The 72,089-nt window shown below is 41.3% G+C and overlaps 1 protein-coding gene across 2 annotated transcripts; it reads right to left on the bottom strand.

Annotated features, from left to right (window-relative positions):
- Positions 1 to 23,869: 23,869 nt before the first annotated feature.
- Positions 23,870 to 46,429, bottom strand: st8sia3 (ST8 alpha-N-acetyl-neuraminide alpha-2,8-sialyltransferase 3). 2 transcript variants are annotated; one of them, XM_075456196.1, is made up of 5 exons: positions 45,853 to 46,429; positions 38,964 to 38,993; positions 32,929 to 33,048; positions 30,979 to 31,536; positions 23,870 to 24,719 (listed from the first exon to the last, which is right to left on the bottom strand). In XM_075456196.1, exons 1-5 carry the CDS (start codon positions 46,104 to 46,106, stop codon positions 24,437 to 24,439), a joined length of 1,245 nt encoding a protein of 414 aa, XP_075312311.1. In that variant the 5' UTR covers positions 46,107 to 46,429; the 3' UTR covers positions 23,870 to 24,436. The 2 variants fall into 2 exon arrangements, with proteins under 2 accessions (XP_075312311.1, XP_075312312.1); XM_075456197.1 differs by lacking the exon at positions 38,964 to 38,993.
- Positions 46,430 to 72,089: the final 25,660 nt, after the last annotated feature.

Below are 72,089 nucleotides of genomic sequence, written 5' to 3'. Positions count from 1 at the left end.
CTTAATATGATAATAGCAGCCCAGCTTGTTTGCAAATAGGTCTGCTGTTGCAGAGCGGCGTTATCGCTCACTCTGTTCTGTCCGTGGACAGCTGGAAAATGGAAGCCTAATATTCAGTCTTATCTTATTTGGTCTCTGCCAACTCTTGGGGGAAATATCTGACTCTTCAGCTGCTAATCGCTCCGCTGTGTTCGCAGCACAATGGGGGTTTTCAGACCTGCAACATGCTCCATACAAGTACACGAGTGCTTCGAGCTCCACAAAATCAATTTCACACTTTGTGTGAAAATTCTTCACACAATGCGACACCCAGCAGTGTGAGCACTGCAGCAAAGATGGCCAAAGCATGAAAGAACAGGAGAAAGCTGCCCCCCCCCACTCCTTTCGTTTGGGTTCACAATTATGCAGCTCCACCTGAACTCAGGTAGAGTCATAAACACAGTCCAAAAAGTGTGTTTTCATTTAAAGGGACAGTTCGCCTCTTTTGACATGAAGCTGTGTAACATCCCATATCAGCAACATCATTTCTGAACATCTTCTTACCCCCTGCTGCGTCCTGTGAGCAGAGTTCCAGCCTCGTTTTGGTGTTGATGAAGGTAGTTCCGGCTAGTTGGCTGGGGCCTCTAACCTTTCCTCGTCCGTTTACCTCACCGTGCATGTGAGTGTGGTTGAATTCGCTGCACAGACGCTGCCTTTAAATGGCCTGAACGGTGCTTTTTGTTGTCAGATGATGCTGCGGTTCTAAAATCTAAAAGATTTTAATGCGCAGACTTAAAGCGCTTTAAGTTGACACGTTTAGCCATCTGACAAAGGATGGCTGTATAAATGTACATTCATGCTTTTACTGTTGTTTTACAAAAGATGCAGAAGATCAAACTTTGGGTTATGTGCAGAGCACGGCGGCTCATTTGAGGCTGGTTAAGTGTTTACATGCAGAAGTGGTTTGAACCGCTTTATCCGGGGGTGCTCGTCCAGTTTTTATTATTTCGGTCAGACAAACACGTTCAGACGCATCATAAGTCGGGTTTTTGGTCCGATGAACACAATAATTGTCATGAAAACATGATTACTGACTCCTTAAAGTACTAGTATTACTAGTAAAGTACTAGTATTACTAGTACTTTAGTTAAGTATTACTGACATCACAAAATCGTTCTCCAGGAAAAAGTCAGACCTCACAATCACTTGGCACTATTTTCTCTGTTTTCTAGACCGTGCAGACCGAAGTGCAGACCGAGCAGTCCCCTGCTTCCGAGCAGCAAACAGCGTAACAGGCGCGGCTGTCGGCAGGCGGCAGCAGGCAGTGATACGAAGGGAGAGAAAATAGGGCCAAGAGATTGTGAGGTCTGACTTTTTCCTGGAGAACGGTTTTGTGATGCAAATGTATTACTCTGTTGAACGCATATTGTTTTGAGAAGCAAAACGCTTTATTTTTTAAACCCCAGCCAACTAGCCGGACTACCTTCATCAACACCAAAACGAGGCTGGAACTCTGCTCACAGGACGCAGCAGGGGGTAAGAAGATGTTGTGATTATTTCAGGAAAACCTCGGTGGAATCTTCTTGATATTAGTTTAAAAAAAAAAAAAAGAACTGTTACCGTACTTATGTTTAGCTTCCTCAGTTGTCGACTGTCACACTTCTGAGGAGGTTTCCAAACGTCCACAGTTGTGACAGGATGTGTTGATAGTCGCTTTACAAGGACAGAAAATGCTCTCAGAGGTCCAAATTCCCTCTTTCACAGCCGTCTCTATTCTCCTTCTGCGATTATCTTCTATTTTCTCTCCCACCCACTAACGATTCGGAGCAGAATGGATGTACATGCTTAGGTTTACGTGTTAATGATCGAAAAATAAAAGGGTGGTCAAATTGTCCGAGCTCGGCAATGAGAAGGAAGACGAGGGGATGGTTAGAAGAAGAGGAGAGTTTCAAAAGGAAGAGAGGAAGGAGGAGGCGGACGGGTAAGTTGGGCAGATGTTGCTTTGTTTAAAGGCTGTTGTGTAATTAAGGCCAGAAGAACAGAAGCCTGACCCATTTTCTCCTTTTGATCAGCTGTCAAAGAGCAAAGCAGGGGGTCTGCTCAGAGGCAACCTGAGAGTCCGTTTGCTTCTGCACGAAAACTCTCAGCCGTCTGAACCGAACTCAACGTTCAACGCTCTACCTGATGCAGCCGCGGGAGGAGAAGAAGAAGAAGAAGGAGTAGAGATGGAGGGGGTGCAGGAGGAGAAGAAGAGCAGAGGAAGAGGGAAGGATGTAAGGAACAAAGAAGGAGAGAAAAGGTGCAAAATGGATGGATGGTGGGAGGGAAACAGGGGGAGGGAGGCTGTAAAGGAGCAGCTGCAGGGGGAGGAAGAAGAAGAGTTTGGAGTCGGTGTAAAGTAGTGACATCACAGCCGGGTGCTGCCTCAGAACATGCTTTTCATCGTCTCTGACGCTTAAAAACGAGCTTCTCGCATCGTTTTACAAAGTTATAAAGAATAAAAAAAACAATTAATCTCAACATCCAGCAAACTGCAGCTCCCACGAGGCTCTGCAAGTTACCGAAACATTTCTGAACACGGCCGACTGCAAACACCGAGCGGCTGAAAGGCTGCAGAGAAATCAATACGCACACACACGCACGCACACATGCACGAAAATCCTTCATGAGTCATTGTTGAGTCGTAATAAAACATAAGTTAAACGTCAGATAAAATCAGACATAACAGTCAGCGAGTAAAAGGATTTAAAAGATTCGTGTTTCTGTGTCTTTTCTACATGAAAAACAAAAATGTTTTGGATTTAAATCAGTTGGTTTCTGCAGAGGATGAATATTCCATCAACAAAAATGTACATTTCTGCCACAAATTCAACGTTAAAATGCTTAATTATCTCCTTAAAAAGATTTAAACAGCAGGAAGCTTTCATCAGGGTCTACTTTTGGTGGTGGATGGATACACAGTTTGCACCCATCTCAGATATCAGATACCATTCCACATAATTCTGGTATTTTTGATTCTAATCCAAAGATACATTTTCTTTTTTAATAACCTATTATTGTGCTGACGGACCACATCCTCACGCAGCAGTTTAACTCTAATTGTTGCTGTGATTTCTACATTCATGGTTGCATATTTACTGCATTTCCGGTGTAAACGTCAGGGTGTGCTTGGTTAAACGTGTGTTACAGCTGAGAACAAGACGTGTCTGCTCTCTGAAACCTTTACAGGATGAGTTCAGATCTTAAAAAGAACGAGTTTAAGATGCTTCTTCAAAAATCATTTGAACAAATTTCTACAAATATTTCACACCGTTGGATATTCACTTTGATTTATTTATTTATTTTTTTTAATGATAGAACACCAACAAACCAAAAGCCATTCAACGGTTTGGTGCTCATTAAATCAGTTAAAGGAGTTTTTTTTTATTAAAAAATGACAAAGGAATGAGTAGACTTGAACATATACACGACCTTTTGCATTGGTGGATGTTTTTATTTACTTTTTTTTTTAGAAGGATAGGGTGAACTAGTTGGATAGCTTTAAGATTTACTTAAAAACCCTTTGTAAGTATTTGCACTCAAAGGATTTAAGTAATATTTAATGCTGCAATATCAAGTAAATTTTACTCAACATAAAACATAACAGTTTTGAAGATATTAAGTAACATTTACTTAATTACATCTAAGTTTTAAGTTATATTTAGTTAAACAAATTAAGTAAAGTCTACTTGTTTTTCATAGGCAGGAACATCATTTTACTCAAAATTTTAAGTAAATTTTATATATCTGTAGTATTTGCTGTTATGAAGTAACTTAGTAGATTTTAACGATACACTTTCAGAGTAAAGTTTATGTAGTATTTCTAGGTTTATGTACATACAACTATTAAACATTTAAATTGTGTGAGGGAAACCTAAGTAAAACTTACTCTTCCCCCATAATTCATGTATTATGTTAATAAAATGTTTAATTTTACTTAAGAAGCTCGAGTTCTTACTGAATCTTAAAAATACAAGGTAGTAATTAAGAGTTTACTTCACCAAATAGTCACTTTTGTCAGTGTATATCGAGGACTTGTGTTAGTCGGAATAGACAGCCGGTATATTTACGGTATGTTAAAATGTTTAAAATGGTCTGTGTAAATATGATAGTAATAAGATGTGAAATGTGAAACGGGACAAAGAGTGAATTGTGTATATGTTTGTACAAAATGGTTAATGGAAAATAAAAAGTTTAAAAAAAATAAAAAAAAACCTATTTACAAAAAAATTAAAAGGAATAAAAATGAAAAAGGAGCAGCAGCGTTACATCAGCAGCATGAAAACACAAAGATCAAACTGCTGGTGAGTGAAACGTGAGACTGAAAGGGAAGGAAACTGGAGACTTCTGTGTGTCCTGGCGAGCTCTTTGCTGCAGGTTCGGCCGGACGTTTCCTCCTCCTGCTTCCTGGTCTATTAAGACCTAATATCACTGTATAAAGCTTAATATTTCCTATTAAGACCTATTATCACTGTATAAAGCTTAATATTTCCTATTAAGACCTATTATCACTGTATAAAGCTTAATATTTCCTACTAAGACCTAATATCACTGTATAAAGCTTAATATTTCCTATTAAGACCTAATATCACTGTATAAAGCTTAATATTTCCTATTAAGACCTATTATCACTGTATAAAGCTTAATATTTCCTATTAAGACCTATTATCACTGTATAAAGCTTAATATTTCCTATTAAGACCTAATATCACTTTATAAAGCTTAATATTTCCTATTAAGACCTAATATCACTGTATAAAGCTTAATATTTCCTATTAAGACCTATTATCACTGTATAAAGCTTAATATTTCCTATTAAGACCTAATATCACTGTATAAAGCTTAATATTTCCTATTAAGACCTAATATCACTGTATAAAGCTTAATATTTCCTATTAAGACCTAATATCACTGTATAAAGCTTAATATTTCCTATTAAGACCTAATATCACTTTATAAAGCTTAATATTTCCTATTAAGACCTAATATCACTGTATAAAGCTTAATATTTCCTATTAAGACCTATTATCACTGTATAAAGCTTAATATTTCCTATTAAGACCTATTATCACTGTATAAAGCTTAATATTTCCTATTAAGACCTATTATCACTGTATAAAGCTTAATATTTCCTATTAAGACCTAATATCACTGTATAAAGCTTAATATTTCCTATTAAGACCTATTATCACTGTATAAAGCTTAATATTTCCTATTAAGACCTATTATCACTGTATAAAGCTTAATATTTCCTCTCAGATGAAAGTTTTTTATCCAAGTTAAATAATAGAACGTAAAATATTCCCATTAATTTATATCTTTTTAAATGCGTCCTCTTAGAGGAAAGCTTATCCATGTTTGTTAGCTTTCGTTAGTTTACTCAAATTACGTGTTATAGTTATACAAATCTTACTATTAGCTAAATTTACCTGATTGATGTTCTGTATCTGTATTTCTGTGTTTGATTTTTTGATGTTTTTATTTCTGTGTTTCTGGGTTGTAAAGCATTTTGGATCTGCTCCGTCCCTCTCTGCCTCTGCCCCGTCCCTCTCTGCCCCTGCCCCGTCCCTCTCTGCCCCTGCCCCGTCCCTCTCTGCCCCTGCCCCGTCCCTCTCTGCTCTGCCCCGTCCCTCTCTGCCCCTGCCCCGTCCCTCTCTGCCTCTTCCCCGTCCCTCTCTGCCTCTGCCCGGTCTCTCTCTGCCCCGTCCCTCTCTGCTCTGCCCCGTCCCTCTCTGCCTCTTCCCCGTCCCTCTCTGCTCTGCCCCGTCCCTCTCTGCTCTGCCCCGTCCCTCTCTGCCCCTGCCCCGTCCCTCTCTGCCCCTGCCCCGTCCCTCTCTGCCTCTGCCCGGTCTCTCTCTGCCCCGTCCCTCTCTGCTCTGCCCCGTCCCTCTCTGCCTCTTCCCCGTCCCTCTCTGCTCTGCCCCGTCCCTCTCTGCTCTGCCCCGTCCCTCTCTGCTCTGCCCCGTCCCTCTCTGCCTCTGCCCCGTCCCTCTCTGCCTCTGCCCCGTCCCTCTCTGCCCCTGCCCCGTCCCTCTCTGCCTCTTCCCCGTCCCTCTCTGCCTCTGCCCCGTCCCTCTCTGCCTCTGCCCCGTCCCTCTCTGCCCCTGCCCCGTCCCTCTCTGCCTCTTCCCCGTCCCTCTCTGCTCTGCCCCGTCCCTCTCTGCCTCTGCCCCGTCCCTCTCTGCCTCTTCCCCGTCCCTCTCTGCTCTGCCCCGTCCCTCTCTGCTCTGCCCCGTCCCTCTCTGCCCCTGCCCCGTCCCTCTCTGCCTCTTCCCCGTCCCTCTCTGCTCTGCCCCGTCCCTCTCTGCCCCTGCCCCGTCCCTCTCTGCCTCTGCCCCGTCCCTCTCTGCCTCTGCCCCGTCCCTCTCTGCCCCTGCCCCGTCCCTCTCTGCCCCGTCCCTCTCTGCCTCTGCCCCGTCCCTCTCTGCCCCTGCCCCGTCCCTCTCTGCCCCGTCCCTCTCTGCCCCTGCCCCGTCCCTCTCTGCCCCGTCCCTCTCTGCCTCTGCCCCGTCCCTCTCTGCCCCTGCCCCGTCCCTCTCTGCCCCGTCCCTCTCTGCCTCTGCCCCGTCCCTCTCTGCCCCTGCCCCGTCCCTCTCTGCCCCGTCCCTCTCTGCCCCTGCCCCGTCCCTCTCTGCCCCGTCCCTCTCTGCCTCTGCCCCGTCCCTCTCTGCCTCTTCCCCGTCCCTCTCTGCCTCTGCCCCGTCCCTCTCTGCCTCTTCCCCGTCCCTCTCTGCTCTGCCCCGTCCCTCTCTGCCCCTGCCCCGTCCCTCTCTGCCTCTGCCCCGTCCCTCTCTGCCCCTGCCACGTCCCTCTCTGCTCTGCCCCGTCCCTCTCTGCCCCGTCCCTCTCTGCCTCTGCCCCATCCCTCTCTGCCTCTGCCACGTCCCTCTCTGCTCTGCCCCGTCCCTCTCTGCCCCGGCCCTCTTGCCCCTGCCCCGGCCCTCTTGCCCCTGCCCCGGCCCTCTTGCCCCTGCCCTCTTGCCCCTGCCCCGTCCCTCTCTTGCCCCTGCCCGGCCCTCTTGCCCCTGCCCCGTCCCTCTCTTGCCCCTGCCCGGCCCTCTTGCCCCTGCCCCGTCCCTCTCTTGCCCCTGCCCGGCCCTCTTGCCCCTGCCCCGTCCCTCTTGCCCCTGCCCCGTCCCTCTTGCCCCTGCCCGGCCCTCTTGCCCCTGCCCCGGCCCTCTTGCCCCTGCCCCGTCCCTCTCTTGCCCCTGCCCGGCCCTCTTGCCCCTGCCCCGGCCCTCTTGCCCCTGCCCCGTCCCTCTCTTGCCCCTGCCCCGGCCCTCTTGCCCCTGCCCCGGCCCTCTTGCCCCTGCCCCGGCCCTCTTGCCCCTGCCCTCTTGCCCCTGCCCTCTCTGCCTCTGCCCCGTCCCTCTCTTGCCCCTGCCCGGCCCTCTTGCCCCTGCCCGGCCCTCTTGCCCCTGCCCGGCCCTCTTGCCCCTGCCCCGGCCCTCTTGCCCCTGCCCGGCCCTCTTGCCCCTGCCCCGGCCCTCTTGCCCCTGCCCTCTTGCCCCTGCCCCGTCCCTCTCTTGCCCCTGCCCGGCCCTCTTGCCCCGGCCCCGGCCCTCTCTGCCTCTACCCCGGCCCTCTTGCCCCTGCCCCGGCCCTCTTGCCCCGGCCCCGGCCCTCTCTGCCTCTACCCCGGCCCTCTTGCCCCTGCCCCGGCCCTCTTGCCCCTGCCCCGGCCCTCTTGCCCCGGCCCCGGCCCTCTCTGCCTCTACCCCGGCCCTCTTGCCCCTGCCCCTGCCCCGGCCCTCTTGCCCCTGCCCGGCCCATCTGCTGCTGCAGTATTGATCTCAGCTTTGTGTTTGGGACCACATGCTAATCTTTAGCGTTGGTGACAAACGCATCTGCCCCACTGACTCTCTTCTGCCCCTCTCTGTTCTCCCAGTGGAGCCGGTGTTACCCTCCCTCCCTCCCTCCCCCTCTGAATGACGCAGCAGTTTTTAAGCGGGGGTCCATCTGTCCGGCCGTAAACTCTTCCTCCTCCTCCGGTGAGTCCTGTTCACTTTGTTTTGGTGATTCATGGCGGCCATCTTTGTTTACATGAAATATGGAATATGAGAGATGTTCGGAGCTCATTGGTTGTGTTTCTGATGTCCTGATGAGTTTATCGAAATAAACGAAAAAACAAAGCGTTGCATCCATTTATAGGTTTATAAATTGTGGAAAATTGTGGAACTTATTGGAAAATATAATAGAGAAAACAGAGAAGAAAATACCAAACAATGTGGCTTTAATTCAGAAAGGTTCAATATTTGTTTGGATTACACTGGAAAAAATCTAAATCTTACCAAGTATATTTGTCTCATTTCTAGTTAAAATATCTCATTACACTTAATATAAGACACAACTGCCTAACAAGCACCATTTCAGCCAGATATAGGGACTTGTTTTAATACAATACATCTGGAATATCTTGTTAAATGAAAAAGTCTTGAAAACAAATAGTTTTGAGTCACATATCATATGAAACAAGCTTTTTTTTTTACATTTGAAGAGGTTTTTAAGCTAATTTCAAGATCACTTTTGTCTCAAAAGTCCTAAATATCACATTTTATTTCAAGAAATCTTGACAAGCCGATTTTCACTAGTTCCATTGGCAGATTTATTTGCTTATTTCAAGTGTAAGAAAACATTTTATAGATACACTGGAAAAAGATGCCCCTCCTAAAATAAGTTAAAAAAACAACAAATAAAAGACGTTTTTTCTTAAAACAAGTCCCTATATCTGGCTGAAATGGTTCTTGTTAGGCAGTTGTGTCTTATATTAAGTGTAATGAGATACTCAATGAGACAAATATACTTGGTATGACTCAGTTTCAGATTATAGATTTTATTATTTTAGACACACGGAAATGATGCAACACATCAGAAAAAAAAGACAAAATTCTTTATTTATGGCATTAATTTATAGCATTAATATAACATATATATATAGATATATTTATCTATATATCTATATATAGATATAGATATATATAAGATCATTTAATAAAATCCAACCCAGAGCTGCTGAATCAAACAAATAGAATAGAAAAATACTTTATTCATCCCCCAATGGGGGGAAATTCCAATTAGTCAAGTAGCTATAATAATAACAATAATAACACCAATTCCAGTAAAAAAAATACGACTACTAACTAATAATAATAATAAATGACTAAATAAACAAATAAATAAAAAAATAAAAAAATCAATCAATAAATTTGAGAAGAACTCAGAAATGAATAGAAATGAAAAAATTTATAAATTAATAGAAACAAAGATTTGTAATATGCACTGAAAAAGCCTTTAAAACATTTACTTTTTAATTATAATACTTGAATGTGAAGAGACACAAACCTCAGAGATGCATTAAAAATATGTTTAATGCAAATACATGGAGATAAAATCAGGATCCATCAATGTACATTTATTTATTTATAGATAAAGCCTCAGAGAAGAGTAGATGTGGAATAACGTGGAGATTTATATACCATTAATAATGATAATTCAGCAGCTCATTATAAAATACTTTAAAAAAGAACAGAATCAAACACACTTCCTTCTTCTTCCCCCCCTCTTCTCTTCCTCCTTTATCCCACTCGGGTCTTTTCAAACTTTTGGGACCTGCTGCCTCCTTTGTTGCCGTTCCTTTGGCCATGAAATCAGCCTTTAATGGGGGCACAATGGCCGCGTGCGGGGCGACCTGCTGTATTCAAATGTGACCGCACGCAATCATGGCTGCGTTTCCAGCTCTAAATAAACACTCATTTATCAGGCTTTCATCTCACCCTTTGATGAGTCTCTGCATCAGCCGGCCTGCATTCTTACACTGTCGCTTAATTCCAGCCACATTCTACCTTTCTAATGTCCACTTTAGTGCTTTTATGGGCATTTTTTTATAGATTTTTATAGATTTTTATAGAATAAAGTACATAAAGTAAATAAATTAAGCCCAATTAAAGGACCTGGAGCATTTATTTCATGCCATATTTCAGAAAGAGAGCTTCTAGAAATGATAAAAAATGTGAAAGAGTTTAAATTTGACCAGAGTTGGACAAAAGAACTGCAGAAGAAGAAGAAGAAGAAGAAGAAGAAGAAGAAGAAGAAGAAGCCAAACTCTGATGCGTCAGCACAGCTCGTCACATGCAGGCAAACATGAAACCGGATCAATGACTGCATCCATGCAGCGTGAGAATAACAGCATCATACATGTGATGTCATAAACACATTTACATCCGAATATTAGCAACTTATTTCTGCATTAAGGCAAATAAAGTTTGTTGCTTTCTGCAAATTAAATGAAATCTTTAATGTAAATGAACAAAATAAATAAAAAAGTTTCACTTATTACTTCAATTATTATTATTTTTAAAATATATTTTCACTTTATACCAATTATTAATTTAAGTTAAATATATTATAGTAAAATATACACGCATATTTATATAAATCATCTTGTTTAGATGCCTTTTTACTCTATTTAAATATGTATAAATTGCAGTTAATCAGCTGATATTATTGTAAAATATATTAATTGTATAATATATTAATATATTATAGTAAAACATACACGCATATTTATATAAATCATCTTGTTTAGATGCCTTTTTACTCTATTTAAATATGTATAAATTGCAGTTAATAAGTTGGGATAAATTTATCTTTTATTAAAATGTTTTATTTTTGTTAAAAACTGCTCTGATATAAGTCTGAACTGGTTTAAATGTTTAAATCAGAGTTCTGCTTTATTCCTGGTGGAAATGCACAAAAAACACGATGATTTATTTATTCAGTTTCTTTTAAAGATATTTCCCATAAATCCCAACAGCAACGTGCTCATCATGGCTTCTCGTTAACTTTGTGTGCGCACACACACACACACACACACACACACACACACACACACACACACACACACACACACACACACACACATCAGAGAGAACATGGCCACAGGCAGCAGCAGCTCATGCTAATTCAGATCAATAATAGTGATGAACTTCCATGTGAGCTCGGTTTTCTCTCAGTGATCCCAGGGCCGCTTTACTTCTCATCTGTACTTAGTTAACGCCGTGCAGCCGGGTGTGTGTGTGTGTGTGTGTGTGTGTGTGTGTGTGCACGCTGCATTAACACACGTGCACACACCAAAGCAGCAGGAAGAGGATTAATTATCATCTGACTGCTGATTTCTCAGGATTTCTCCCGGTAGGTCCCATTTTGGCTGATTTTCTTTCTTTTAGAGAATAATAAATATAAATAATTATTATTTCCGACACGTTTTGTTACAGCATCAGGTTTCAGCCTTATTCTGATACCTCTGGACCTCACAAACGTGGGAGAATTTGAATATTTTGACAGTTTGAGCCGGTTTTCCTGCAGAAACATTCAAAGGAAAAGTCGGCAAGCCTGAGTTTTCACTCACTGTTTAAAGAAATAGAAAGCTTTGTGTTTTAAATATCTGAAATATGAGAATAAGCAACACCAATAAGTGTATTCCCTCATTTCACTGCCAGGCGATACTTTATTTCAGAGTTTTATTTGGTACAGTTCACAAAATCCTGTTTTTATACAGTACTTCACCGCTTAAAGTACTCATTTAGCATGTTTAATATATTTATTTATGTGTCTTTGCAGCTACGTAACAGTAAAAAAATCAATAAAACTGTCGATCAGGTTTTCTTAATTGCACAAAATGTCCATTTTAGTTTTTTTTTTCTTAATGCAGACTTATAATCAACTTAAAAATGAAAAATGGAACTGTAAGGTGATCAAAAGTAAAAGTAAGAGGGGGAGAGACACTGGCTGGAATAACTCAAACACATTTAAATGAGCCGATTCATTAAAAACTACAAAGGACGTGTTGTACCGCAGAATGAGAGCAGGAATTTAACAGGGCAGTGGGTTAGTTAGAGCCCTCACTCATTAACTCATTAACCACTGAGGCAGGATGCATGATTATTTAATGTCCTGCGGCGGGTTGCTCTTTTAATCATAACATTTTGATTTATTGATTTGATCTTGTCAACAAGAGTCGAGTCTCTGAGTTTTCCGCCTGCTGATCAAAGAGAAGAAGAAAAGGGAGAAGAAGAAGAGAAGAGGAAGAAGAAGAAGAAGAGGAAGAAGAGGAGGAGGAGGAGGAGGAGCTGTGCTAATATTTCAGATCTCAGCGAAGCAGAGCTGCTGTTTTCTACTTTGTTGATAAAGGAAACCAACATTTCTGCTTTTTTCTTGTGTTTTAACGCTGCGTTCACTCTTTTTCTGAGGCGATCTGAGGCATCTGATTGGAGGACAACAAACCCAAACATGGAGTCCGCACTCACATCCACGTTTCTGCACAAAAACACTCAAACTCCTGCAGAACAGAGAGTTTTCTGCATTAAAGAAGAACTAAAGTGGGAATAAATGGGATTTTCTCTTGACTGATTGCAGTTTGTTTCTATTGTTGCTAAGATTTGACCAATTTTTCCCCTAAAATAAAAAGATTAAACAGTTTATTACGAGTTAAAAATGTTTTTTCTTCTTTTTGAAATGTTTACTCTTTTTTTTTACAATTTACACATTTTTTAACATTATAAACATGTTATTTGTTTTTTACTTGAAATGATATCACACTAATATAAAATATATTATACTAATATTCAGCATCTGTTTCCAGTTGACACAGTTTTGTCACTATTTTCAACACTTTGTATGGTTTTATTTGTGTTCTCAGAAACAGATGCTCCGATATTTAAAAGATTAATGTTATTTAGACCTAAAAAAAGAAAAAACCCTACATTTTATGTTATTAAACCAAAAAAGAAGAAAAAAACCTACATTTAATGTTATTTAGACCAAAAAAAGACAAAAAAAAACTATATTTTATGTTATTTAGACCAAAAAAAGAAGAAAAAAACCTACATTTTGGCTGTAATAATCTGCTTCAGATCACCGACTGATCCGTTAACGCATCGACCGAGTTGACAGTCGATGAACCTCACAGTACGACGTGTTTAAAAAGTTTACAAATTGCTTTATTCAGTGAGCAGTAATCCCAGCGCGCCGCGCTTTGAATCCAGCTGTTGACTGCCGCAGGTTTGGCTTTGTCACCAACCGCTGATCTGCAGCAGCAGGCCGGGGAGGTCAGAGGTCAGAGGTCAGCCAACCCCAGCGCACGCCATCTGACCCCTCTTATTTACATGCACGCTGACCTACTTTCTGCCGGCGCTCCTTTCTGCTGCCTGAGCAGAACCGCATTTTAAAAAAAAGGTGCAAATAGAGAAAATGTGTAAACTCGTCCAGTGTTTCAGTTATTTTGCTTTCTGTCCGTTATCAGCGATCATTTCTGAGCCAGCGGGGCAGAAACATCGTTCTCCGGGAGCAAGAAGAACCTTTCCCTTCTCTTTTCCCTCTTCCAGCCCAGAAACATGCACCTCAGGTTAAGGTTCAAACAGGATATCTGGTGTGTTTATCGGAGGAGGGCGGGGCTTAATGAGGAGGGCGGGGCTTAATGAGACGGCCGTCCGGGAACATGATGCTTTGATGCAATATGTCCAGTTTTAACAGAAGCTGCCGTGTTTATCTAACCTCAACCGCCTCGTTTTTAATATTTAACTTTAAGTTAAATAAAGCTGAACGGGAAAGTGAATCAGACACAAAGCAGACTTTTTTTTATGTTTTACCACGAGATTGGCTTTGAGAATAAGGTTTAAATGCACAAAACTTAGAATAAAGATAGAATTCCTATTTATAATATATATATATATATATATATGGGAGCTGTTTCTGTAATCTGCGGTTGCAGAAAAACTAAAAAGCTGTAAAAACTGATGTTGTAGCAATGAGATATCCCAGACCTGATAATCCCCCATAGAATATTTCACTTTGCATTGCATACATTGAAAATACAGCAGTTTTTGTGTGTGTTTTTGAACAGAAATTGGTGTTTACCTCATATACGCTGGTATTTAAAGGGTTAATTTTTTTTAAATAATTGAAAACTTGGTAGTTATGATCAGAACTGAAGTGGAAGAAAAGATTTATGAAAAAAAGTGGAAACAAATATTAATATATGATGTTTTTAGGTCGTTTTAAAAGGTGACAAAAATGTCCCTTTTTCAGAAATTAAGGAGTTTTTTTTCTACACAATGAAAAATTGCATTGTATATGATGTCAATAGTCAAAAATGCACAACTGGACCAAATATGACGAGTATCACTATCTACAGTGTGTAATTAGAGGAGAAAGTACACCCCAAGTGGACAAAACTGTCCCCCATCAGGGATTAGGGTTAAGAATCAGTCAATAACACAACAACACACCACACTAAAGCACTTAAAGCAATAACATCAAGTGTTTAGGCTTAGGAAACCAGCTAATTTACATCCTTTTTACAACACATTTTTACAGTTTCTCTCCCTCAGACCTGATCAGAGGCTGTTTTGGCTTCGTCAGGCTGCTTTCGGGTAAATATTACACCCCAACTGAACTGTTTCATTGTTAAAAGTGTGACACTCAAAATAAACAAATGGTCTTGATCTCCTCTGATGGAACTATCAGTGTCTCCTCCTCCTGGGAGCCTCACAGAGCTTCAGAGGAGGCCGCCTGACCTCTGACCTTTGAGGTTCTCCTCGCTCACGCTACCGACCTGCTGCTCGCTGTGACATCATCGCTGTTTGCCTCTCAGAGAGGGGGGGGGGGGGGGGAGTGGATGAAGAGGAGGTGTTCCTGAAGTTGGAGATGCTTTAACATCTGCCCCCACACTGCCTCTGCTGGCCACCTTCATCGTGTGATTAAACCGAAGATCCATTCTGGACATATCTATCTATCTATCTATCTATCTATCTATCTATCTATCTATCTATCTATCTATCTATCTATCTATTCATCCATCCACCTACCTACCTACGTAACCAACCAACCAACCAACCATCCATCTACCTACCTAACCAACCAACCAACCATCCACCTACCCAACCAACCAACCAACCAACCATCCACCTACCTACGTAACCAACCAACCAACCAACCATCCACCTACCTACTTACCTAACCAACCAACCATCCATCCACCTACCTACCTACCTACCTACCTACCTAACTACCTAACCATCCATCCATCCATCCATTTATCCATCCACCTACCTACCTACGTAACCAACCAACCAACCAACCATCCATCCACCTACCTACCTACCTACCTACCTACCTAACTACCTAACCATCCATCCATCCATCCATTTATCCATCCACCTACCTACCTACGTAACCAACCAACCAACCAACCATCCATCTACCTACCTAACCAACCAACCAACCATCCACCTACCCAACCAACCAACCAACCAACCATCCACCTACCTACGTAACCAACCGACCAACCAACCAACCATCCACCTACCTACTTACCTAACCAACCAACCATCCATCCACCTACCTACCTACCTACCTAACTACCTAACCATCCATCCATCCATCCATTTATCCATCCACCTACCTACCTACGTAACCAACCAACCAACCAACCATCCACCTACCTACTTACCTAACCAACCAACCATCCATCCACCTACCTACCTACCTACCTACCTACCTACCTACCTACCTACCTACCTACCTACCTAACCATCCATCCATCCATCCATTTATCCATCCACCTACCTACCTACGTAACCAACCAACCAACCAACCAACCATCCACCTACCTACTTACCTAACCAACCAACCATCCATCCACCTACCTACCTACCTACCTACCTACCTACCTACCTACCTACCTACCTACCTACCTACCTAACCAACCAACCAACCAACCATCCACCTACCTACGTAACCAACCAACCAACCAACCAACCATCCACCTACCTACCTAACCAACCAACCAACCAACCAACCATCCACCTACCTACTTACCTAACCAACCAACCATCCATCCACCTACCTACCTACCTACCTAACCAACCATCGAACCAACCATCCATCCATCCACCTACCTGCCTATCTACCTAACTACCTAACCATCCATCCATCCATCCATTTATCCATCTATCTATCTATCTTTTCTATCCATCCATCCATCCTAACTTACTAACTCTTCTTCTATCTTTTTCCCCGATCTTACCAGCTTGTTGCAGATGCTGCAGTAATGATGCAGAAGAAGAACTGTTACTGTGCACGTTTCATTCTTTTTTTCTTTTTTTTTTCATATTTTTTATTGAAAAATCGAAGATACAAACAGTAAATCTTCAGAATGTTTACAAAAGATTTTTCATTTTTTTTCATTCTTTGCTATTAAAATAACACAAATTTATTCAAACCCCAGTGAGAGATAAACTGGAATCACGGCGTTTATACTGTGGCTTTATGGAGTAAATACACTAAATACTTTAGAAATACTTCTTCATCCAGGATTCTGAAGTTTCTTTATTCTAACGGCACGCAAAAAAGGACACAATTTATTTTGACAAATCAAGAACTGAGTTTATTTAATGACTGAATAATTAAACAAATACAGAGTAGATATATTCAATTTCAAGTATCTGATGAATAAAACATATTTGTTCATCTACGGTATATTCTTAATGACATCTATTTTTAGTTCTAGTATATACAGAGTGATCGATCGCTAAAGACGTTGATATGGATGAATTCTGCTTTAGTTTCATTCAAAATGCAAAAATAAACAAACTTTCTGGAGAAATATGAGCTCATTCTTATAGTTTATTTATGTCACAAAGGCGAAGAATAACAACAGATGGCAAAATCAAACGCAATCTCGTCCAAATCTGCTGGAGAAAAACATTCTTTTAAACTCTTCACTGAGTTTAACGTTCACGTTGACAATCTTTTCGTTAAAGAGAGAGAAAATGGAGACAAAAGACTGCGCTTTACAAAAATAATCCGAGTTTCTCTAGTCTCGCTTTCACACTGCGGCATGTTAAAAACGATCGCTCACATTCAAAATGGCTGAAAACTACATGTGCTTCTGTGTGAGTTCCTCTCAGATCGATCGCACAGTTTTTAAAGGGCCGATGGAAGAAATAAAGAATAAAACAGCGCTGACATCTGCACAAAACACACCAAGTAGCAACAATGCACAAAGCAGATTTATACAGTTGTACCCATTCATAAAAACCTGAGTGTACAGATGCATAAAAGCTCCAAAAATGAATTATTCTAAATCATTTTGACCACTTTTAAACCGGTGAATGATGGGAAGAGGGGCTGCAACACGAAGTTTGAGTTTATGTGACGTATTTGTTTGTTTCTTTTCACATTTAATCAGAGCTGTGGTTCCTTCTGGGTTACGGTTTTTGTTTAAGACGAGCCTTTTTCATCAGGGCTAACTGTAGATTCCCACTTCATTTCATTCTCTGGGTTTTGAATTTCATCGAGTCGGTCGAGTGTCGTTAGCCTCGGCCTTTGTGAGGAACTTACTGTATCTTAACAGCAAAGCACCCAATTTCTGCAAGGTTTTTCCATTTTTTTCTTTTTAAAATTCAACTTGGCAGAAATGTGACTCATATCACAAACATAATTATTTCTTTCAAACCAGTAAATATTGATCAAAGTATCTTTTTTTCCCTGCTACTCCTGTATTAAAGCTAATGCTGCATTTGCCTCCCGTTCCCACATCTTAAAACCCTTTAAAACTCCCTCCGCATTCCCATAATCTCTTTATGTCACCAAAATATAACCGGGGATAAAGCTAACAGGCCTATGAACCTAACATTCAGATCACCGTCATTGCAAACGCACAGAAATATAGGTGGAATAAGAGATTACTGCGACAGAAATGGCCGCGTAAAATTTTACGTGGCCATTTGCTAGCGGCTAGCTAGCATTAGCAATCTTATATGGCTGTAAAGTGATTATCGTGATTAACTGTGTGAATTAAGTGGACGTATTCGTGGTTAATGAAACATGTTTTCAATCTTATTAATGAGTTAATTTGTTAATCTATTGAAACTTAAGCGCTTATAAAAGATTTTAAGTGCACTGAGAGACATCTGCGATGCTAGCTACGTAGTCCGTGTTATGTTGGTTTGCTACATCCGTGAAATGTTGCGTGTGCACCTCAGCACGATGTCGTAGAGGTCGAAGCACGAGAATACTGTAACCGGTATTTAGTACCACCAGTGAGATTCAGCTCCAAGCTTCACAGATATTCTGGTGACATCCAGTTCAATCGTTGGATGTGCACTGCTAGCTAAAATTTGGCAACTTGACAATCGTGTGCCACGCTGATGCTGTTGGTGCCTATCGTATATTCTGCATATCATATGTTTGTAGGGTGGACGTATCCATGGTAACTAAACTCTGGCCTTTATGAGGTCACAGAGAACCTGCGTAAACAGTGCAAACGTTAAGATAGATTTCGTTAAAGCATTATAATCACGCAAAACAGCCCTAAAGTCTTCATAAAGACGAGTTGTCACAGAGAAAGAAAATATTTAGAAATGTTTGACATCCTTATTTGTTGCAGCTTCGTCGACACAAAGCAGACCAGGTAACAGTCAAAATGGTGACGTGTGAGTAGCGCTATGGTTACAACTCGACTTCGAAGTGTCCAAAACCTCAACGAAAGGTGGCATATCCTGGAAAAATAGCTTTTTCTGCTCTTGGGGGCAAATATTAGGGATTAAAACTCCCCCAAAAACACAACTAAGGCATATATTTTGTTCCCATTTGTTTGAACGTTCCTAATTTTTCTCTCCATTCCTATTTTAATTTCAAAAGTACGTCGCTCTGTAAGTTGACCTCTGCTTAGCATTAGCATCTTCCTCTGAGCCCTGCCTGCTTAGCATCCAGCATGCCAGACCGATGTGGCCAGCTTTGCTCGGAGATGCTCTGCTGTTAGCTGCAAAGCGGAGCATGCATCTGCCTCCAGCCTCAGAGGACATAAGAGCCCAGCTGATTAACCATATTTGAGGGTAAGCAAGGATTAGCTGAAGCCACTTTTCACTGGACCGTGTTAACAACTTAATCCAGTTCAACGCCAGACTGAAGAAACTGAGCCACAAAGAGGGATCAGCTCCAACTCTCAGAGCCTGAGCTTCACATGTAAGTATCTGAGAAATAATTTGTGATGGTTTATTGATCTATCTTTTCATTTTGCTAACGCTAACAGCTAACAGCTTAGGTAGTAAAAGGAGTTATTGTGGAGAAGGAGCCCTCTCACTGCTCTCTGTGTGTCGGCATGTTTCTGCAGGTCTCCAGGTACAATAGTTCAATGACTTTATTATTATAAAAGATGTTAAAACACAGTAATTAACGGTACACATGTATTGCTACGAGTTACGCTGTGCACATTTCCAGCTGATCCAAATGCATCGTTTACTAGCATCTGTTGCCAAGTTAGTGTTATGCTGCCGAACCATTTCCCTCCGCGATCAATAGAGAAAATATCTATATATGGAGAGAGAGTCAGAGTTTTTTTTGGTTTGGCTGGAGGAACAGCTTCATCGTCTTTGCATTTACTGCATTAAATCACACAGTCGATGCCCAGGTTTAGATGGACGGTGTGTACAAACCCACCGAAACTAACCCTTCACCATCGGGCTGCTGTGGACTTTCTGACTGAACCGTTTCAAACTGATAGGCTGTGTTCGAAACCGCATACTTCTCCTACTACTCCTACTGATTTTTTTCCCGAATGCATACTAGATTCTCCGAAATGTTGAGTATTCATCATGAGGTTACTACTCATACTCAAACTACCCATGATGCAACGTAACGTGACGTCGCCGATCCTCATTTCTTGTCAAAACGGCAGTTTCAAGCTAGCTACAACGTGGGTAGGTTCACTTCCTGTTTTCAAAACAAATGCACCAATTGTATCGTAATGACTTTCCCTATGATAAAAGGCAACGGGTATTTTATTTTGTGAAAATAACCGGAAGTGCGTTAGCTCACTGCGGCTAGCTTTAGTAGCGCCGAATTCGTGGGAACAAAATTGTAAACAGCCGGTATTTTGTCAGGTTTTCAACACGTTGGGGATCTAAACGACTACTTTCTCTCCTGAAAATGTTTCAAATGTTGCTAAAGTTTACAGAGTTTAGAGCTTAAGAGAAATCAGCTTCAGGCCGGCTGATTTCGGCTCGGGCAGTAGCGAAATGCATTGTGGGTAAACGCTCTGCATACTGTCTGATCGATGAGTATGCAGTATGCGGTTTCGAACACAGCCGTACACTTTCACAGTCCCTCTCTGTTCAGGCACCTTCATAAGGTTTTCTTTAGCTTTATCAGCTGAGCTGTGAGCACTCAAAATGAATGGGTGATGTGTCTCCTTTGAGAAAATATGCAGTTTCTAACCTTTTCTCGTCCGTTTACCTCACCGTGCATGTGAGTGTGCTTGAATTCGCTGCACAGACGCTGCCTTTAAATGGCCTGAATGGTGCTTTTTTTTGTCAGATGATGCTGCGGTTCTAAAATCTAAAAGATTTTAATGCGCAGACTTAAACCGCTTTAAGTTGACACGTTTAGCCATCTGACAAAGGATGGCTGTATAAATGTACATTCATGCTTTTACTGTTGTTTTACAAAAGATGCAGAAGATCAAACTTTGGGTTATGTGCAGAGCACGGCGGCTCATTTGAGGCTGGTTAAGTGTTTACATGCAGAAGTGGTTTGAACCGCTTTATCCGGGGGTGCTCGTCCAGTTTTTAAGATTTCGGTCAGACAAACACGTTCAGACGCATCATAAGTCGGGTTTTGGGTCCAATGAACACAATAATTGTCATGAAAACATGATTACTGACTCCTTAAAGGGACAGTTCGCCTCTTTTGACATGAAGCTGTATAACATCCCATTTCAGCAACAACATTTATGAACATCTTCTTACCCCCTGCTGCGTCCTGTGAGCAGAGTTCCAGCCTCGTTTTGGCGTTGATGAAGGTAGTTCCGGCTAGTTGGCTGGGGTTTAAAAAATAAAGCGTTTTGCTTCCCAAAAAAATATGCGTTCAACAGAGTAATACATTTGCATCACAGAATCGTTCTCCAGGAAAAAGTCAAACCTCACAATCGCTTGGCACTATTTTCTCTCCCTTCGTATCACTGCCTGCTGTGTGTCACAGCCACAGCTGCTACTCCAGGGCCTGCTTAATGTTTCTTTTTTTCTACACACCAGTTTTCTATTGTTTCTTAATTACTCTTCTACTATAAATACTTGGTTTGCTTCCCCATTTCTTTGCCAGATTGTTAGCATTAACAGTGGTTCTTCTGGTCTTCATAGTTAAACTTCTTGTCTTATATCTTTTAACTTATCTAGACTGTTGCTGGTTTTTAAATTAATTTAAAGGGATATGCCACCCCCAGGCCAAATTAAGTGTATCCCCGCATTCCCGATACATAAATAAGTGTGTGGGAGCGTTTTCCTGGCGACCCAGGCATGTCCGACTCTCACAGCACTGACCACTGCTTGGTTACGCGTAATACATACATGCTAGCGTCGCCACTCGAAATATTTCGCCCAACGTGAATTAATTTACTTGATTTACCTTCTAATTACTGTGTGAGTGGTGTACTTTCACATCGAGTGCAAATGACTGTGTAAATCTACACAGAAGGCTTGTTTTGCTCATGTCGGTTTGGGAACTAGTTTCCAGTGCGGAAAACACAGCCGAAGCACACTCCCCGCTACGTCTTTGGGAACCCCCCCTCCTCCGGCTGCTTCACGCTGGTTTGTTTGAAGAAAGCGGGGGTGGGGATTCCCAAAGACGTAGCGGGGAGTGTGCTTCGGCTGTGTTTTCCGCACTGGAAACTAGTTCCCAAACCGACATGAGCAAACCAAGCCTTCTGTGTAGATTTACACAGTCATTTGCACTCGATGTGAAAGTACACCACTCACACAGTAATTAGAAGGTAAATCAAGTAAATTAATTCACGTTGGGCGAAATATTTCGAGTGGCGACGCTGGCATGTATGTATTACGCGTAACCAAGCAGTGGTCAGTGCTGTGAGACTCGGACAATGCCTGGGTCGCCAGGAAAACGCTCCCACACACTTATTTATGTATCGGGAATGCGGGGACACACTTAATTTGGCCTGGGGGTGGCATATCCCTTTAAATTATTTTATTTGTTTCTCTTTATATTCTTTTATGTATTTTAATGCTTCTTCCACTCCCTGCTGCAATGATTTTATTTTATGTAAAGCACTTTGAATTGTTTGTACATGAAATGTGTTATATAAATAAATTTGATTTGATTTGATTATGTTTTTTGGATTATCTTGGATTACGCCTTACCTTTTGGATATATCCTTAAGTGTTTATTTGGATTACCTGTGCCTGAGCGCACCTATGAGTTTGCTGCCTAACTGCTTCACTCCACAGGTGATTTTTGTGAGTGCAAGTCCTCAATAAAATATACTTTTTTTTGGAATACTATCAACTTCACCTGTTTGAGAAGCAAGACGCTTTATTTTTTAAACCCCAGCCAACTAGCCGGACTACCTTCATCAACACCAAAACAAGGCTGGAACTCTGCTCACAGGACGCAGCAGGGGGTAAGAAGATGTTCAGAAATGATGTTGCTGATGTGGGATGTCATACAGCTTCATGTCAAAAGAGGCGAACTGTCCCTTTAAATTTGATGTCATGAAAATTTTGTCTGAGGACAAACTTCTGCCAATGCAACGCCGTCACGATTGTGCAAGATTCAGTCCCGAAACTTTACAAAAAGGCGACCCATGAGCCCTGATGCTGTTTCCAGTGTTGCCCTTCGCCTGCTGTACATTACTGTGCAAAAGTATTGCCCCTCCCCTCATTCCTTCATATATTACCAGGGAAGCACAGTTCTTAGCTAAGTTGTTTGTGACGTGTCGACACAAGAGCGGTTTATTCCTCGAGTTAGGTGCCTTGTTTTATGCTTGAATGACACATATGTCAGGGTTAACTGACCACAAATGAGTAAAAAACTTACGAAAAAAATGTCCTGTCTGTTAGTTTTGTTCGGCTTTAAGTTGCCATCACCAATCACCCTCCTCAGTATTTAGTTTCCAGGTGTTCTCGTGCACAGTGCCAGATCCTCACCGTCACTGATGCCATGTCCATGTCACATATCTCCATGTTTTCACAGCCACAGTCAGGTTTTGCTTTGCAAAGTTTTTCCATCGTTTAGGTTTTTGCAAAGAGTGCCAAACAGCAGCTACATTATGTGTCTTCTGTGTCAACCAAAACAAACGCACATTTCAGCAGAAACTCAACATCTAACTTGAGGAAACATGTAGCGCTAAGTTTCCTAAACTCGTTTTTCCCCCATGGATAGGTGAATGTTTGTTTTTTAGGTTACATATGGGTTACATATGTTTTAAACATTTCCTAAGTCTCTTTTATTTTTATCGAAGTTCTTGAATTTACCTGGATTATTTTAAATTTAAGCTATTTTGTAATTAATTAATTCATTTTAATTTATTTTATCAACTGGATGAACTCTAATTTGCCTAAAGATGATTATTTAGTATTTTTGTCTGTCTGATTGAATGCTTGTGTTAACAAATAAATCAGACGTTACTCAACAGTTACTCAGTACTTGAGTAGTTTTTTCACCAAGTAATTATTTGGATGACTACTTTTTACTTTTACTTGAGCCATATTATTCTGAAGTAACAGTACTTTTACTCGAGTACAATTTTTGGCTGCTCTACCCACCTCTGCTCAAGAGTAGCGATGAGACGTATGACGTCTTGACTGATATTTTCTGAGGAGGAGCCCTGTGCTGAACTCTCTGGGGATGATATGGCTGCTATTATTTTACAGATTTTATTGGGACTCATGCTAATTATGCTAATTATGCTAATCCAACCCAATAACCTGATCAGAAGTTTACTCTAACTTTATTCCTAACAGGGTGGAAGACACTTCCTGATGTCCTGTAAAAGGGCCCGAAGACGTTTTTCTGAAACACAACCTAAACTTGTCCTACACCTTGTTATAAAAGATGTAAAAACTTTGTGTTCTGATATGTCTTTTGGTTACACGTAACCCCGTTGTGGGGGAAACATTTGTCCCCTGATGAAGGCGTAGCTGTCAGATATGAACGAGTGGAGCAGAAAGCTGTGCTTTGATAGAGGTCAGCCGCCTGTGTGGGACGCAAACTGCATCAATCCTTGTTTTTAAAATGGCGGATTTGCTGATTTGTACGTGAAGAGACCAAAAGCAACATGAAAAAAAAAAAAAAAAAAAATCAATGTTTTTGATATACTTTTGATGAACAAAGTCGCTCGAAAGTCTTTTTTGTGAAGTAGAAAATGAACGTCCTCCTTGGCTTCTTCGTTTCTCCGTTCTTCTTCTATGATAAACGAGACTGGATTTCCCCGGTTGACCAACTCGGCCTCGCGGTCGAGGCTTAGCTTGTGCTAAAGCTGCATGAATGGCACCGTTTCTGTCTTCTGTCTTACCCCTGGTGTAACTCCGGCCCGTGGAAGCGCTGGATGGCGGTCTAACCCTGCTCCCTAAGCACAGTGGGAGAGGCTGAGCTTCAGCAGTCCTTCTGTGTGCATCTTGTACAGGAGCTTGAACTCGGCAGGCAGCTGATGGGACTCCTGCCACTTGGTGGTGAACTTGGTGCCCTTCTTGTCATAGTAGTGATACGGCAGCTCCTTACCCGTGTTCGGGTCCCAGCCGAAGGGCCAGAAGCCGTACAGGTGGATCTGGTCGCACATGGAGGACGCCAGCGTGTACATCAGGATGCCGGTGCTGAGACGCTTTGGCGACAACTGTTTGGTTTTCCAGTAGCTGTCGAACACAAGTAAAAAAGACAATTAGTCTGATAATTAGGGCTGGGCAACGATTAACATGTTTAATCTAATTAATCACATGATTTCCCTGATTAATCACGATTAATCGCATTTGTACGCAGAATCCAAAAATGAATCCAAAAGTAGCGTATAGCTTTTAGCATTTAGTTTTATTTTAAATGTGCTGCCATATGAATGAAAGTGCCATAACATTTGTTGTGAAAACACACTTTTAACATATAATAATAACAATAATACCAATTCTAATAAAAATACTACCACTAACTAATAATAATAATAATAATAATAATAATAAATGACTAGATAAATAAATAAATAAAAAAAATAAAAAAATAGATGGTTGTGTTGTAAAGATAAAATATACCAGCCCTATTTTTTTTAATAAAGTTTATCATGTGATTGACTGACTGTAACCCATCCGTCCATCTTCTGTACCCGCTGAACCCGACTGTCGGGTCGCAGGGCTGCTGGAGCCCATCCCAGTTAAAAGATTAAAATTAAACGATTAAAATGTTTAATCAAATTAATCACATGATTTCCCTGATTAATCACGATTAATCTCATTTGTACGCAGAATCCAAAAATGAATCCAAAAGTAGTGTATAGCTTTTAGCATTTAGCTTTATTTTAAATGTGCTGCCATATGAATGAAAGTGCCATAACATTTGTTGTGCAAACACACTTTTAACATCAGCATCTTTCTGTAGTTTTTATGTAGAAGCCTCGCTCCACTGTCTGTTTCCTTGAATGACTTGCTGCTATCAGTTGTGTGTTTTGCCTTTAAGTGATATTTTAGACTGGAACTACTACGCTGAGAAGACAATTCAACTTGGCTGTAAATGCAGGAGTTTTTTTTCAAATTTATTTTGAAATACGTCCTTTTATGTTGAAACGAGTAAAACAGGAAGTAGCGCCGGTTAGCTCCGTTAGCTTCACACCTGTAGCGGTGATGTTACCTGCCAGTTTATTTTTATTTTATTCCTCCATGCTTCGTGGTGTTTGCTGTAACTGTGTGAATGTGATGCAGAGGAGAAGTAGAAGTTAAAGAATCCTAGTTCTGACCCTGAAGATTGCCTCTGGGGAATGTTTCTGCCGTTGGTTGAGAAGCAGCTAAAGTGGCCAGTATTACTTTGATTATTTATTGGTACCAGCGACAATGCTAAGAATGCTATTTCTTTATTGATTACAACAACTAATGTTGTCTTTTACTTTGTTTACCTGAACCATATTGGCAGTGATTACAGATGACTTTGGTTCTGTCGACTCCGCCGTCTGGAAGAACTTTAAAATGAAAATGGCCGAGTAAAAGTTCCGTACCCTTCTCCATGTTTGGTGGATCCGCCGATTACTTTCTTTTCCTGTTCCACAGCAGACAGCAGCAGACTTTTACAAAATAAAAGCCTGTGAGCAACAGACTTTTACAGAATAAAAGCCTGTGAGCAACAGACTTTTACAGAATAAAAGCCTGTGAGCAGCAGACTTTTACAGAATAAAAGCCTGTGAGCAACAGACTTTTACAATAATAAAACCTGCTTTAATGCGCGATAAAATATTTATCGGCGTTAAATAATTAACAAGTTAACGCGATAATAACGAGGTAACTCGCCCAGCCCTACTGAAAATATCTTTTTTTTAACAGCTGTTACTCAGTCAGTGCTTAGACTGACGATTTGTGGCTTTAATTTCTTTTTTTACACTGATTTTTCTGCACATAATTAACCTTTAACTTAAAGAAATAATATAAATGAGCCTAGAGAACGTGTTTACTGTCAGATCAAAGTACAGTTCCCAAGTTTCTGTCACCGAGATGACATTTAAGAGAAAACTTCCGCTTACTTTACTTCATTTAATTCATTATTCTCGTACACATCCCTATTTACCACCCATACTCAATTCCATTCGTACTGTTGTGTATTTCTAATTTTTATTCTTTTATGTTATTGTTGAGTGTTGTACTTTGCGAGTGAAGTTTTACCGGAGTCAAATTCCTTGTTTGTTTTGTCAAACCTGGCCAATAAAGCTGATTCTGATTCTGATTCTGATTTAAACAGTCGCAAATTTAATAGCAAGAAAAAGAAAAAGTAGGAAATATAATAGAAAATAAATTAAATAGCATATTTCAAAAGAGTATTTTTTGTGACAGAATTCTCTTAAAGCTTTAGTTTCAGTCAGAGGAGATGCATCAAACTGATAAATATCAGAGATAAATGGGGAAAGAATGCAGACATTTTGACTTCTCACGAATCTGCAAAACAGGCACGTTTGAAAGGAAATATCTGCCCGATTGTTCCAGTGCTCCTTTAAAGGTGGATTTCAGGAAAGCAGAGAAAGATCCGGGTTGTTTCTCTGCCTGTTGCTGCTGCTTTCATCATGCAGTGCTGCTCTGCATTATCACAGAGGGGAAGACTCTCGAAACCGGCGCCAACAAAAGTGTCTCAGAGTCCTCGATGTGTCGAAAGCCCTCTGAGCCGCCTAAAAGTGGTAATTCTTCCAGGGCAGGTAGATTTAACAGGATTGGTAAAGATTATGCCACTGAGTGAGCAGCCTACCCGGACTTAAATCCCTCTCCATACACACAGTTACAGCCGCATGCTATTCCCTTCAATATATAGCTGTTTCCTTATAATCCGGCTTTGGAGCTTAAATCTCCTCTTTGCTGTAAACACAAAGCAAAGCTCAATACAATACGAGCACATGTTCGTTTTCACAAATTACCGCAAACAGGATTGAGATGCGTAGAGGGAGCCACTGTCACCAGCGGTAAAGGGAGTCTAATCATTTGCAGAATATTCTTCTTAGTGGAGCTAAGCTCAGCCTTTAGGTGTTTCATCAGATCTGACACAGACTTCTTCACTGCTAACGGTCACTTCCCAGGCACAAGATGCAATCCGCCGTGGCAGCTCGTGTCCTCCGCACAAGTTTAGAATAATGTGACAGGTTCTGCAACGCAACCATCGACCTCGCTGCCGTCACACTGAGTGAGCTGCGACTCTTTTCCCTCTTTTTTTATTCATTCTGCAGTAACAGAACGCACTGGGACATCATCTTAAAGATCTCTGGGGTTCATTTGTGAAAACAGCTGAAAACATATGAGGTGAAATTGCCATACAATCTTTCAAAAAGTGGAGAAAAAAGCCTTATTTTTAGGATCTGATTCTCTGTGATAGACTGGTGACATGTTCAGGGTGTACCCTGCCTCTGGGACGGCTGGGTTAGGCTGGGTTAGGCTGGATTAGGCTTGGTTAGGCTTGGTTAGGCTTGGTTAGGCTGGGTTAGGCTGGGTTAGGCTTGGTTAGGCTGGATTAGGCTTGGTTAGGCTTGGTTAGGTTGGGTTAGGCTGGGTTAGGCTTGATTAGGCTTAATTAGGATGGGTTAGGCTTGGTTAGGCTGGGTTAGGCTTGGTTAGGCTGGGTTAGGCTTGGTTAGGCTTGTTTAGGCTTGGTTAGGCTGGGTTAGGTTGGGTTAGGCTGGATTAGGCTTAATTAGGCTGGGTTAGGCTTGGTTAGGCTGGGTTAGTTTGGGTTAGGCTTGGTTAGGATTGGTTAGGTTTGGTTAGGATTGGTTAGGCTTGGTTAGGCTTGGTTAGGTTGGGTTAGGCTGGGTTAGGCTTGATTAGGCTGGGTTATGCTGGGTTAGGCTTGGTTAGGCTGGGTTAGGCTTGGTTAGGCTTGGTTAGGCTTGGTTAGGTTGGGTTAGGCTGGGTTAGGCTTGATTAGGCTGGGTTAGGCTTGATTAGGCTGGATTAGGCTGGGTTAAGTTGGGTTAGGCTGGGTTAGGCTTGGTTAGGCTGGGTTAGGCTGGGTTAGGTTGGGTTAGGCTGGGTTAGGCTTGATTAGGCTGGGTTAGGCTGGATTAGGCTTGGTTAGGTTGGGTTAGGCTGGGTTAGGCTTGATTAGGCTGGGTTAGGCTGGATTAGGCTTGGTTAGGTTGGGTTAGGCTGGGTTAGGCTGGGTTAGGTTGGGTTAGGCTGGGTTAGGCTTGATTAGGCTGGATTAGGCTTGGTTAGGCTTGGTTGGGCTTGATTAGGCTGGGTTAGGCTAGGATCTGGGTTAGGCTTGGTTAGGCTTGATTAGGCTGGGTTAGCCTGGGTTAGGCTGGGTTAGCCTGGGTTAGGCTTGGTTAGGTTGGGTTAGACTGGGTTAGCCTGGGTTAGGCTGGGTTTGTCGGGGTTAGGTGGGTTAGCCTGGGTTAAGCGGGGTTAGACTGGGTTGACCTGGGTTAGGCTTGATTAGCCTGGGTTAGGCTTGATTAGACTGGGTTAGTCTGGGTTAATCTGGGTTGGGCTGGGTTTGGGTTAGGCTGGGTTAGGCTTGATTAGGCTGGGTTAGGCTTGATTAGGCTGGGTTTGGCTGGGTTCTGGGTTAGTCTGGGTTAACCTGGGTTAACCTGGGTTTGACTTGGTTTGGCTTGGTTAGGCTTAATTAGGCTGGGTTAGTCAGGGTTAACCTGGGTTAACCTGGGTTTGACTTGGTTTGGCTTGATTAAGCTTGATTAGGCTGGATTAGGCTGGGTTAGGTTGGGTTAGGCTGGGTTAGGCTTGATTAGGCTGGGTTAGGCTTGATTAGCCTGGGTTAGGCTGGGTTAGCCTGGGTTAGGCTTGGTTAGGTTGGGTTAGGCTGGGTTAGCCTGGGTTAGGCTTGGTTAGGCTGGGTTGGGGTGGGTTAGGCGGGGTTCTGGGTTAGGCTGGGTTAGTCTGGGTTAACCTGGGTTATTCGGGGTTAGGTGGGTTAACCTGGATTAGGCGGGGTTTGGGTTAGGCTGGGTTAGGCTTGATTAGGCTGGGTTAGGTTGGGTTAGGCTTGATTAGTCTGGGTTAGCCGGTGTTAGGCGGTGTTAGGTGGGTTAGGCTGGGTTAACCTGGGCTAGGTGGGTTAGTCGGAGTTAGGTGGGTTAGCCTGGGTTAGTCTGGGTTAGGTGGTGTTAGGTGGGTTAGGCGGGGTTAGGTGGGTTAGCCTGGGTTAGGCTGGGTTAGACTGGGTTGACCTGGGTTAGGCTTGATTAGCCTGGGTTAGGCTTGATTAGGCTGGGTTAGTCTGGGTTAATCTGGGTTAGGCTGGGTTCTGGGTTAGTCTGGGTTAACCTGGGTTAGGCTGGGTTAGGCTTGATTAGGCTGGGTTAGGCTTGATTAGGCTGGGTTAGTCTGGGTTAACCTGGGTTAGGCTGGGTTCTGGGTTAGTCTGGGTTAACCTGGGTTGGGCTTGATTAGCCTGGGTTAGACTTGATTAGGCTTGATTAGGCTGGGTTAGGCTTGATTAGGATGGGTTAGGCTGGGTTAGACTGGGTTAGGCTTGATTAGGCTGGGTTAGGCTTGATTAGGATGGGTTAGGCTGGGTTAGGCTTGATTAGGCTGGGTTAGGCTGGGTTAGGCTGGGTTAGGCTTGGTTAGGCTGGGTTAGGCTTGATTAGGCGGGGTTAGGCTGGGTTAGGCTTGATTAGGCTGGGTTAACCTGGGTTAGGCTTGGTTAGTTGGGGTTAGGTTGGGTTAGGCTTGATTAGTCTGGGTTAGCCGGTGTTAGGCGGTGTTAGGTGGGTTAGGCTGGGTTAACCTGGGCTAGGTGGGTTAGTCGGAGTTAGGTGGGTTAGCCTGGGTTAGGCTGGGTTAGGTGGTGTTAGGTGGGTTAGGCGGGGTTAGGTGGGTTAGGCTGGGTTCGACGGGGTTAGGTGGGTTAGCCTGGGTTAGGCTGGGTTAGGCTGGGTTAGACTGGGTTGACCTGGGTTAGGCTTGATTAGCCTGGGTTAGGCTTGATTAGGCTGGGTTAGTCTGGGTTAATCTGGGTTAGGCTGGGTTCTGGGTTAGTCTGGGTTAACCTGGGTTAGGCTGGGTTAGGCTTGATTAGGCTGGGTTAGTCTGGGTTAACCTGGGTTAGGCTGGGTTCTGGGTTAGTCTGGGTTAACCTGGGTTGGGCTTGATTAGCCTGGGTTAGACTTGATTAGGCTTGATTAGGCTGGGTTAGGCTTGATTAGGATGGGTTAGGCTGGGTTAGACTGGGTTAGGCTTGATTAGGCTGGATTAGACTGGGTTAGGCTTGGTTAGGCAGGGTTAGACTGGGTTAGACTGGGTTAGGCTGGGTTAGGCTTGATTAGGCTGGGTTAGGCTTGATTAGGATGGGTTAGACTGGGTTAGACTGGGTTAGGCTGGGTTAGGCTTGATTAGGCTGGGTGAGCCTGGGTTAACCTGGGTTAACCTGGGTCAGCTGTATATCATGTGGAAGCACGGACTCTGTGGTGTATCTTACTTGTTGATATATTGCATGATGTTCCCGGGCCAGGCCAGTTGGACCTTCAGCTTCCCTCTGTGCTCCACGAAGAAGTCCACCAGCGTCCTCGTCACCGTGGCCGACGTGTGGAAGAAAAACGCCGGGATCCAAAGGATGGCGCCGTCCAGCTTCTTCAGGCTCAGGAAGAAGTTGTTCCTGTCCTGAACCGTCAGCAAGTTATTGTAGTATTTCTCCAGGATGCTGGGGTTAAAGGTCGTCATGTTGGTCCGACGCCCGACGTCCTTCTTGAAGATCTCCGTCGGCGCGAAGTTGCAGCGGAAGACAAAGTCGAACTTTTCGATCTCCGCACCGCAGCGCGAGCCGGTGAGGATGCCGCTGTTGCCCACCACAGCGCAGACTTTGTAGCGCTTGTTGAGGACCGGCGAGACGTCCGGCAGCAGCGAGTGGAAGTTCTCGCCGATGGAGTAGACGTACTTGTGGCTGGAGTAGTCGTAGTGCATCAGCTGTCCGACTCGGACCGAGTTTCGAGTCAGCGTGAAGTTGTGCGGTATGTCGATGTATTGAGATATCTCGTTCCTGCAAAGACATCACAGCGAGTTTACTGGAAGCTTTCACAAAGCAGACTTAAAATCATACACTGGAAAAAATGCCCCTCCAAAGATAAGTAAAAAAAAATACATCTGGAATATCTTGTTAAATGAAAAAGTCTTGAAAACAAATTTTTTGAGTCATATTTCATGTGAAACAAGCTTTTTTTGACATTTGAAGAGGTTTTTAAGCTAATTTCAAGATCACTTTTAACTCTAAAGTCCTAAATATCACATTTTATTCTAAGAAATCTTGACAAGCCGATATTCACTAGTTCCATTGGCAGATTTTTTGCTTATTTCAAGCAAAAACGTCTTTTATTTGTTGTTTTTTTTACTTATTTTTGGAGGAGCATTTTTTCCAGTGTGTCTATAAAATGTTTTCTTACACTGGAAAAAATGCCCCTCCAAAAATAAGTTAAAAAAACAGCAAATAAAAGACGTTTTTGCTTGAAATTAGCAAAAAAATCTGCCAATGGAACTAGTGAAAATCGGCTTGTCAAGATTTCTTGAAATAAGATGTGATATTTAGGACTTTTGAGATAAAAGTGATCTTGAAATTAGCTTAAAAACCTCTTCAAATGTAAAAAAAAAAGCTTGTTTCATGGGAAATCCGACTCAAAACAATTTGTTTTCAAGACTTTTTCATTTAACAAGATATTCCAGATGTATTGTATTAAAACAAGTCCCTATATCTGGCTGAAATGGTACACTGGAAAAAATCGAAGTTTTACCAAGTTTTCCATTTGTCTCATTTCTAGTAAAAATATCTCATTACACTTAATATCAGACACAACTGCCTAACAAGCACCATTTCAGCCAGATATAGGGACTTGTTTGAAGACAAAATTTTACTCAACAGTTACTCAGTACATGAATAGTTTTTTCACTCAAGTAATTATTTGGATGACAACTTTTTACTTGAGTCATATTATTCTGAAGTAACAGTACTTTTACTTGAGTAGAATTTTTGGCTACTCTACCCACCTCTCAATAAATATGTAATTGGCTTAAATCTTTCCGCCTGCAGGCGTGCTATAAGACCTCTTGTGGCCTTGAGATTTAAGTTGGACCAGTCAAAATTGCTGTTTCTGAGAGACGATCAGCTGATAATCTCTTTTCAAAATGATCAAAACTAGACAGAGATCAATTGAAATGCTCCGGAAGCCCAAACCAAAGCCCCTCGATAACACGAGCCATCTGTTTTTGACATATTTTCATCTAAATGCTACGTAATTTTCTGTTACTGTGACATTGCAAGTGCCCCTTTTTTTTGCTCAAGAAACAGAAAACATTTTCACAACTACAATTACGCTCACTGCTGCAAGTGCTAAAAGCCTGTTAGACCTTCAGGAGCGTCAGAAAGTGTGTGAGCGCTCACCTCAGCTGCACGAAAGCAGAGCTGTTGTACCTCCATTTGGAGGAGTTCTGCAGGTCCTCGCTGAGCGCGTTGGTCAGAGGAGTGAAAGCTGGATCCAGATACTTCATCGCCAACTGGGAGCTAAGCAGAGGAGGAAGTGACATGCTGGTTAACGCAGTGGGTCAGCCTCCTCAGTTGCACTTCAAAGTTTTAAAGGGATAGTTCGCCTCTTTTGACATGAAGCTGTGTGACATCCCATATCAGCAACATCATTTATGAACATCTTCTTACCCCCTGCTGCGTCCTGTGAGCAGAGTTCCAGCCTCGTTTTGGTGTTGATGAAAGTAGTTCCGGCTAGTTGGCTGGGGTTTAAAAAATAAAGCGTTTTGCTTCTCAAAACAATATGCGTTCAAAAGAGTAATACATTTGCATCACAAAATGGTTCTCCAGAAAAAAGTCAGACCTCACAATCTCTTGGCCCTATTTTCTCTCCCTTCGTATCACTGCCTGCTGTGCACTGGAAAAAATCTAAATCTTACCAGGTATAAAGAGACACAATTGCCTTACAAGTACCACTTCAGCCAGATTTAGGGACTTGTTTTAATACAATACATCTGGAATATCTTGTTAAATGATAAAGTCTTGAAAATAAATTGTTTTGAGTCGGATTTCACATGAAACAAGCTTTTTTTTTCATTTGAAGAGGTTTTTAAGCTAATTTCAACTTTTAAGTCAAAAGTCCTAAAAATCACATCTTATTTCAAGAAATCTTGACAAGCTGATTTTCACTAGTTCCATTGGCAGATCTTTTGCTTATTTCAAGCAAAAACGTCTTTTATTTTTTGTTTTTTTACTTATTTTTGGAGGGGCATTTTTTTCCAGTGTGTAGACCGTGCAGACCGAAGTGCAGACGTTAGGTTTTACTCTTTGCGAGATTAATTATGATGTAAAATAAAATCTGGAAATCCCAATTAATCCTCTGTTTTGTTGACATTTGGTGAAATAAGCTGGTAAACTAGACTTTATTTGTGTTAAGATTGACTTTTGGACGGATCGAGTTATGCTTTGAAAGGTGTTAAACACACATAAGGTAGATTTTTCTGTTGTTTTAACCTAATTTGGTCAGTTTTGGCTGCCTTTAATGCATTTACATTGTGGTAAGTCTAGTTTACCAGCTTATTTCACCAAATGACAACAAAACAGAGGATTAATTGGGATTTCCAGATTTTATTTTACATCATGATTAATCTCGCAAAGAGTAAAACCTAACGTCTGCACTTCGGTCTGCACGGTCTACACAGCAGGCAGTGATACGAAGGGAGAGAAAATAGGGCCAAGCGATTGTGAGGTCTGACTTTTTCCTGGAGAACCATTTTGTGATGCAAATGTATTACTCTGTTGAATGCATATTGTTTTGAGAAGCAAAACGCTTTATTTTTTAAACCCCAGCCAACTAGCCGGAACTACTTTCATCAACACCAAAACGAGGCTGGAACTCTGCTCACAGGACGCAGCAGGGGGTAAGAAGATGTTCATAAATGATGTTGCTGATATGGGATGTCATACAGCTTCATGTCAAAAGAGGCGAACTGTCCCTTTAAGAAGCATTTTAGCGCTTCTTAATATAGATTTGTGGAAAATGCAAAAACATCCATTAGCTTTGAATATTAGAGAAACTTGGTTTAACACAGAGACAAATAGAAGCAGTCAGACAGGTTGTTAAGTTATCAAAACGGCTTTAATTGGTGGTCAGAGTTGTTTGAGTCTATTTTTTTCTGTGGTTACCAGAGACAAAGCAACACAATAGTTTATCCTTTGTTTTCTCTTCTTGTCGGTTAAATCAATACCTGTCTGATCATCTGCTTGTATTTCTTTATGTGTCAGACCTGACGTTGGGTCAAAGCTAATGATACCTAACGGTAATAAGTTGTAATATGGAACCATATTACAAAGGTTGAGAACGTTTCAGCAGAATCAGCCATTCCACGAAGCTAAAATGCCTCAAAGAAACATGCAAGAATTCAAAGAGCTGTTCAGCAAATTCATTCCGTTGCTTTAAAAGCCAGCTGTGGTGAAAAAGGTAGCTTCATTCACACTGAGCTCAGTGTAAATGCACACTTCAAGCTGAATGCAAATGCATCCAGTTTGGTGGAAGAACTAATCACATTTGGGGTGAATTTTTCAAGCTTGACGCTCTTCCACCTGGAATAACGACTTTCACAGGTGAGAGAGAATCTTTCACCCAAATAGCGCATAAAAGAAACTCTTCAGCCAAACCTGAAACATTGGCTGTGTTCGAAACCGCATACTACATACTACATACTACATACTACATACTACATACTACATACTGCATACTGCACACTACATACTACATACTACATACTGCATACTGCATACTACATACTACATACTGCATACTACATACTGAATACTGCATACTACATACTGCATACTTCCATACTACATACTGCATACTACATACTGCATACTGCATACTACATACTTCCATACTACATACTACATACTGCATACTACATACTACATACTGCATACTACATACTACATACTGCATACTACATACTGCATACTGCATACTACATACTTCCATACTACATACTACATACTGCATACTACATACTGCATACTGCATACTACATACTACATACTGCATACTACATACTGAATACTGCATACTACATACTGCATACTTCCATACTACATACTGCATACTACATACTACATACTACATACTTCCATACTACATACTACATACTGCATACTACATACTGCATACTGCATACTACATACTACATACTGCATACTACATACTACATACTGCATACTACATACTGCATACTTCCATACTACATACTGCATACTACATACTACATACTACATACTACATACTTCCATACTACATACTACATACTGCATACTACATACTGCATACTGCATACTACATACTACATACTGCATACTACATACTACATACTGCATACTACATACTGCATACTTCCATACTACATACTGCATACTACATACTGCATACTGCATACTACATACTTCCATACTACATACTACATACTGCATACTACATACTACATACTGCATACTGCATACTGCATACTACATACTACATACTACATACTACATGCTGCATACTCATCGATCAGACAGTATGCAGAGCGTTTACCCACAATGCATTTCGCTCCTGCCCGAGCCGAAATCAGCCGGCCTGAAGCTGATTTCCCTTAAGCTCTAAACTCTGTAAACTTTAGCAACATTTGAAACATTTTCAGGTGAGAAAGTAGTCGTTTAGATCCCCAACGTGTTGAAAACCTGACAAAATACCGGCTGTTTACAATTTTGTTCCCACGAATTCGGCGCTGCTAAAGCTAGCCGCAGTGAGCAACGCACTTCCTGTTATTTTCACAAAATAAAATAACTGTTGCCTTTTATCATAGGGAAAGCCATTACCATACAATTGGTGCTTTTGTTTTGAAAACAGGAAGTGAACCTACCCTCGTTGTAGCTAGCTTGAAACTGCCGTTTTGACAGGAAATGACGATCGGAGACGTCATGTTACGTTGCATCTTGGGTAGTTTGAGTATGAGTAGTAACCTCATGATGCATACCCAACATTTCGGAGAATCTAGTATGCATCCGGGAACTTCTGCCAACTCAAACTCACTTACTAACTCAAAAAGTTAAAAGCAGTAGTAGGAGAAGTATCCGGTTTCGCACACAGCCATATACTAAATAAATCTGGTGAGGCCCAATAATGCAAAAAAAATGATGAAAAAAAACATCTAAGAGCTGCAAAGAATTCAGAAGAATCAGGATGCTCACGCTGTGTCCTGATTACTGAACAGGTGCAGAAACAAAAATGCTAAAAGGGTTTAAAATGGGGGATTTTAGTTCACTGATTAGCTAGCATACTAAACTCTGCTAGCTAACAAAACCTCAACACGTCAGGGTCTCAGGAGGAGACTGCGGCACACACAATGGGCCACATGTTCTGGTTCAGGTTCTGCCATCAGAAGTGGTCCAGACAGCACAACAAGCCCACGTGACAATCAGCCTCCAGACCTGTGGCGCTCAGCCCGTCTTAAACAGCCTGAATAAGTGCAGTTTGACCTGTACCCGGCGGGGGTTCAGACCTCTGGGGGTTATTTTGTGTTGCAGCATCATTTATCTCGGTAAACAGACCAGTTCAGCCAGAAAGATGCAGCGTTGAATCAGGATCAGCATGAAATAAAAGTTGGAATCTCACTTTGCATCAGAATCTCTCACCTATAATAAAACATGCTTTTACAATTGGAAAAGCTGCAGCTTTACATACAATTCCTGTCAAAATGGAGGTTTTTAATAAACTTAAAAGTAGGGCTGGGCGAGTAAACTCGTTATTATCGCGTTAACTTGTTTATTGTTTAACGCCGATAAATATTTTATCGCGCATTAACGCAGGTTATATTATTGTAAAAGTCTGTTGAATGCATCACATTCACACAGTTACAGCAAACACCACGAAGCATGGAGTAATAAAATAAAGATAAACTAGCAGGTAACATCACTGCTACAGGCGCTCCTCGGTCTCTGGCTGTATTCGAAACCGCGTACTTCTCCTACTACTCATACTAACGTTTTGAGTTAGTATGCGAGTTTGAGTCAGCGAGAAGTTCCCGGATGCATACTAGATTCTCTGAAATGTTGGGTATGCATCATGAGGTTACTACTCATACTCAAACTACCCAAGATGCAACGTAACGTGACGTCTCCGATCGTCATTTCCTGTCAAAACGGCAGTTTCAAGCTAGCTACAACGAGGGTAGGTTCACTTCCTGTTTTCAAAACAAAAGCACCAATTGTATGGTAATGGCTTTCCCTATGATAAAAGGCAACGGGTATTTTATTTTGTGAAAATAACCGGAAGTGCGTTGCTCACTGCGGCTAGCTTTAGTAGCGCCGAATTCGTGGGAACAAAATTGTAAACAGCCGGTATTTTGTCAGGTTTTCAACACGTTGGGGATCTAAACGACTACTTTCTCGCCTGAAAATGTTTCAAATGTTGCTAAAGTTTACAGAGTTTAGAGCTTGAGGAAATCAGCTTCAGGCCGGCTGATTTCGGCTCGGGCACGAGCGAAATGCATTGTGGGTAAACGCTCTGCATACTGTCTGATCGATGAGTATGTAGTATGTGGTTTCTAACACAGCCCGAGTGTGAAGCTAACGGAGCTAACCGGCGCTACTTCCTGTTTTACTTCAACATAAAAGCACGTATTTCAAAATATGTTTTTTTTAAAAACTCCTGCATTTACTGCCAAGTTGAATTGTCTTCTCAGCGTAGTAGTTCCAGTCTAAAATATCACTTAAAGGCAAAACACACAACTGATAGCAGCAAGTCATTCAAGGAAACAGACAGTGGAGCGAGGCTTCTACATAAAAACTACAGAAAGATGCTGATGTTAAAAGTGTGTTTGCACAACAAATGTTATGGCACTTTCATTCATATGGCAGCACATTTAAAATAAAACTAAATGCTAAAAGCTATACACTACATTTGAATTCATTTTTAGATTTTGCGTACAAATGCGATTAATCGTGATTAATCAGGGAAATCATGCGATTAATTAGATTAAACATTTTAATCGTTGCCCAGATCTACTTAAAAGTGGAATACATGGCTCCAACTTCCTTTACGGTCACATAATGAGATTATATGAGAGAATTACTCCTCCACAAAATGAGATCTGAAGACGACCTGCGCATCGTTTTCTTTTCATGCTGTTTTAAAGTCGAAATCAGGACATCGGATCAGGCGCCAGACCAAACTCAGCGAGTTTGGGCTCAACTTTGTGACAAACAGTTTGCTGCAGGTTTCAGCTCAGCCGAAAAGAACTGAAGCAAAAACAGCTGCTGGTGTTAGGAGGGAAAAAAGATGGCTGGACAGATGGACAGATAAAGAATACATGAAGGAGTACAGCAGCAGAAAAAGGGGAGGGGCATATCACATCCCTGGATTTGTAATGAACACGTCAGCACTCTGTATTCACCTCAAGTCGGGTTTGCGAGGCGGCCTCTCACTGCAGCAGGGAGGTGGAACAAACAAAAACAAATAGAACTCATTTTCATTTTACACATTTTACCTGGAAGCAGTTAAAAAACATACCGTATGCGTTGATTTAAAAAACAAAACATCCCTTATTGTGATATAATCGACACGGTAACGGCTTTTCTCTGTTCTGGCCAGCGGCGTCAATTCAGCCAAAGCTAAGGTACGGCAAGGTCACTATAGTCACATGACTACAGTATCAATCAATACATATACATGCAAATAATCACCAAAAAAGTCTGCTATGTAGCTTATCTGTGTGCAAATGCAGTCTCACTCACACCCCGCTAACATAACAATGGACTCGTCTCCGTCTCCCTGTTAGCATTAGCGTTAGCGTTAGCGGCTAACAGCCTGAATCCCGCCTTCACTACCTGGTCCTCCTTCCTCCGCCGCTGGGGCAACATTGGACCCATCATCACCTGCCCCTGGAAGACTTCTTGGGCAGGTGGAAGGAGGGGAGGCTGGGAGATACCAGATTTCAAAATGTGATACAAGTGTTGGGGAAGATGATACTTAGATAAATTGATTATGTTGTTCAGAATTTCATTTGTAGTTAATTTATATGTATTAAATAATAGAATAATCAATACAAATTGACAGAGTAATTCCATAAATTCATTTAAAGTCTGTTGTTGCCAGTGCACTCTTCTTCGCTGTGGTCTGCTGGGGGAACAGCATCAGAGCCGGTGACACCAGCAGGCTTAATAAACTTATTGAGAAGGCTGGTTCTGTCATCGGCTGCAAACTGGACTCATTTGAATCTGTGGTGGAGAGGAGGACACTGAACAAACTGTTATCCATCATGGATAACCCCACCCATCCTCTCCACAAGCTGCTGGTTAACCAGCGGAGCTCCTTTTCCAACAGGCTCATCCAGCTCCGCTGTCACAAGGACCGATTCAGGAAACCCTTCCTACCAGCAGCCATCACCATCTACAACACCCCCCCTCTGGCTGGAAGAGAACTTCAACCTCAATAGGCTTGAAGTCTCTCCTAAAAAACAATAACAAAAAAAAAATACTGTAGATTTGTATATAGCGAATGTTTATTCACTATTTTTATTTTATTTTATATTTATTTTATTCTATTCTGTTTGCTTGTTTTTACTTTAATTATTTTCATATCTTTACTGTATGCTGCTGCAACAAAAAAAATTCCCAATTTGGGATGAATAAAGTATCTATCTATCTATCTATCTATCTATCTATCTATCTATCTATCTATCTATCTATCTATCTATCTATCTATCTATCTAATAAATGAACTACAAATGAAATTCTGAACAACACAATCAATTTATCTAAGTATTATCTCCCCTTTTGAAATGTGGTATCTCCCAGCCCCCCCCCCCCCCCCCCACGAGATGACGGAGCCTGGAGGTCAAAGCTGATGTTATTAGCGGGATTTGTTGTTTGCTAATTATGAAAAGGAAGCAGAAAACTTTAGATTTATTTATCACAAAAAAAAGGGTGATGATGGGTCCAATGTTGCCCTATAGTGACCTCGCCGTACTTTAGCTTTGGCTGAATTGACGCCGCTGGTCAGCTCTCTGCTCAAACATTTCTACAACCTGTGTTTACCCTGATTTCCTTCAGAAAAGTTCAGTTCAAACTTATTTCCTGTTTGCAGAATAAACTGCACCATCAAACTGAACATCACATTGAGCAATCATGCCGTTGCTTGCTTCCCACAGAGAAGGAAAATCTTATTTATGCATTTAACTGTGCAAGAAAGCTGTTTTTCTTGAACTTAAATGTGACAGTTTGGAGGTCCATCACCAGGAATCGTCACATCTTGCAGAGCAAGTGGCTGCAATGCATTCCAATTAGTTTTTCAGCTTGAAGAATAAGGATATACCACAGAAGAAGTCACTAAAACCTTTCCGAACATCCAGGCCTGTAGTTTTTCCTCCACATCCACAGGCTGCATCCCCATCTCCCTGAAAACAAACGAACCCTTTACTCTACGGAAACACAGCGGGGAACTCCCACAGATTTGTGCTTTCCCCAGATGACGTCCTCCTCCACATCTAACTCACTCTGAGCGTAACCTTGGCCTGCGGTGACAGTGAGAGGAGGAGGAAAAAGGACTGCAGGCGGGAGGAAAATGAATGTGGCTCTCATGCTGTAAATCACAGCAGCTCAAGGACGACTCACCGGCCTCCAGAACCGCCATCGGACGGACGCCGTTTTAGCATCACACTCCACACCTGACCCAACACGTCGGACACAGAAAGATTTACAGAACGGTCGCCCGTGGATCCACTGATGCTCTCTTTCATCGCTGGAACGATGTGAATACTTTCAGTGCAAAGTTACTGATAAATAAGTGTTCTATATTTCTTTTTATGGCAGGTTTCTGTTGCAGATAAGGTGCCTAAAATCCCTGCTCTGAACCGTTCTGTGAAGCAGCTCGCAGCGGCGTTAAATCATCTGCTCAGCGGCAGAGTCGAGTCCTTCTCACCACTTCTGTTTTTACTATCAGTCGTCCTGCACAGATGTTTCACGTTAGCAGCCCACGGAGGGTCAAAGGGAATAATCCCTCCCTTTGAGTGCTAAAACATTTGCAGGACGCGTCGCTGCAACTGGAAAAAACTAAAAAAAAAGTGGAAAATAAATATTTTGGGGGAAGGAGGGCGACTTTCATGATGTCACATGACATGAAATCCATAATCAGATTAAATAAATTGAACTTGCTCTCCATAATTATACGTTTTTCTCAGGGATAAACTTCACTTTACCCCTTTATACACTATAATCTATAGTCTGGGAACTGATTTAGTGTGTAAAATCCAGAACTGGGTTTATAATCCCAGCGTGTTTTCATGGCTGATTTCTTCCTGTCTGCATAGAAGCAGTACAACCTTAAAGGGATAGTTCGCCTCTTTTGACATGAAGCTGTATGACATCCCATATTAGCAATATCGTTTATAGATAGATAGATAGATAGATAGATAGATAGATAGATAGATAGATAGATAGATAGATACTTTATTGATCCTGAAGGAAATTCAAGCATCCAGTAGCAGACATAATAAAGCAATAAAAATGTTTATACAATTATAAACACTTTAAAAACGATCTAATAATTTAAAAAACAATTTAAGAAAACAGTTTAAAAAATATAAAGTGATCAGTGAAATTCAGAAGTGCCATCACTGAGAGCTTTATGAACATCTTCTTACCCCCTGCTGCGTCCTGTGAGCCGAGTTTCGGCCGAGTTTTGGTGTTGATGAAGGTAGTCCGGCTAGTTGGCTGGGGTTTAAAAAATAAAGCGTTTTGTTTCTCAAAACAATATGCGTTCAACAGAGTAATACATTTGCATCACAAAATCGTTCTCCAGGAAAAAGTCAGACCTCACAATCGCTCGGCCCTATTTTCTCTCCCTTCGTATCACTGTCTGCTGCCGCCTGCCGACTGTAGCGATACACTAATCTCACGATTCGATACGATTCGATACGATTCGATACTATTCGATGCGATTCGATGCGATTCGATACATTCGATACATTCGATACGATTCAATACACTTACATCATTATCTGGGGGAAAAAAAGGGAAAGTGTGATTTGACATGAATCGTCGCTGATTGGACCGGTGGTCCGACCTTTGAACCGGAAAGAAAACACCGCCAGACAAACAGAAACAAACAAACATGTCACAAACGTGAGAGCTGTGCACTTTATAACATTTTTATAAACTAATTTATCATTGTTTTGTATAATGTGACCCCCTGGTATTGTATTGTATTACCTTAATGTTCTGTGTTTTCACTAATTGTAATGTCTGACTTTTCAATAAAGTTTGCATTAATAAAAATATTTAAATTAAAAATTTAAAAAAAATTTAAAAATCTATACTTTATCGGGAAACGAAATATTGATATATATCGCAGTATCGATAAAATTGCTCAGCCCTAGCGTGCTGCCATCTGCCGACAGCTGCGTCTGTTACGGTGTTTGCTGCTCGGTCTGCACTTCGGTCTGCACTTCGGTCTACACAGCAGGCAGTGATACGAAGGGAGAGAAAATAGGGCCAAGCGATTGTGAGGTCTGACTTTTTCCTGGAGAACAATTTTGTGATGCAAATGTATTACTCTTTTGAACGCATATTGTTTTGAGAAGCAAAACGCTTTATTTTTTAAACCCCAGCCAACTAGCCGGAACTACTTTCGACAACGCCAAAACGAGGCTGGAACTCGGCTCACAGGACGCAGCAGGGGGTAAGAAGATGTTCATAAATGATGTTGCTGATATGGGATGTCATACAGCTTCATGTCAAAAGAGGCGAACTATCCCTTTAAGGATTTATAAAATCAGTAGAAAATAATAACAAACGTAAGATAAAAAGACATTCAGCCATCAAACTTTGATCCAGATTGCAAATCTTCCACCAAACACTGCGACTCTTTAACAGCTGTGGGATTAAGTGACAGATGCCCCGTGTTCCTTCAGCCTTACATACATTCGCTCTGACTCCAAAGCACTCTGGCATGTACAGCTTTTAGATCAGTTTATTCGAGCAAAGCCGTGTCCTTTGAAAGAAAAATAATAATAATCCACCACTGGAATTAGGAGGCAGGAAGCAGTTAGTCGGATTACACGCCACATTTCCTGTGAATTCACCGTGAGCACGAGAGTAAAATATCAATCTGAACCGAGGCTGTTGGGATATTTTAAACTGGTCGGTCAAACAAAACTATCACTTACGGGATAGAAGGAAAAACACGAGACAGAGCTGCTGATGTGGGGGAAAAGTTCAGAAGTGGAAGCCTCAGAGTTGGATGACTTGGCTTTGTAGTGGTGCTGTCATTCCTGGTGTCTGCTAAGTTTCAACACCAGGGCTACACATCTCTTTCTAACTAATTTGAGGAAATAATAACAATATGTGGATGCTGAGACTTCCTATTGGCAGTTTCCCTGTGCTGCACACATCAAAACTTCCCTCCATTGGATGGATATCAACATTTTCGGGCCTTTTTTATCAATGGAAGCTGCAGGATTTTTAGCTGATTCACACAAGAGGGCTGCATTGGACTGAGAGCCGGGTCTGCCGAGCAGGATCAGGATTAAAGAAAACAGCCCCATTCAGGGCTCTACTGCAGTCCTATATGCCGTTATCTTCGTGTCCGCATGCATGAGGAAAAATCAGACATGAAATACATCAGATTCTGTGGAAGTTTCATTAACTTCAGTGAGATTTTGTCAGCTTGGGTTTCATTAGCTAAACTAAGCTAAGTCCTGTTCCATACCCCAAACACAACCACCTTAGAGGCACTGAGCTTCTCTTTTTGTATGTAAATATATTTCCAAAAATGACAAATTTCCGAAATATGTTGGGCTACGTCAGTCTCACAGCAACAGTTTAAAGGGATAGTTCTCCTCTTTTGACATGAAGCTGTATGACATCCCATATCAGCAACATCATTTCTGAACATCTTCTTACCCCCTGCTGCGTCCTGTGAGCAGAGTTCCAGCCTCGTTTTGGTGTTGACGAAAGTAGTTCCGGCTAGTTGGCTGGGGTTTAAAAAATAAAGCGTTTTGCTTCTCAAAACAATATGCGTTCAACAGAGTAATACATTTGCATCACAAAATGGTTCTCCAGGAAAAAGTCAGACCTCACAATCGCTTGGCCCTATTTTCTCTCCCTTCGTATCACTGCCTGCTGTGTAGACCGAAGTGCAGACCGAGCAGCAAACACCGTAACAGGCGCGGCTGTCGGCAGGCGGCAGCAGGCAGTGATACGAAGGGAGAGAAAATAGGGCCAAGCTATTGTGAGGTCTGACTTTTTCCTGGAGAACCATTTTATGATGCAAATGTATTACAAACATATTTATTTAAGTTTGCTTCAAAGTAATTAAATATACAATCCATTAGTGAAGCAAACTTGATTGGACTAACAGCGGACTATTTTACGAAACTCTTACGACAGGTCTGGATCACTCGTAAATTCTGTTCGTACCTGAAAGAAAACGTAAAATACGAAAAGATTGGTGAGTGCGCAAATTCTCTTAAATCACTCGTACGAACGATTTAAGAACAAATCTGTGCGTACGAACGGTTGTTGCATGAGGCCCATTGTTTTGAGAAGCAAAACGCTTTATTTTTGAAACCCCAGCCAACTAGCCGGAACTACTTTCGTCAACACCAAAACGAGGCTGGAACTCTGCTCACAGGACGCAGCAGGGGGTAAGAAGATGTTCAGAAATGATGTTGCTGATATGGGATGTCATACAGCTTCATGTCAAAAGAGGCGAACTATCCCTTTAATACCAGTACAGCTGACAGCTCGGGAGGTTTTGCTACGCACAGCTGTACACGGTACACAACAAAAAGAGCGCTCGTAAAGTATGTCCAAGTTGAACATACTTCACTATAACAAACCCAAAGCACAGCCTGGTTTAAATGTTGGGTCCTCGTGGCAGTTGTCTTGTCCTCAGGAGGTTCCACCTGCTACTTTTCCTCCACCACATGTTTAGGTTAAGGAAAAGTTGAAAAGCACACTTCCCTTCATACTTTCTGGAGTAAACATGATGAGTTAAGAACACTTTAGTAAGGTCTGAGAGACCGAAGGTGGCTGAACACCCTGCAGGCTGAGGCCTCCACCAGCCTCCGATCAGCAGGGAAACAGCTTCCTGAGACGCTTAAAAATAAAAAGTAAGGTGCGTTTTGCTTTGTGACAACACAAGCAGAGGTCTATTATCCTGCAAACATCCGCTTGTTTATGATGTATGACCCCCAGGTGAAGTTCGACCTGCTGGATGTGAGACAAACCAAACACCTGATAATGTGACGCACAGGCTGGATGTGCAGCCCGGCCTGGACTCACCGAAACCCCGCGTGGAACATGTAGGTCCTGGGCCCGCCGTTGGCTCCGTATCTGGGGGTCCCGAGCAGGAAGTCCTTCTTGATGGACACGTAGCTGATGAGCGACAGGATGAGCAGCGCCACGCTGAATATGATGAGCCCCAGCGCGCTGGCGATGCGCACCATCCTGCCGCGCTGCGGGCAGCCGCCCCCCCGGATCAGACGCTCACTGAGCGGCCAGGATGAGGGCAGAGCGAGCACCCAGGGGCACCGCATCGGCTGCAGGGTGGAGGCGGAGGCGCCGGCTTCAGAGCTCCATCGCAGGGAGAGGGAAGAGCAAGCAGGCGTCGCGGGCCGTTATCTCACGGCGGGTTTCATCTGCGGAGAAACGGGGGGCGCAGAGACGCAAGAAGGCCGCGCCCCATTTATCCCGGGATGGAGAGCAGAGGACGGGAGTTATGGAGGTTTTTCTTTTATGGAGGGTCAGATTACAACCGGTTTCATAAGGCAAGGCGTTGAAATGAAGAGGCGACGCGCGGCACCGAGAGAAGATGGATGCTGCTCCCCCCCTCCTCGTCTGCATCCCCGGAGCGCGTCTCCTCCCCTCCTCCCCGCCCGGGTTAGGACGGGCTAATTACTGAAGCCGGTGTGTCGCTTTAAGGAGACGCAGCTCCTGCGTGGCAGTAATCAGATAAACAACGGCAGCAGCATCCGAGGCGGAGCTCCGCGTCCTACCGGAGGCTCGGAGCCGCAGAGAGGGAGGAGACCCGCCGCATCACGCCGGCCGGCGGGCCAGTAGGGACGTCAAGAGTCGGTCTGGGGGACAAATATTTAAAGTGCGTCTGTTCTCAGCTCATATCAAAGCAGAGAGCTGGTTCCATTAAAACACCTTGTGAAAACATATATGATATAATAAACTGTTAAATAGCCGACAAGACAATTGATTTCTCATAAATTCACGTGCTGTTGTTGTCATGGCAACCAGAGGTCACACATTCTTTGAATGCGGTTAAAGATAGTTTCTGACTGCATGTGGAAACTACCCGGGGGCCTCAGACTTGATGAGAAGTGTCTTTAAAGGGACAGTTCGCCTCTTTTGACATGAAGCTGTATGACATCCCATATCAGCAACATAATTTCTGAACATCTTCTTACCCCCTGCTGCGTCCTGTGAGCAGAGTTCCAGCCTCGTTTTGGTGTTGATGAAGCTAGTCCGGCTAGTTGGCTGGGGTTTAAAAAATAAAGCGTTTTGCTTCTCAGAACAATATGCGTTCAAAAGAGTAATACATTTGCATCACAAAATGGTTCTCCAGGAAAAAGTCAGACCTCACAATCTCTTGGCCCTATTTTCTCTCCCTTCTTATCACTGCCTGCTGCCGCCTGCCGACAGCCGCGCCTGTTACGGTGTTTACTGCTCGGAAGGTCTACACAGCAGGCAGTGATACGAAGGGAGAGAAAATAGGGCCAAGCGATTGTGAGGTCTGACTTTTTCCTGGAGAACCATTTTGTGATGCAAATGTATTACTCTGTTGAACGCATATTGTTCTGAGAAGCAAAACGCTTTATTTTTTAAACCCCAGCCAACTAGCCGGACTACCTTCATCAACACCAAAACGAGGCTGGAACTCTGCTCACAGGACGCAGCAGGGGGGAAGAAGATGTTCATACATGATGTTGCTGATATGGGATGTCATACAGCTTCAAGTCTTTCTGTTTTATGCTTTATGTTTAGTAATTTAAAGCTGGGCTGTGTGACTGGACCACTCAAGGACGTTTAAAGACTTAATTTGAACTCTCCAGCATTGTAGCAGCTTTTTCTCTTCCATCAAGAAAACAACACGATGAAGCATGATTCTCATAACATTATTATTTACCTTCTTACAATTCAACCAGAGAATTTTTATCGTTGTGCTTTCAGGGTCCATTTTTAAAACTGAAAGCAGGCTGTTCTTTCCTTTTTTTTAACCAACAGTTCCCAAATGGTTGATGAGCAGCACTTCTAGCTCATTTCAAACCTTTTTTATGTTTTACACAACACTTTACTTTGCACAGACATACAAAAGTTTAACCACTTGTGCCCTGTACAAGTGTGAACAAATTAAACATGTGTTTGTGTATACTTTTCACTTCACTTTTTCATTTTCCCGCCTCAACTTTTATTGCATCAGAGTCTAATCTGGGCTCATTTCAAGCACCAGAGCTGACAGAGTGTCTCTTTTCCACACTTTGGAATGCCACGCCAGAGGGTCTAAATTCTTTAAATAGTGAAAAAAGGGCGGTTTTGTCCTTCGGGGTTATAGCGAAGGCTGCACAGTATACAGAGATGTAGCCTCAATGAGTAGGTCAGAGCAAAACACTTATAATTCAACTACTTGCATATCTTCCAGGCCATCTCTACACTCATTTATATTCTCTTATGAACATATTGTTTGTCTGTTTCGTTAGGCCAGGAAAGGCTTATTTTTATAGCACAATTCAACAATAAGGTGATTCAAAGTGCTTTACAGAGACATTAAAACAGTATAAATTAAAAGCATGACTTAAATCTTAAACAAAAAAAAATCAAAATCAAAGTCAAATTTATTTATAGAGCACATTTCATGTACAAAACAGTTCAAAGTGCTTCACATAAAATAAAAGCATTGCAGCAGGGAGTGGAAGAAGCATTAAAAATACATAAAATAGTATAAAGAGAAACAAATAAAATAATTTAAATGAATTTAACAACAAGCAAAAGATATCGTGCAGATTTCATACATAGACACATGAGAAAAGAAATGTTTTTAACCTGATTTAAAAATGTCTCCATTTGGTGAAAGTTTAAATAAGAGAGAAATAAGATAGAATCAGAAGTTAAAATGTGATTAAGTTTTGAAACTCAAGCTTCAGATAGGTGTGTCTTCAGCCTGGACTTAAACACACTGAGTGTTTCAGCTGATCTGAGGCTTTCTGGGAGTTTGTTCCAGACATGTGGAGCATAGAAGCTGAATGCAGCTCCTCCATGTCTGGTTCTGACTCTGGGAACTGATAGAAGACCGGATCCAGATGAGCTGCGGGGTCTGGAAGGTTCATACTGGGTCAGGAGGTCACTGATGTATTCTGGTCCTGGACCAGAGACGGTCGTAAGTATGTTTTAATCTCTAATCTCTTCTAATCTCTTCCTCTGTATTTTCATTAATCAAATTATCTGCCAGTTATTGTTGGAAAAAGCACAAAAACACCACAGAAAATTCCATGTACGTGCAACCTAAGATACTGCTTATCGTTCTGAGAAAGTGTTTGAACATCTTATGAAGTCCATTGGAATAATGAAGCAATGTATGATGGGTCTATTTTCACTAATGTACACTGTAACGAATTTCCCTGTAAAATAACTGCAAGTATTTTACTGTTATTTTACAGTGCATCTACTGTTATTTATTTTAACAGTATAATACTGTTTTTTGGATTACAGTACATGACGGTAGGATAACTGTGTTTTAGTCATTTTACAGCGCATCTACCGTAATTTATTTAACAGTATAATAACGTATTTTGGATTTGGACATCAATTCATTACAAATACTGTTTTATGCTGTTAAATTACAGTTATCTACTGGTAATGTTAAATGACTGATTTAACTGTTAATTTATGTGTTACAGTCAGTCAATCAAATGATAAACTGTACTATAAAAAATAGGGCTAGAATATTTTATCTCTACAACACGACCATCAAATTTTTAAATTTTTTTAAATTAATTAATTTATTAATTTATTCAGTAATTTATTATTACTAGTATTATTATTATTATTATTATTATTATTAGTTAGTTAGTTAGTTAGTAGTAGTATTTTTATTAGAATTGGTATAATTATTGTTGTTGCTAATATACAATCATTGTAAAAAAAAATTTGAGCTACTTGACTAATTTGAATTCCCCCCATTGGGGGATGAATAAAGTATTTTTCTATTTTATCACGTTTAATAGATGCTGTTTTGCTGGTTGCCTTGGCGACATGGCAATACAACACTTTGTAAATATAAATGTATTTTATTTATACAGCCCTTTACAGATAATCCTTACGGTGTACCAAAGTGCTTTACAGCAGGTAATAAATAAAGAGAAGAATAAGTAAAAACAAATAAAAACAATAAAAGAACAGTGAAAGCAATAAAATACAACAAAATCAAATAAGATAAAATAAGATAAAAGTGTCATCATACTACTTGAGTTATGAAAGTTATGAAGGTGTTCACTTCCTGCTTGAGTTTAGAACACAACGATGCTCGCTTCAGGTTAGGAATGAAAAGTACTTGGTTCGGTTTACAAAACATGGAGATAAGGACTAAAATAGAGTAAAGTTCTTCTGTTCTCTGAAAACTAGGGCCGGGCAACGATTAAAATGTTTAACCTAATTAATCTCATGATTTCCCTGATTAATCACGATTAATCGCATTTGTACGCAGAATCCAAAAATGAATTCAAAAGTAGTGTATAGCTTTTAGCATTTAGCTTTATTTTAAATGTGCTGCCATATGAATGAAAGTGCCATAACATTTGTTGTGCAAACACACTTTTAACATCAGCATCTTTCTGTAGTTTTTATGTAGAAGCCTCGCTCCACTGTCTGTTTCCTTGAATGACTTGCTGCTATCAGTTGTGTGTTTTGCCTTTAAGTGATATTTTGGACTGGAACTACTACGCTGAGAAGACAATTCAACTTGGCTGTAAATGCAGGAGTTTTTAAAAAAAATTTATTTTGAAATACGTGCTTTTATGTTGAAACCAGTAAAACAGGAAGTAGCGCCGGTTAGCTCCGTTAGCTTCACACCTGTAGCGGTGATGTTACCTGCTAGTTTATCTTTATTTTATTACTCCATGCTTCGTGGTGTTTGCTGTAACTGTGTGAATGTGATGCATTCAACAGACTTTTACAATAATAACATTTTTGTTTTTTTATCATTTTATTTATTTTTTTATATTTTCTTATTTTTTAAATTATTTTATTTATTATTTTATTTATTATTATTTATTATCTATTTATTATTTTCTTATTATTAATAAAAGTGTTATTATTGTAAAAGTCTGTTGAATGCATCACATTCACAGCAAACACCACGAAGCATGGAGTAATAAAATGCGTTAATGCGCGATAAGATATTTATCTGCGTTAAATAATGAACGAGTTAACACGATAATAACGAGTTAACTCGCCCAGCCCGACTGAAAACATTAATAGATTGTTATTTTTCTGCATGAGCAAACGAGCCACGAGTTTACTTTGGGATGGGGTAAAATATTCTTCATTTTTGGGGGTCAACACAAAAAAAAATGACTCATAAAAGTCAACGTACTTGGAAATGAGTCGGAATCACGTAGTTTTAAGGTTCACAAACTTCTCCGGGGTCGTTTGAATGTACGTGCTTGTTCTCGTCCAATCCCGGCGCCTCTCAAAATGATGATGATGCCAGAGAAACTCAGAGAGTTTAGGGCGAGCAGAGGAATAACGATGAGTCAACCAGCGCAGTCCAGCTGGGAAACAATCAGGCCAAACGGCCACATGACCCAGAAAGTAACGAGATCGTATTATCTAATGTTTTAACGCTGCGTCCTCTGCACTTACCTCAATAACCTGAAAGCTGAAAACCTGCAGCACATTCACAGTTGCTGATTAAATCAGAGCAAACTCATAAAAGCAACATTTTTACCACATATTAAGCAGAATAATCTAATGCAGATTTAATGGTACACAGAGTTGGATACGTTAGAATAGAATAGAAATAGAAAAATACATTATTTATCCCCCAATGGGGGAAATTCAAATTCGTCAAGTAGCTCAACATTTTTTTAAAAATATTTACAATGATTGAATTAACAACAATAAAACAACAATAATAATACTACTACTAACTAAATAATAATAAATGACTAAATGGCAAAATAAACAAATAAATAAAAATCAATCAATTATTCATCCCAGCTGGGAAATTACTTCGCAGTTGCAGCATACAGACAAGTAAAAAAATAAATTAAATTAAATTAAATTAAATTAAATTAAATTAAATTAAATTAAATTAAATTAAAATAAATTAAATAAAAATAAAAATAAACAAGACAAAACAACAAAAATAAACAACAATTACAAGTAAAAATCAGTATTACATCAGTTAATAAGATTTTAATGTTAAATTAGAACAAAATTCTCTCTTTTTTATTTGGGTGGAGGGCTTTTTGTCTGTATTGTGGACACCTACAGTGGAGGGATAGATGGAGATAGGCGGGATTAACATGAAATGAATGGCCTGGGGTCAGAATCGAACCCTGGCCCGCCTCTCTGCATGGGGTGCACGCCCTGCCTGGTGAGCTGTAAAGGTGCCCTGAACAGATTTCTGATCATCCCCATAAAAAGGGTTTATATTGCATACTGTGTAAAGCTCTATTCATAGAGTCTGAAACTCTCCAGCTGTGCAGGGAGTCTGTAGCATCCAGGCTGTGGGACACAATAACTCTTATTGTTTCAGCAGTTTTACAGCAGCTTCAGCTGCTGATTGAAATAAGTGACTTCATACCTGCAAGTTATTTTTATCCTGTAGCAAAGCTGGGAGGAGGGTTAAAGGGACAGTTCGCCTCTTTTGACATGAAGCTGTATAACATCCCATATCAGCAACATCATTTCTGAACATCTTCTTACCCCCTGCTGCGTCCTGTGAGCAGAGTTTCAGCCTCGTTTTGGTGTTGATGAAAGTAGTTCCGGCTAGTTGGCTGGAAGTCAAATAAAGGTGTTTGAAAATGCTTCTTTGAAATAGATCAGCGTTCGTGCTGTTTGATGCCGACTGAGGATTAAATACGACACGACTTTCTGTCTTTTATCACTTTTTCTGCTCGGACTGAAGGACTTAAATGCTGGAATAAACTGAAACTGAAACTCGAACTATCCTTTTAAAGATAAGTACAAAACTTCACTGTTACCCCAGTTTACTGCATATGAATATGGTTTTTTTCAAAACATTTCGGATTTTAAGCAAATTCATTTGAGATTTTGTTGCGGTCGTGCACCGGTTATCTGTGTTTTGGGTGTTTTCCCACCGAGTCGCTGGTAGCTACAAGCTAGCTACAACGAGGGTAGGTTCACTTCCTGTTTTCAAAACAAAAGCACCAAATATACCGTAATGGCTTTCCCTATGATAAAAGGCAACGGGTATTTTATTTTGTGAAAATAACCGGAAGTGCGTTAGCTCACTGCGGCTAGCTTTAGTAGCGCCGAATTCGTGGGAACAAAATTGTAAACAGCCGGTATTTTGTCAGGTTTTCAACACGTTGGGGATCTAAACGACTACTTTCTCACCTGAAAATGTTTCAAATGTTGCTAAAGTTTACAGAGTTTAGAGCTTAAGAGAAATCAGCTTCAGGCCGGCTGATTTCGGCTCGGGCAGGAGCGAGATGCATTGTGGGTAAACGCTCTGCATACTGTCTGATTGATCAGTATGCAGTATGTAGTATGTAGTATGTAGTATGTAGTATGTAGTATGTAGTATGCTGTTTCGAACACAGCCCAAGACGTTAAATCCTTCTGGATCACCATCATCCTTCTTCTCTGGAAGCAGTGCAGCTCTTCTTCTTCTCTGGAAGCAGCGCAGCTCTTCTTCTTCTCTGGAACCAGCGCAGCTCTTCTTCTTCTCTCCTTCAGTGACTCAGACCTCCTGACTGGACAGAACGCCGGATTTTCTGATTACCCAGCTCAAACTAACTCAGCCAATGAATCATTTATACCTGTCTCCTTCTGCGTTTGCATTAGAGTCCGCATAACGTTTTCCCTGTAACTCTTGCTGAGACTGCATTGCACCGTTGGGTCAGTTTGGGTTAAAGAGTGAAGAATAACAACTTAGAAACAAGTTAAAGAAACTGTGGGTAGAAATCTGGAAACTTTGGGAAATAAATCAAAGGAAAATGTAGCAGCATCACCTTCTCTCTGTGCAGCAAGGTAGGAAGGGACACCCATATTCCAGGTGTATTCCAGGTGTACTCCAGGTGTACTCCAGGTGTATTCCAGGTGCATTCCAGGTGTATTGCAGATGCATTCCAGGTGTATTCCAGGTGTATTGCAGGTGTATTGCAGATGCATTCCAGGTGTATTCCAGGTGTATTGCAGGTGTATTCCAGGTGTATTGCAGGTGTATTGCAGATGCATTCCAGGTGCATTCCAGGTGTATTGCAGGTGTATTGCAGATGCATTCCAGGTGTATTCCAGGTGTATTGCAGGTGTATTCCAGGTGTATTGCAGGTGTATTCCAGGTGTATTCCAGGTGTATTCCAGGTGTATTGCAGATGCATTCCAGGTGTATTGCAGGTGTATTCCAGGTGTATTGCAGATGCATTCCAAGTGTATTGCAGGTGTATTCCAGGTGTATTCCAGGTGTATTCCAGGTGTATTGAAGGTGTATTCCAGGTGTATTGCAGGTGTATTCCAGGTGTATTCCAGGTGTATTGCAGGTGTATTCCAGGTGTATTCCAGGTGTATTGCAGGTGTATTCCAGGTGTATTCCAGGTGTATTGCAGGTGTATTGCAGGTGTATTCCAGGTGTATTGCAGGTGTATTCCAGGTGTATTGCAGATGTATTGCAGGTGTATTCCAGGTGTATTCCAGGTGTATTGCAGGTGTATTGCAGGTGTATTCCAGGTGTATTGCAGGTGTATTCCAGGTGTATTGCAGGTGTATTTCAGGTGTATTCCAGGTGTATTGCAGGTGTATTGCAGGTGTATTCCAGGTGTATTGCAGGTGTATTCCAGGTGTATTGCAGATGTATTGCAGGTGCATTCCAGGTGTATTGCAGATGCATTCCAGGTGTATTGCAGGTGCATTCCAGGTGTATTGCAGATGCATTCCAGGTGTATTGCAGATGCATTCCAGGTGTATTGCAGGTGTATTCCAGGTGTATTCCAGATGCATTCCAGATGTATTGCAGGTGTATTCCAGGTGTATTCCAGATGCATTCCAGGTGTATTGCAGGTGTATTCCAGGTGTATTCCAGATGCATTCCAGATGTATTGCAGGTGTATTCCAGGTGTATTCCAGACGCATTCCAGGTGTATTGCAGATGCATTCCAGGTGTATTGCAGGTGTATTCCAGGTGCTTGTTACGGTGTTTGCTGCTTGGTCTACACAGCAGGCAGTGATACGAAGGGAGAGAAAATAGGGCCAAGCGATTGTGAGGTCTGACTTTTTCCTGGAGAACCATTTTGTGATGCAAATGTATTACTCTGTTGAACGCAAATTGTTTTGAGAAGCAAAACGCTTTATTTTTTAAACCCCAGCCAACTAGCCGGAACTACTTTCATCAACGCCAAAACGAGGCTGGAACTCTGCTCACAGGACGCAGCAGGGGGTAAGAAGATGTTCAGAAATGATGTTGCTGATATGGGATGTCATACAGCTTCATGTCAAAAGAGGCGAACTATCCCTTTAAATGTAGCCATGAACTCGTGATTTTCAAGAAATGAACATTGCTCCATTAACATGTGACTTAATGCCCTGATAAAAGTAACCGTGCGGTTTATTTATTCCCTTCTGAGTGGAAGCTGGAGTTCAGCAGGCAGCAGGTGCTAATGAAGCCTCCACCCAACGTCCAAGGTCACTTTGAAGAATCCAGTTTCAAACATTTCATAATTCATCATCCCAACCTGGAAATTGAAGCTGTTCCTCCCTGAAGATGAGGTGTGTGCATGTGTGTGCATGTGTGTGTGTGCACGTGTGGGTGGGGGGTGTAAATGGAGTAGGATGCGGTGCTTTGTTATGTCCACTGTATCGATGGAGGACAGCAGATATGCTGTACATCACTCATAGTTCAGACAGCAGACAGCAATGGACTGAACCTTTGTGTGCGTGCATGTGAGCGTGCATGTGTGCGTGTGTGTCTAGACGGCGCTGAAAAGCCAAATGGGCCAAACTGGCCAGAGCACAGACACAGAGCTGAATCAGACTCTGATAACGAGCTGGTGACCACAGCCACCATCTTGTCTTTTTTAATAGGGCTGGGCAACGATTAAAATGTTTAATCTAATTAATCACATGATTTCCCTGATTAATCACGATTAATCGCATTTGTACGCAGAATCCAAAAATGAATCCAAAAGTAGCGTATAGCCTTTAGCATTTAGCTTTATTTTAAATGTGCTGCCATATGAATGAAAGTGCCATAACATTTGTTGTGCAAACACACTTTTAACATCAGCATCTTTCTGTAGTTTTTATGTAGAAGCCTCGCTCCACTGTCTGTTTCCTTGAATGACTTGCTGCTATCAGTTGTGTGTTTTGCCTTTAAGTGATATTTTAGACTGGAACTACTACGCTGAGAAGACAATTCAACTTGGCAGTGTTTACAGATGACTTTGGTTCTGTCGACTCCGCCGTCTGGAAGAACTTTAAAATGAAAATGGCCGAGTAAAAGTTCCGTACCCTTCTCCATGTTTGGTGGATCCACCGATTACTTTCTTTTCTGAGTCTGTAATGATAGTTTTTCATCGCCTGTATGTATATTTGTGTGTGTTTGTTCTTGTTTTTCCACATTCATGAGGCCCATAAACAAGGAGTCCAACGTGTTTTGTGGGGACCAAATGGAGGTTAAAGGCATTTTTGAGGGTCCCAACTTGGTTTTATGGTTAAGATTAGAAGTAGGAGAATGTATTAAGCCAAAGGTGAATATCACCACAAACAGTTAGCGTGTGTGTTTGTGTGCACGTGTGTGCACGTGTGTAAGATTGATGCTGGTCAGCCCTGCTCATGCACCTGCTGCTTTTGATTGGCCGGACTGACCCTTGCAATCAGTGAATAGTGTCCACCACCAGCTCACCCTTTTTCCTTCATCCTCATCTCTCTCCCTCCCAGAATCCCTTTATTCTTTCCTCTCCTCCGACTCCTCTCCACACCTTGTTGGTCAGCCGGGTTGCTTGGCAACAGCTGATCTGTCTCCCCATCTTATTCACACTCACTTAGCTACGTACTGAGGATGTGGCCGAAGAGAAGGAGGGTGGGGGGGGGGGGGGGGGGTTTACAGAAAAAGGAACGACAGAGAGAGGGATGGCAGAAAAAAGACTGGAGGAAAGAGAAGAATATGACGCACTTTCGGAGGACGAGATAGAAGTAATGATAAAGAGATAATAAGTGAGAATTGTGAAGAATAGAAAGGAAAGAGACACCAAGGAAGAGGAAAAAACAAAGATAAAAACAGAGGAAAAGAGGGATATGGTGATAAAGAAATAGCTGGAAGTATAAGTTTTGCAGAACAGGGACCATCTCCGCTCTCATTCCTCTTCTGAAATGTGAAAACATGTTACTATTTAATTATTATTATTAATTATTTTACGCTGATAAATATTTTAACTCACATTAATGCAGTTTATTTTTTTATTTTTTATTTATTTTATTTTGTAAAAGTCTGTTGCTCACAGGCTTTTATTTTGTAAAAGTCTGTCGCTCACAGGCTTTTATTTTGAAAAAAGTCTGTGGCTTACAGGCTTTTATTTTGTAAAATTCTGTTGCTCACAGGCTTTTATTTTGTAAAAGTCTGCTGCTCACAGGCTTTTATTTTGTAAAAGTCTGTCGCTCACAGGCTTTTCTTTTGTAAAAGTCTGTTGCTCACAGGCTTTTATTTTGTAAAAGTCTTTTGCTCACAGGCTTTTATTTTGTAAAAGTCTGTCGCTCACAGGCTTTTATTTTGTAAAAATCTGTTGCTCACAGGCTTTTATTTTGTAAAAGTCTGTAGCTCACAGGCTTTTATTTTGTAAAAGTCTGTTGCTCACAGGCTTTTATTTTGTAAAAGTCTGCTGCTGTCTGCTGTGGAACAGGAAAAGAAAGTAATCGGCGGATCCACCAAACATGGAGAAGGGTACGGAACTTTTACTCGGCCATTTTCATTTTAAAGTTCTTCCAGACGGCGGAGTCGACAGAACCAAAGTCATCTGTAAACACTGCCAAGTTGAATTGTCTTCTCAGCGTAGTAGTTCCAGTCTAAAATATCACTTAAAGGCAAAACACACAACTGATAGCAGCAAGTCATTCAAGGAAACAGACAGTGGAGCGAGGCTTCTACATAAAAACTACAGAAAGATGCTGATGTTAAAAGTGTGTTTGCACAACAAATGTTATGGCACTTTCATTCATATGGCAGCACATTTAAAATAAAGCTAAATGCTAAAAGCTATACACTACTTTTGGATTCATTTTTGGATTCTGCGTACAAATGCGATTAATCGGGATTAATCAGGGAAATCATGTGATTAATTAGATTAAACATTTTAATCGTTGCCCAGCCCTAATAAATAATACAGGCAACAGTTGCTAGGGTTACAACTTGTTGCTCGGGTTGGGGTTCCTGCGGTTCCCACTACGGTTTTCATGGCCCGTATTCTCCTGCTGTCGCTGCTTCTCGTTGGCAGATTTCTGGCGACATCGAGATGCAAAGACTGCAACAACAGATGCACGCCAGTCCTCCCATTAAACAAAATGACTTCATCAAAAATAAGAAAAGTTGGAAAGAAGCAAACAATTTAGTTATACACTGAACATATGTCGAGCTTTCAGAATCAATCACAAGAAAGTTTGGTGACTCGGCTGCATTTATGTCATCCTCAATTTTTCTGACGACACAATACAGAAGCAAAGGTCCTTTCTTGTTTTATTTGGGGAACAGGAAATTGCTCCATAGTTGGTGGAGTTTTACTTTTTCAGTAGGTCTGCCATTTGCTATTGGCAGCAAAGTTATGCTAGAAAACATGTGAATTCTGCAGTTTGTCTCCATCTTTTAGATAACAATTAACCTTGAGGTAAGGTTGCAAAGAAAACACTGAACGACAAAACCCCCACCCAAAAAAGTGTAGATGATAGATTTTCCACCTGAAATGTCAGGAAACAACATAAAATGTATTTTGTTGTAGTAGACAGAAATGTAAAGTGCACAACAAACCCGGTACTGAATGAAGCTCCAAAGTTATGCTAATGCTAGTTAGCTGGCTAGCAGAATAGAATAGAATAGAATAGAATAGCCTTTATTGTCATTGTCACTGTGGAGCCATCCTGCACCAGAAAGATTCAAAACAAGGCAGAAAAACAACATAAAGGACATTATAAACATAAAATAAACTTTAACCATATATTTGGATATATATATACAAAAATATATACAAATATATACAAAAAATGAGTGAAAATAGTGCAAAAAAAAGAATATATACACATATTTATACATATATGTGTAAGTATAAATATAAATATTTAAGTCACTTTGGATTAAAAATATAAAAGAGAAAATAGAGATAAAGGAAGTAAGAATAGGGTTAAAAGATTTAAAGTGGCTGCAGATGTTAAAAAGGAGACTTTGCTTTATGTACATTCATGTTGTGCATAATTTAGTCCAAATTATGCACGACATTTATTACAAATTAGATGCTGCACATGATATGCAAAAGAACAAAGAACCAGCAGACATACAGAACTGGTCATATTCCATTTTGTGGCTAAAACTTCCTTCTTTCCTTCATCCCCCTCTCTCTCCCATCTGTCTGTCTTTTCCATCAGACTTCAGGCTCCCAGACAGCTCACAACTCGCTAGCTTCACTGCTCAGTCTGTCTCTAAACAGTATCGATCAGTCCTAATATGAGCTGCCATTGATTTGATATGGCATGATTTTACCCCATGAGATGAACACTGTAAAATATGACGAGATTTAAGAAAGAATTTCAGTCAGTCTGACCCTGTAGACAGATCAGGACTATCAGTAATGTGACGTTTCTAGTCTCCTCTCAACTGACTGCACGATACCACAATTTCAAACTGCATTCACAAGTAATAATAATAATTATTATTATTATTCATTAGGGATCTACATGGTAAAAGCAACAAGTTAAAAGCATAATAAAGAAAAATAATGAAATACACAGATTGGGAATGGGAGAGTGGGACCGGGAGCCAGTGCAGTGAGTAGCTGATGGGGGTCAGGTGCTCATATTTCCTGGCAGCGCTGTTTTCAATGCATCGAAGCTTCTGGACGTACTTGCCAGGAATCCCGGAGAAGAGTCCGTTGCAGTCGTCCAGTCTGGAGGACATAAAGGCAGGAAGAAGCTCCTCAGCATCTGGCAGGGTTAGAGTGGGCGGAGCCTGGAAATGTTGCACAGGTGGTCACTGAAAGCCAGACGGGGATCGAACCCAACTCCCAGATTTGTGACTGAGGAGGAGAGAGGGATGATTTGGCCATCGAAGGAAAGTTGAGATTTGGGTGAAGATTGAACCTGATGTGGGGAGCCAATGACTAGAGCCTCTGTTTTTATAGCTGGAGGAAGCTGCTGTTCATCCGAGTCTTTATCTCCTCGAGATATGTGGTGAGGGTTAGGGTTAGAATAAAGAGGTGAGAGTAGAATACAAATATTCAAATTAATCTAAGTCCTGGTGGACTTAGGGTTAGGGCACGGGTCCTGTGACCTTTAAGATTAGTGGATGTGGGAGGGAAGGTTATAAAAAGGGAGGTAGGGGGTCTGATTTAGTTTTTGGGGAAAATGATTAAAATGATGAAAATTTATGTTTTTTAAACGTGGCCTATATTCAAACTGAAAACATGAACTGAATAACACTCAAGTCATTCAAGTCATCGTGTCTCAAGTCAAGTCAAGTGCCGAGTCTTTAACTTCCAAGTCCGAGTCGAGTCTGAAGTCTTTATTTTTTGTCAAGTCACAAGTCATCAAAACAGCGACTGGAGTCCAAGTCACAAGTCATCAAAACAGCGACTCGAGTCCAAGTCACAAGTCATCAAAACAGCGACTAGAGTCCAAGTCACAAGTCATCAAAACAGCCACTCGAGTCCAAGTCACAAGTCATCAAAACAGCGACTCGAGTCCAAGTCACAAGTCATCAAAACAGCGACTCGAGTCCAAGTCACAAGTCATCAAAACAGCGACTGGAGTCCAAGTCACAAGTCATCAAAACAGCGACTGGAGTCCAAGTCACAAGTCATCAAAACAGCCACTCGAGTCCAAGTCACAAGTCATCAAAACAGCAACTGGAGTCCAAGTCACAAGTCATCAAAACAGCGACTCGAGTCCAAGTCACAAGTCATTAAAACAGCGACTCGAGTCCAAGTCACAAGTCATCAAAACAGCGACTCGAGTCCAAGTCACAAGTCATCAAAACAGCGACTGGAGTCCAAGTCACAAGTCATCAAAACAGCGACTGGAGTCCAAGTCACAAGTCATCAAAACAGCGACTCGAGTCCAAGTCACAAGTCATCAAAACAGCAACTGGAGTCCAAGTCACAAGTCATCAAAACAGCGACTCGAGTCCAAGTCACAAGTCATTAAAACAGCGACTCGAGTCCAAGTCACAAGTCATCAAAACAGCGACTGGAGTCCAAGTCACAAGTCATCAAAACAGCGACTCGAGTCCAAGTCACAAGTCATCAAAACAGCGACTCGAGTCCAAGTCACAAGTCATCAAAACAGCGACTCGAGTCCAAGTCACAAGTCATAAAAACAGCAACTCGAGTCCAAGTCACAAGTCATCAAAATAGCAACTGGAGTCCAAGTCACAAGTCATCAAAACAGCAACTCGAGTCCATGTCACAAGTCATCAAAACAGCAACTCGAGTCCAAGTCACAAGTCATCAAAACAGCGACTCGAGTCCAAGTCACAAGTCATCAAAACAGCCACTCGAGTCCAAGTCACAAGTCATCAAAACAGCGACTCGAGTCCAAGTCACAAGTCATCAAAACAGCGACTGGAGTCCAAGTCACAAGTCATCAAAACAGCGACTCGAGTCCAAGTCACAAGTCATCAAAACAGCAACTCGAGTCCAAGTCACAAGTCATCAAAACAGCGACTCGAGTCCAAGTCACAAGTCATCAAAACAGCGACTCGAGTCCAAGTCACAAGTCATCAAAACAGCGACTCAAATCCAAGTCACAAGTCATCCAAACAGCGACTCGAGTCCAAGTCACAAGTCATCAAAACAGCGACTCAAATCCAAGTCACAAGTCATCAAAACAGCGACTCGAGTCCAAGTCACAAGTCATCAAAACAGCGACTAGAGTCCAAGTCACAAGTCATCAAAACAGCAACTCGAGTCCAAGTCACAAGTCATCAAAACAGCGACTCGATTCCAAGTCACAAGTCATCAAAACAGCGACTCGAGTCCAAGTCACAAGTCATCAAAACAGCGACTCAAATCCAAGTCACAAGTCATCAAAACAGCGACTCGAGTCCAAGTCACAAGTCATCAAAACAGCGACTCGAGTCCAAGTCACAAGTCATCAAAACAGCGACTCGAGTCCAAGTCACAAGTCATCAAAACAGCGACTCGAGTCCAAGTCACAAGTCATCAAAACAGCAACTCGAGTCCAAGTCACAAGTCATCAAAACAGCAACTCGAGTCCAAGTCACAAATCATCAAAACAGCGACTCGAGTCCAAACAGCAACTCGAGTCCAAGTCACAAGTCATCAAAACAGCAACTCGAGTCCAAGTCACAAGTCATCAAAACAGCGACTCGAGTCCAAGTCACAAGTCATCAAAACAGCAACTCGAGTCCAAGTCACAAGTCATCAAAACAGCGACTCAAATCCAAGTCACAAGTCATCAAAACAGCGACTCGAGTCCAAGTCACAAGTCATCAAAACAGCGACTAGAGTCCAAGTCACAAGTCATCAAAACAGCAACTCGAGTCCAAGTCACAAGTCATCAAAACAGCGACTCGAGTCCAAGTCACAAGTCATCAAAACAGCAACTCGAGTCCAAGTCACAAGTCATCAAAACAGCGACTCGAGTCCAAGTCACAAGTCATCAAAACAGCGACTCGAGTCCCCATCTCTGCAAATGTGACTGTTGAAGGATTGTCTTTGCCTCCCGGTTTGTGTTTTCTCTTCTTTTTACAGCGGAGTGCCGTCACAGGCCGAGAGGTGAAGCAAACAGGGACGCTAAAAAGAAACGAGGCTGGATGCCACTGATTCAAATCATTTCAGAAAATGTAATCTGGAACGTGATTATGAAATAATGAAAGTGAAAATAGAAGTAAAAGCAATTTACGGAAAGAGAGTGATTCACGCCGGCGACTGGGAGAGAGAAGAAGAAGAAGACAGAAGAGTCGCCGGGGAACTTATCAAACTAAGTCATTCACATCTTTAAATTTGACTCGATTCCATCTGGTTTCACACAGAATCTCAGAAGAAATTTAGTCCTATTACAAGATACAATCAGGCATCTCTTTCCTCAAGATTAATGCTTTTGTGCATCGTCCCTGTTTTAAATAAATTCAGTGAATAAATTATTTTCCTTGGCTTTTAATACCACGTAGACTGTTTTTTATTTATTATTTTATTTTATGTACACATTTTATTTTATTTGGGGTGGGGTGGACAGTCTATTTATTTATTATGTTTTATTGTATTTATTTTATTTTACAGCACTTTGGAAACCTTTGTGTTTATTTAAACTGTGCTTTATAAATAAAGTTGATTTGATTGAAATAAATAAAATACATAAAAGTTAATAATTTCATTATGTCAACACAAATATATCTGATGTTTTAGTGCTTTTATGTGTTTTAAATATCTTTTAATTTATCTGGACTGTTGCTTGTTTTTAAATTCATTTAAATTATTTTATTTGTCTCTCTTTATATTCTTTTATGTATTTTTAATGCTTCTTCCACTCCCTGCTGCAACGCTTTTATTTTATATAAAGCACTTTGAATTGTTTTGGGCATGAAATGTGCTACAAATAAATTTGATTTGATTTGAGAAGTGGCCAACTAATAACGAAAAGGTTGTTTTGTAGCTATTCTCAATTCCATTTTTATCATTTCTACAGGCTAAGTTCACACAAACAGGGGAGCTGTCTGTGTGATTATTATTAAATATTATTTCTGAACTGCAAAAATCATTTACTCGTTAATTGGAAACTTTTCAGGAAGTATTTTCTATATTTTTTTATAATTATATATACACAATAAATACAATATATATATATATATATTGTATTTATTGTGTATATATAATTATAAGTTTAAAAGTTTCCATATATATATAATATAAATTGCAGTTAATGATGGTACGAGATGCACTGTGGTTTGTAGCTTTCTTGTCTAATGATGGAGTGATTTAAAGGATTTTTTTGCTTTTAATTAAATGTGATGGGGCCCAAACTTAAAAATCTTTTTCCCTGTAATACTTGGATTAACCTGCTTTGGTTCATATCATTTATGCTCTTTAACCGTTTCTCAGATTCTAATCGAGTAACAACAAAGAGTTTCCTTTATTGCATTCAAACTTCTGCCCGTGTCCTCTGAGGCCCGGCCGGCCCGGAGGTTTAACACCAGAGACTGCGCACCGCTCGGTGATTGAGAAACAGACGTATTAATCATCTTCAGAGGAAACGACCTGTAAAAATGACAATCAATATCTCGCTGCTCTAACTCTCAGACTGAGCTGTTTAATCATTGACTCGGGCTCAGTGGCACATTTTAAGTGGATTTCAGTTAAGAGCGCAACTGTCTGTTGACACGCACGCACACACGCCCGGTTTAACCTCTGAGGTCCCGACGTTTTACTGATTGTTGCTATCACTATCTATGTCTTTAACAATAGACAATGGTTGACTTATTCTGAGATCCAATGTAAGCTCCACACCGACAGCGCGATGATATGAGTAAATTAAATCTTTCTTTTGGTCTTTACCTGCATTTACGATGTGTTTCACAGATAATAATTGTTCTTATGATTATTCCCAGGCGTAACACAGTCACTGGGTCTACATGATGAGATTAATTGGATTACAGCTATAGTTGGGTAATTCTCCTTGGATATCTGGCGGTGAATGAATCGGATCAGAGGTACAAAGCGTGTCATACCCCGGTATGATAGGTGGCGCTGTACTAGGGCTGAGCAATTTTATCGATACTGCGATATATATCGATATTTCGTTTCCCGATGAAGTATCGATTTATTATTTATTTATTTATTTATTATTATTATTTTTTAATTAAAAAATTTTTTTTATAAGCAAACTTTATTGAAAAGTCAGACGTTACAATTAGTGAAAAAGACAGAACATTAAGGCAATACAATACAATACCAGGGGGGTCACATTATACAAAACGGTGATAAATTAGTTCATATAAATGTTGTATAAAGTGCACAGCTCTCACGTTTGTGACATGTTCGTTTGTATTTCTTTGTCTGGCAGTGTTTTCCTTCCGGTTCAAAGGTCGGATCACCGGTCCAATCAGCGACGATTAATGTGAAATCACACTGTCCCTTTTTTCCCCCCAGAAAATATGTAAGTGTATCAAATCGTATCAATTCGTATCGAATCGTATCGAATCGAATCGTATCGTATCGTTGGCTGAATATCGTACCCATTTCAACTGTTGCTAATAGAGCCACTTCCTGTTGACCTCTTCACCACCAACAACAACAACAAACTCAGGCATTGGAGAAAGATGGAGAACGCAGAGCCAGATGAAGCTACGTCCCTCTACATTTGGTCTGTGATGAGCTGCTTGTTGCACAAACTCGATGCCCAACGGAGCATTCTCCATCGCGTTGTTTGTTTCTTTCTGACGGCGACAACAACAGGAATATCGTCTCCTTTGACTTCGGGGTCACGACCCCGGGAAAACATCTGGAGCATGCGCAGAACGCAAAGTCTGATTCACCACGTGCTTCAGCGTCTACAAGCAGGTTTAGAGTGACTTTCAACCCAGTTATCTCGGGGTCTGAATCCGATCCGATCCAATTCTTAGTCAGATTAAGGTGTCTACATGCACTTAAAGGGGAACTCCGGGGCATTTGAAGCGTGTTTCCATTGCTAGAGGTTGTCAAATACTGATAGTAGGACACAGAGAGGTCCAGATCTGTGCTCCCTGTGCGGAGATCGCTCTGTCCGCACAGCATGTCATGCGAGGCTAATACGTGGTGGCTAAGGGGCAAGCGCTAACCCTTCCACGTAAAACAACAACTTGCACACTGCAGAAACGTCACACCACTTTATAACCCATCCGACAATAAAGTCATAAGCCTTACCATCAAAACCATATGCATGGTTCTCACATTACTGGCATGGGGACGTTACAAAACAACTTTATAAACAGCATGTAACTCACCGGCTGGTTGTAGGCTCGCGCATGTGAAAGCCCAAAAGAGTCGATGGAGAATAATCCCATATACAAAACAATTATATTCTCTAGAAAAACTACGTTCAAGTATTTAAAACATTACAAGAATATTACTGGGTATGTATTGTTGTAATGTTTTAAATACTTGAACGCAGTTTTTCTAGAGAATATAATTGTTTTGTATATGGGATTATTCTCCATCGACTCTTTTGGGCTTTCACATGCGCGAGCCTACAACCAGCCGGTGAGTTACATGCTGTTTATAAAGTTGTTTTGTAACGTCCCCATGCCAGTAATGTGAGAACCATGCATATGGTTTTGATGGTAAGGCTTGTGACTTTATTGTCGGATGGTTTATAAAGTGGTGTGACGTTTCTGCAGTGTGCAAGTTGTTGTTTTACGTGGAAGGGTTAGCGCTTGCCCCTTAGCCACCACGTATTAGCCTCGCATGACATGCTGTGCGGACAGAGCGATCTCCACACAGGGAGCGCAGATCTGGACCTCTCTGTGTCCTACTAGCAGTATTTGACAACCTCTAGCAATGGAAACACGCTTCAAATGCCCCGGAGTTCCCCTTTAATAACTCAGTCTGATTGTAATTTAGCCAATAATCCGATCCTTTCAGTGCCATGTAACCCCACTGAGTGTGTTAACACTGACTGTGTCATGAACATGGGGTTTGGCGCCATGTTTTTAGTTTGGTGTTTTAGTTTCTCATGCTTTGGTGTTTAGTCTTTAGTTTTCTAGTCCATGCTTAGTTAAGTTTTGCCAATGCTTTTCCCTCACTTCCCATGCCAGGTCATTAGTTTCACTCACATCACCTGCACTCATTCACTCATCAGTCCCCACAGTACTTAGGTTCACTGCTTTCTCTTAGTCATTGTGAGATCCTTGCACCCTAAACATTCACACGCCACGCCGCGCCATGCCAAGTTAAGTCTTTTGTTTTTTCCCAGTCATGTTCTTTTTTTTTGTCTTAGTCATGTTTTGTTTTCATAGTTCTAGTTTTGTCATCCGGCTCAGCCGCGTTTTGCTTCAACCTTGTTTTTGATTAATAAATCAAATCTTGTTTTTTGAAGTCCGCATTCGTGTCCTTACGCCTCGCAAACCATCGCAACACAACAGACTGACAGCTGAATATTGTTGCTCAGGTGTTTCTTTATGTGTATCCAGGCATCCTTTAAGTCTGACTTTTCATTTCTTGAGTCTTCAAAAGACATCCATCCATTTTCTATACCCACTTAATCCAGGGGGTGGAGCCTATCCCAGCTAACCCAATAGCATGTAAAGTTCAGATAAAACACAAGTTCTCCATTAAAAACTGCAGCTAATGACTTTGAGACTGTGCAGAGGAACAGTCAGAGACATCTCTGCATGTGGGACCGTAAAGATGGAGATAAAGTGATGGTAAGAATCCGTGCACAGGACCGAAAGTAAACAAAAAATAATACAAACACGAGCCATGCTGGTTCTGGAGGTTCTCAGGTTTCATGACAGAAAAAAGAAACCTGGTTGATGAAGCAGGATGATTTTATCGGACAAAAGGCAAAACATTTTCTCTTCTCTCTCTTTTTATTCCTTTCTTTTCTTGTTTTTTTTTTCTGCGGTCCTCACCTGATATGTCGTAATATGTAGCGATGATAACCTATTGATTTCTGCTTGAGGGATGGTTGACGAGCTGGAACACACTCAGGTTGTAATCTCACTTCTTTAGAAAAAACTGAGACCGAAGCGGCGACACAGAAGTGGTACAAAAGGACGGCTCGCTGCTGATTCTTATCGTGTTTTTATTTGATCAATTTGTAAGTTCTAGATCCATTTCTGACACTTTGATTTATTCATTTTTATGAGCCAAAACAGTGTAATAGTAACAATGCATGCAAAACAGCTCCTACTAGCAGCTGAAGTTCAATACCTGCGACTCCTTCTTCATTAAAGTTTTCTTATGCATTTCACAAGTGAAAATGACTTATTGGAATACAATAAAATCAAATAGGGTTAGATTAGAATCATAAAACGATGTAAAATGTGGAGTTTGGAGTTGAAACATCTCACCAAAGTCACTAAGTTGGAATCCCAAATTCTACTTTTAATTTCTGTAGGTAACAGAGAATTTTGTTGAAATATGCCAGATGCCAGGGAATGCAACAAATGAGTCGAGGAAACATTAACATGCTAACTTGCTTATGATGGCGATGCACGTTCATATCTGCAACAACGAGGAGAAAAGATGCTCCTGAAAGCAGGTCTGAGCTTCAGATGTTAGCATTGTGAAATTAGCACTAAACACATCCAGCTTTAGCTGATGAAAATGTTTATATTTTTCTCTTTTTTTGTATCTGGGCATCCTGGCCAGATATTTTATGCCAGAAATAAGGTCCAGGTTTAAAAAACCCGAACTTCTCCTTTAATTAACAATGAATTGAAGGTGAAATAAAACCGCTGCTTTGTATTTATATTTAAATGCAACGCAATGGATGATAGTATGCACATGTGCTGTGGGAGGGGTAAAGAAATACAGCGGCTGAATTTTGGACAGAAGTCAAGCTGTTCTCCTTCAAACTGTGAAGATGAACATTTTAGTGGCAAACAGTCGCACCATCCGCATGCTCCTCATTACTAATTCATTTCTGATCCTGTCTGCTTAAACTCCAGAGGCCAACACACACACACACACACACACACACACACACACAGGAATAAGATCAAAATGTAGCTCTACTGAGCCACAAAGACTCATCGTGCTTCATGTTTTAGGATCTCAGAATCTCAGAAGTTGAATTCTTAAAGTTTATTCCGTCACTTATTGTGACTGGGCAACATTAAACCCTGAATCGCACAAATGCTCCCGTCAAAACTCCAATAAACAACCATATGCATTGCATTTAAAAAGATTCTGAACAAAAGAGAGTACGAACCTCTGCAGATGCCGTTTCAACAGCTTTGATGCTTTTTTACAGTATAAAGGTAAAAGTACTGCCAGTGTTAACTGCTGCAATCACATTAACAACTGTAGCGACCTGTAAATTAGCCAATGAAAATAAGCCATTAACAGATTGCCATTGAGCTTTACCAATAATAAATGATTACACTATCTAGTTGTTTTTCACCACATCTCAGTCAAATTAACGAGATAAAATTATGCTAAAAACGTAAAATCTGAAGCTGCAGCTCCTGTTTTGTGTCTGATTTATTATTTTCTTTTCGACATCTCACATCCACTGTTGTTTTATTTCATATAATTAAGCATTCTTGTTGTCCTGATATGATTTTATATGGCAAAGCGACATCTCGTTATTAAAAACAACTCACTTATATGTTGCCAAATCACTGCAAAGGTCATCTCAAGGCACTCGAATACAGGAAAATTACAATCTGAATCATTGTAATACTTAGATACTCCAATCCAATCCAATTCAATAAATTCCAAATTAATCCAATGAAAAAGTTGCTTGGCTAAAGAAACCAACAGATTACATCAAAATTTCTACCAAAACTCTAACGAGTAAAACCTCAGAGATATTTTCAGCTGCCTTTATCCACAGATGGTATGTTTTCCCCCATTTAATTTCTCATATAACATTATTTACATGTGACATCATTGTTGTCATTAACTTGTGTTTGCCTGTTCCAACAGATATAATTTGAATGGTGTTACAGTGTTTTTTCCCCTCTTTTCTGTCCTCTCAGCCCCAGCTGGTCGAGGTGGATTTCCACCCTTCCTGATTCTGGTTCTGATGGAGGTTTCTTACTGTTAAAAGGGAGTTTTTTCTCCCCACAGTCGCCTCGTGCACGCTCAGGACGGGAGATTGGATCAAAGAGAAGTTTCAACAATCTGTTGGTTTCATTAGCTAGGAAATAGTTTTTGAATTGGCTCTATATGAATGAATTGGACTAATTTTGAATTTAATTATTTGGATTTGATTGGATTAAAACACACTCAGTGGGTCTACATGATGAGATTAATTCGCTTACAGCTATGGTTGGGTTCTCTCCTTATTTGAGCGAGGGTAATTCTCCTTGGATATATGGCGGTGAATGAATGGGATCAGAGGCACAAAGCGTGTCATACCCCGGTATGATAGGTGGCGCTGTACCCATTCCAGCTGTTGCTAATAGAGCCACTTCCTGTTGTCCAGCCCCTGAACGCTTCTTATTGGTTGAAATGAACTTACTGCTTCCTGTTGACAAGCTAGTTAGCAACAGGTTAGCATCACTCAGGGAATAACGGACGTGGAGAAGCTGATCTTTACCGTGGAACAGCACCCGATGGTTCATGACCCCAAACACCCGAACCACAAAGATCTGAGCCGAAGGGAGCCGGAGAACTCTGTGTTTCAGGTGAGTACTTTCTGAACCAATAGAAATGCTCCATATCAGGACGAAATTTCGGCATCATTTCGCATCAGTTTGTAAGGTGTATGGACTTAATAACTCAGTCTTATTGTAATTTAGCCAATAATCCGATTCTTTCAGTGCCATGTGACCACACTGAATGAATTGAACTCCAATTGGATTGAATTGGACTGTATTATTGAGATGAAATTTGTTGTAATTTGGCACTTTATAACTAAAACTGCATTGAATTGAATTGAATATACCTGATTTGATGTACCATCCAGTGTCACGCGAGGAACACGAGCAGCAAAAGTGTCTGAATGACTAAATCCTGTCGCTCAACACATTAATGAAGCCATTAATGTTACAAATGTATCACATGTCTGTAAAGAGCTATAGATAATTGAACACCGTACTAATAAGACATGTTCACGGTGGCAGTGTGTGTCTGCGAACAGATCCTCTAACTAAATGGACGGATCTAATCACCTCAGAGGGAGGAACCTCTTCCCCCTTTCCGCCGACTCTTAACATTAACGGATATTAACGGCCCCCAACGCTCCATCGTTTCCTACTGAGAAATGAAATACATCACTAATGGTTTATCACAAACAGTGCTAATGCTTTACGCAGACCTCTTACCATTAATAAATTATGACATGTAAAGGGGGGGGGGGGGTTCTGTGAAAGCTGACAGACCCTAAAAGGCAGAGTTGGATCAGTTTCAGATATTAAACAGAAAAAGGAAAGCTTGATTTGTCTCATTTTGTAACGAGGTGATTAAATCCTCTTTCCTCGGGGGATGTTCAAGAACTCACATTCTGATGAAAAAGAAAAAGGGAACAGATGATACATAAAGGTAGTTTTTTGTTTGACAACCGTAAAAATTGAATAATTGTTCCCATTGGTTTTGGATTCACATCTTACTTAATTTGTCGTCTTATGAAATCAGGCTCTCAAGTGACTTTCCCCTTAAAATTAGAGACAAAACACAAAGTTGCCTCCGTCCTCATATTCTACATGTATGATAAATTTACCCAGAGGAGGCATTGATTGGCTGTCACAGCTATGTGCCGGGCCAATTCAAAAAAGGACCCATAGCACATAGTTTATTTACAAGAGGTTGGTATAGGAAGCCAAAGGGAGGATCCGGGTACTCGTGGAACTCTGATACAGGTGGGAGACGGTTAGAGAGGTTCCGAATCGTGGATTTGTCCAGACAAAGGTTATGTTTTGTCCTTACCTGGGGAGGGGAGGGTGCTGGCTGTGGTGCAGAGGGGCGAGCAGGCAGGTGGGTGAAACAGGCTGGCGTCTGGGATGCCACACTCAGTGGGGTCACATGGCACTGAAAGGATCGGATTATTGGCTAAATTACAATAAGAATGAGTTATTTAGGGTAATTCTCCTTGGATATATGGCGGTGAATGAATGGGATCAGAGGCACAAAGCGTGTCATACCCCGGTATGATAGGTGGCGCTGTACCCATTCCAGCTGTTGCTAATAGAGCCACTTCCTGTTGACCTCTTCACCACCAACAACAACAAACAAACTCAGGCATTGGAGAAAGATGGAGAACGCAGAGCCAGATGAAGCTACGTCCCTCTACATTTGCTCTGTGATGAGCTGCTTGTTGCACAAACTCGATGCCCAACGGAGCGTTCTCCATCGCGTTGTTTGTTTCTTTCTGACGGCGACAACAACAGGAATATCGTCTCCTTTGACTTCCGGGTCACGACCCCGGGAAAACATCTGGAGCATGCGCAGAACGCAAAGTCTGATTCACCACGT

This window comes from Odontesthes bonariensis, chromosome 22 (assembly GCF_027942865.1).
Source record: "Odontesthes bonariensis isolate fOdoBon6 chromosome 22, fOdoBon6.hap1, whole genome shotgun sequence".
NCBI lineage: Eukaryota > Metazoa > Chordata > Actinopteri > Atheriniformes > Atherinopsidae > Odontesthes > Odontesthes bonariensis.
Note: the sequence above shows the minus strand (reverse complement) of the source record. Positions and strands in the feature narration are given on the sequence as shown.

Coding starts and splice junctions, on each gene's coding strand:
- st8sia3 (XM_075456196.1), bottom strand. CDS start 46,106: ATGCGGTGCCCCTGGGTGCTCGCTCTGCCCTCATCCTGGCCGCTCAGT. Junction 38,994..45,852: donor ATGTTCCACGCGGGGTTTCG/GTGAGTCCAGGC, acceptor TCCCTGCTGCAG/TGAGAGGCCGCCTCGCAAAC. Junction 31,537..32,928: donor TCTGCTTTCGTGCAGCTGAG/GTGAGCGCTCAC, acceptor ATGTCTTTGCAG/GAACGAGATATCTCAATACA.